Below are 72,089 nucleotides of genomic sequence, written 5' to 3'. Positions count from 1 at the left end.
TATATTCCTCTGTTTCTTTTGTGGTTTTGATTGCATGTTATTATATATATTGGGTTCTCATGATTATTTTTGTGCTCTCACTATATTTATTTGATAGTTTAACTTGCTAGATTGGTGATTTCATTTTCTGTTCTTTTAAAAATATTGTTAGCTAAAGGTTTATCATTATCATTTATACATATATATGTATATATAGCATACTTTATATATATATATATATAGCATAATTTCTTTGTAATCCATCAATATGTGTTTAAGATGTTTCTCTTTTTAAAAATTATTTAATATTTCTTTGTGACCTAATGCATGTTAAATTTTTGTTTAACTTTCATGTGATGTGGAGAAATGCATAAATTCTTTGCTGTCATTATTCATATGTTTTTTAGTCGTGTTTGACTACCTAAAGAGGAGTTTTCTTGGCACAGAGACTAGAATGATTTTCTTTTTCCTTCTTTGGCTCATTTTACACATGAAGAAACTGAGGGAAACAGGTTACCTAGGGTCCTACAGCTATTAGACATCTGAGACATCTGAGACTATTTTTGAATTCAGGAAAATGAGTATTCCTGACTCCACTTCTAATACTCTATCCACTGCGCCAGTTCAATTGTGTCACTGTGCTTGATTCTTTAACAGCCTTATTTAGAAAGATACTAAAAATCCTTTAACTATAATTTCTGTGGCTTTTTTCAAGTTTATATTTTCTTTTTGCTTATATTTTGTAATATTTATCCTAAACTATCAGAATAATATTGAAATTTCCAATCCCTACCATGTACTTTCTTTGTTTTACAGTTCCATTATTTTTTTAAATTTAAATTTTAAGACATAAAATACAAGTGTAACATTCATATTAGTTTGTTTTCCCTTCCTTTTTCAGCATAATGTAGTTTTCTTGTATGTCCCTCAAATGATTTTTTTTTTTGTTCTGTGTGGTAGCATATTTTAAATGCCAGGTTTTTTTGTTTTTGTTGTTTTTTTTTTTTACTACACTTAATGCATGGTAATTTTTACCTCACCCTCTCAATATTATTCTGTGTGTATGTCTTTATTTTGGAGGTGTGTTTCTTATAAGCAACAGATTGTGAGTTTTTCTCAGCTAACCCATCACATTTTTTTTCATTTGTTAGATTGTTCAATCCATTTGCATGTAAAATTATGAGAACTAGAAGAATATTTTCCTTAATACACACACACACACACACACACACACACACACATATATATATTCCAAATTAAAATGTTCTTTTACTTTTTCTCTTCAGTAGTTTTATTTTGGACTACTTCAAACGAACCTTATTCCCACTGTCATGACCTTACCCTCAAATTTCCTTCAAATTCCCATTTTTTTACTTCCTTGCCCAATTTTAGAGTTTACTTATTAGTTCTTATTGTATTTTTATTTTAACTAGTAATTTAATTCTTCTTATTACACCCTCTTTTAGTAACTCAGTAAACTCAAGTAACTAAAATCTCTTCTCTCCCCTTTCATTTTTTAGTTCAATAGTTGAAATTTATTTTGTTGTACTTTTTTCCTTTAAAAAGTTTCCCCCTCATTTTCAGTATTGCTTATCTTTCCTTTATTGTTTGAATTTTAATTCTTTGATTTATGGCCTTTATAGGTTTTGTACCTTTTTTCACTGTGTTCATCATGGATTTAAAGCATCTAATGCACCTTAAAAATTTCTAAACAGTTTCTATATTTGTGTCTCTCTTTTTCTGTTGTGTTGACTCTTCATTTTCCTCCTGTTTGGCACAAAAACTCATTCCTGGATCATATTTTCTCATTCTTTTGAATATTAGTTGCCCTTAAAAGCTCTATTCCCATTTTCCCGAAGAAGAATGGATGTTCAACATATTTCAAATTCCTGCAGATTATGTCCATAGTAAGGTTCCCATCTTCCTTCTGTTAAGGGTGTGTTCATCAGTGGTAGCCTCTCCTACCACTACACCAAGATTTCTCCTTTTCTTTATTCCTATTTCAATCTCTCTTTTGCTACTCTCACTCATTCTTCTGTAAGTGCTCTTTTTCCAGAGCATCTATAGAGTTATTTTCCTTTCATTATTTTTTAAATTCTAAATGTATTCATTTTTTATTAAAATAGCCAGGTAACTCCCTTTCTTCTCTCCCCATTAGGGAAGGTATCATTTGACAAAAAGATATTGATATATATAAAACTATGTCTTGCTTATTTCTAATTATCAATTCTTTCCCTGAAGGTAGATACACAAAAGCCATTCTTCAATAAATCTGTTGTTGAACAAAATGTTATATTGTTTCTTCTGGTTTCATTCTTCATAACTTCATCTAGATCTTTTCAGGATTTTTTTCAAATTAACCTGTTTGTCATTTCTTATGAAACATTAGTATTTTATCATGATTATATGCAAAAACTTGTTTAGCGATTCTCCAATCAATGGGCATCTCTTCAGTTTCCAGTTCCTTGATACAAACAAAAAAAAACTATTGTAAAAATTTTATGATAGATAGGGTCTTATCCTTTTACCCTGATCACCTTAGGAATAAGATTAATTGAGACATTGTTGGATCAAGTGATATACACAGTTTTAGTACTCTTTGGTCATAATTGCAGATTGTTCTCCAGAATGGTTGCCTCCATTCATAGTTCTATCAACAGTTAATTACTCTCTCGGTTTTTCCACATCCCCTCCAACATTTGTCATTTTACCAATTTGATAGATGTCAATATCTTAGAGTTGTTTTGAATAGTATTTGAATTTGAATAGTAATCAATAATGATTTAGAACATTTTTCATATAGCTATATATGAAATATATGTTTTGATTCCTTTATTCAGAAATTCATTGTTCTTATCTATTGACCATTTATCAACTGGGAAATGGTTCATATTATATATTTGGCAAAGTTCTCTATATTTTAAACATGAAACCTCTATACAAGGAATTCTCTACAAAATTTTCCCCAATTCACTGCTTCACTTTTAATCTTGGTTATGTCAGTTTTATTTGTATAAAACTTTTAATTTAATATATTCAAAATGATCCATTTTACATATTATAATTCTATCTCTGGTTTTTTCATGAATTCTACTACCCATAAATCTGATAGGCAACATGTTTCCTATTGTTCTAAATTATTTATAATATCTCCCTTTATGCCTAGGCCATGTATCCATTTTGATATTTTCTTGCTAAATAGTGTACGCTAATGATTTATATTAAGATTTTGCCAGACTGCTTTTCAGTTTTTCACATAATTTTTGCCAAATAATGAATTCTTATCCTCAAAATTTGGATCTTTACTTTTATCAAAAACAAAGTTATCTTAATCCTTTAATATGTTTGTAGTGTGCCTGTTTTGTTCCATTTATCTACTTTTATGTTTCTTCACTAATACCTGATAATTTAACTAATTATTGCTTTATAATAGAGTTTAAAATGTGGTACTCTTAAACCTCCTTCTTTTATGGGTTTTTTTTTCATCAATTCTTTTGGTATTCTTGACCTTTTGTTTGTCCAAGTGAATATTGTTATTGTTTTTCCTAGTTCAATCAGATAATTATTTGGTAATTTAATTGGGATAACCTTTGACTTGATTAGGGTATATTGCATATTGCCCTCTATCCCTTTTATGTGCCCTTTCATTCTATAATTAGCCCCACAAAAATATTGATTCCCCCGTAATTGGAATGTTGTGAAGTTTAGTCTATGATAATTTTGGCCTTTTTCTCCAACATCATTTTTCTTTAATTTCTGCCTTCACTTTTGTCTCTCTCTGCTTTTAGAAAGAATTCTCTTAATGGTCTCCTGCACGGTTTTATTGTTGTTGTTTTCTTTGGTTTCTATATTTGTTTGCCTTTTTTATATTATACGAGGAGTTTTAAAATACAAATTTTGTTCATATCTTGTCTTCTTTCTGGGAATGCCTTGACATTTTTGGTTAGCACAGATTTGAAGAGTATGTTACCTTGGGTTGTATTTTGAACTCCTCTGCTATTTGGAATGTTATTTCATTGCATCATTAAGTTCTTAGTAAGTAAAAAATATTATTGTGTTATTTGGATTTCCATTTATTTAAATCTGAAAGTCTTCTGACAATTTGTAGAGCTTTATGTTGTCATGAGATCTATGAAACTTAATCCCTATTATTTCTAGAATTTTTCAATATATCCTTTTCAATGTTTTTTTTACTTTGTTTTTTTTTTCTGGAGTTATCCTGTGAGTTTCTTCCATTGGCACTTTTATTCTGTTCTAAGAAGTTATGGGAAATATTTCTTTGTGGATTCACATTTTTGAGCTGTGATGTTTTTCTGAAAAATGTTTTATTGTTAAGTTCTCTTTATCTTTCCTGTCTTTAAGATCAATATGTTTTGATTACAAAGAAATGTTATCTTTTAATATTATTGCTTTATGATTCACTTCTTCCACCTTGCTATTTGCTTCTTTGCATTAGAAATCTCAAGCAGTTATTCTTTTTTTTTGGTTACTTTTGTCTGATTTTCCACTGGATTTTTTTCTATTGCACTGATTTTTCCTAGTGTATAGGTTATAAATTTTGCTTTCACTCTTTTAAAACATTCAAGAGAACCATACATTGGTTCCATGTCCTCTCAGTGATCCATTTGTTTCTTTGCCTTTTCAGATGGTGATTCATTTTATTATTTATCCATGGATGCTTGTAATCAGTTAACTAATCTGAAAGCCATTTTCCTTTTTGTGATTAATCTTTTCCTGTGGTAGTTTATCCACTTATACTCTAAGACTTTAACTGAGTTTTATTCCTCCTGAGAGTTTTGGTAATTTCTATGTTACTTTCCCCCTTATAATCCTTTATTTCTCACTTTCTGACTCAGTTTTCCTTATTTACACTTTCCTCAGGCCATTTCATTTAAAGCCATTTCAGTTTACTACCACATTGGGCAATTCACATTTCATCAGCCTTAGTCTCTGTCAAAATTGACTTCTGGGAAAAAGAAGCTGATTCCCGCTGGATGCTGGGTTCTTAGACTTAGTAGAATGCTACACAGCCTCACAAATGTCCTGCCCCAGTTCTCACGGTCTTCAGTAATTTAGCTGGGTTCTATTTTATCACAGAATACTGCCATATTGTTGTCCCAGTCAGAAGAAATTTCTGCTTTTGTTTGTTTGTTTATTTGTTTTCCTCAATATGGAGAAGGAATAGGAAAACAGGATGGAATTTAATTATATTGTAAATATAACAGGTTAGATTGTGCAGTCCTACCTTATCAATGGCAGGCAATGGGGGTGGATAACTGAAAAGGTTCATTAGAGGCTAGGGATTTGACTTTTCTGCTCTCATTTCACTGAATTGTTACCTTATTGAGGTACTTGATGGGAATCATTGGAATTGCTTCATTTCTTCTGAACAATTTCTATTTTAAAGAGTTTTAAAATTTCACAAGGATAAGACAAAATGTTTGGCTCTTAATCTTATTGGTCATGTGACCCAGAATTCTGAACCAAGAACTTCTGACTCCAAATCCAGGGCTCCTCTCTAAGGTACACTATTAACTATGATATTATTCTCCATCAGGATCTATTCTGTCTTTGCAAAATTTATCCTCAAAATTTCCATTATTTTTGTTCACACTATCTTTCTTTCCTGGAATCCCTTTCCCACATTCCCTGATTGGCCATTCTAAACTCTACCTCCTTCAAAAAGCCTACCTTAGTCCTCACATATCCCTCAAAGCCTTTCGTAACTTCCCTTTAGAAACTATGTGTGTGTGTGTGTGTGTGTGTGTGTGTGTGTGTGTGTGTGTATTCTTCTATGTGTATATATTGTGATAGAGGCTGGCACTAGAGAAAAAGTGCCAGACTGAAGAGTATGTGAAATTGATCACCTCAATGGGGGAGGAGTCCCAGGAGTAAATTTCCTGAGGAGAGAAGACAGAAAAGACTAGAGAAAAAGTGCCAGCCTCTATCACAATATTCAAATATACACAAATATATATTCTTCTCTTTGGTATTCTATTTGAGACTTATCTATTTACTCTCCTTTTTCTGGCACTTTCTCATATATATATATATATATATATATATATATATATATATATATATATATATATATATATATTTGTCTTTCCAACACTGAAACTTCTTTGAAGGTAGAGATCATTTCTTTTAACAAACTATTTCAACAAATATTTATTAAATACTTACACTACCTGTGGGGAAGCAAGGGGCAATGTGTTATCATGGCTAGAGGGCCAATCTGGGAATCAGGAAGTCCTGAGTTCAAGCACCATACACACTGTGTGACTCCAAGCAAGTGACAACTCCCAGGGACCAGAGAGAATTTTCTAGAAATATAAAATATTAATTGTTAAAGTTCCTTCACAGTAGGAGATTCAGCCCCCCAAAGTTTAAATACTGGTGAAATCACAGGTTTAGATCTGAACCTTCCCTTTGGTCCCACCCCTCCACAAATTAGCCATTCCTTATATAATGATCTGGGCTATTAAGACAATAACTGTAGCCATCCCTTGTGCTGGTGGAGTTTTCATTATACTGGAATGGTTTATATTTCTTTGTCTTCACCTGGAGGCCTGGCTTCTAAGTCTCCTATAGAAGGTATTCAATCTCTATCTGTCGACTGACTGACTGGTTGCTAGGTTCCTAAACTGAATGTAAGGAGGAAAAGAAAAGAAACATTTCCCAACTCTATCCCCATACTTCAATCCTGAATCCAACTATCCTACTTACCGAAAGCAAAACGTCTGCGTTTCCCTGTTTGGTTTAATGATTTTCCTGTAGATCTCCACCCTTTCTTTCACAAAGAAATCACTTTATCCTGCTGTGTAATTAATTCGAATATACAGTATGGTAAACGTTTTCCCGTAGACTGCTTATTTTGCTGGTAAATTACAGGAAATCCCATACAGTACACCTGGGATGCCCTGCAGTTTGAAATTAGAATATAAAGTGTCTCCCAGTTCCTCCTTCTTGGCCAGGATGGTGGTCTGATTGTGAATATCTTTCTAGTTAGATGTGTAATAAACTGGGATGATAGAAAATTCATTTACTTCCTTTTAACTTAAAATTAATAAAGTTTTTAATCGAGCTCACATACATACACATATATAGACATTCACACATGCACACATGCACACATACACACACATAAATACACACCGAGAAATATCACTCTGTTTATGACCCACCAAGTTACCAGAAGGAGTTGGAATTGTACTAAGGTTCTTGGTTATGGGTTTTGTTTGAAAACATATGGCACATTCAAATTTGTAACAAAATCCTTACAGTTTAAGGTATATTGCCAGTAAACTCCCTGGCTAAGCTTTAGTTCTGTGTGATGTCACATCTATATGAGCCCTATGATAGCATTAAAGCAGTCCCAGCTGTTTCTGATTGAAGTTATAATATAGACTCCTTGAAGGGAGGCTGCATGTTTCTTTCTTTTCCTTTCCCTCCATCCTTTCTTTCCCCACCCCTAAATGAATGGCTCTCTATAAAAAGAACATTTTAAGAAGGCAATCAGTAAGTTCTAAGGGGTTTGGCCCAATGAATACACTTGTGCACACACATACACACAGGAAAAAAAACCCTGAAAGGTTTTCTTCTTGTAGTCAATGTGTAGAGCTCCTAAAACCCCTCCTCACATGTACAAAACAAATATCTCAGCTGCTTTTCTTCCTGGGTGATTTCTGTAGCCTGAGGCTATGGAAGATGAAAGAAAACCTCTTGCTCTTTTGCACTGTATGGGATGATGAAAAATTGCAATCACCTTATTACCTAGAGTGCTCCAGGAGACAGCATCCCAGTTTCATTGGTGAGAGAGAGAGGGGTGGCAAGGAAAGAGAGATCAGGTTCTGAATGGAAAGTTCTGAGTCTTGAAAAGCTCCTTAAACTAGGAAGGGCAGTTGGACATGGATCTTCAGTCATTTTTTTCAATCATATCCAATTCATTGTGACCCCATTTGTGGTTTGCTTGTTAGAGATAATTGAGTGGTTTTGACATTTTCTTCTTCTGGTCATTTTATAAATGAGGAAACTGAGACAAACAATATTAAGTAACTTCTCCAGGGTCACATACCTGGTAAGTATCTGAGGTCAGATTTGAATTCAAGAAGAGGTATCTTCCTTACTGCAAGCTTGGCATTTCACCTACTCTGCCACCTAGGTGCTCAGATTCCTCACCCAGCATTTATATTCTGCACAAAATACAACCTTGAGATGGAGAAACTTAATCTGCCCTGTTCATGGTAAATTTTCTTCCTTTAAAATAATAAGAATCTATCCTGAATAATAATATCTGCCTGAATAAAGCTTCATAGACAAATAGTATACACATGGATCTTTATAGCAATTACATATATGTGTGTCAATGTAGATAGTCATATGCATATATATGTGCATATATGGTAGAGGTACTCTCATTTAAGATTGTGATTAGTCTAATAGATGATGGGAAAGGTTTGTTGTCTGCCTCTTATATAGTACATATACCACCTATTTCCCCTCTCTCACCCCTGAACTAGGAAGAGCAACCCATTTAGAAGACTCTAAAAAAGTTGACTCCACCATCTAGCACACTATTTCTCTTTCACCATCTGTCCAGCATGTGGGGACTCTTACCAGCCTCTCTTCTGGACTTCCTGGACTTGAAAGGGAGAAGAATCCTTTTTTCTCCACCTGCTAACAGTTTAGGAGGCTGCTCACACATGGCAATGAGCACATGCCCTGCCTAGAGGTATGAGCCTAGACCATTAAGTCACTGGCTGCCTTTTCTGTTTGTATTTTTTTTTTCTGTATGTAGGTGAACAAACAGCAATCTTGAGATAGACATTTCTAGCCTTGGAGGCAAACTCTTGAGTTTGAGAAGTCAGAAGATTGAAATTCCTTCTGTGGAACTGACTAGAAGCAAAAGGAGATTTCTGGAATGACACCCTTTTGGGAGAAAATGACCACCATCAGAACGATAAGCCCAAGTCACACATTGGATGGCCAAATGATGAGGTTCTTGAAAGAGGTGTTTGAACAGAACAAAGTAAAGGCAGAGGTGGAATAGCTGCTCAATGGTTCTACTGTCTTAAGTCCAACTGTTTTCAAGTATGGACTTGTAGGTTGATGTTTTGTATTTTACCACTTTTCAAATTAATACTTATTAGTTTTTTGTATTTTTGATGTAAGATTGGGTGCCCTATGAGACTTGGAAAAAATTAAGACTGGAAGAACTAAAAGATGGAGAGATTGAAGTAGAGAAGTAAAGACTTTCATCTGCAAGATATACATTCTGAATCTTTAAAAGAGTCTGAGTGTCACATAGCTCAATGGCATATGAAGAGATCAGCTAGACAACTAACTCTGTCTTATATAAACATTTCTTTTGTGTAGAGGAAATAACTAGCTATCCTATGCCAGATCTACTTTGTAAAATACATTGAGTATCTTTCTGTTCTCTTTTGGGTAGATTCTAGACAAGAACCCAATTTTTTAACATTTGTTTAAAAGATATTTGCCAAGTCTCTGGGGGTGGAATCATAAAGAGCCAAAGGTGATAAGGGGAAGGGGATGGATATGACCAAATTGTCCTATGAAATTTTTTTTGGGGGGGATTTTATTTAATTCATTAATTTAGAATATTTTTCCATGGTTACAAGATTCATGTTCTTTCCCTCCCCTCCCCCAAACCCCTCCAATAGCTGACATGCAATTCCACTAGGTTTTACATGTGTCATTGATCAAGGTCTATTTACATATTATTAATATTTGCACTTGGGTGATCATTTAGAGTCTACATCCCCAATCATATCCCCATCAAACCATGTGATCAAGCAATTGTTTTTCTTCTGTGTTTCTACTCCCACAGTTCTTTCTCTGGATGTGGATATAGTTCTTTCTCATAGATCCCTCAGAATTGTCCTGGATCATTGCATTGCTGCTAGTAGAGAAGTCCATTACATTCGATTGTGCCACAGTATGTCAGTCTCTGTGTATAAGGTTCTCCTGGTTCTGCTCCTTTCACTCTGCATAAATTCCTGGAGGTCATTCAAGTTCACATGGAACAAAATTCCCGATAAATTAGTCCAGGCAGGGATGTGCTGATAAATCAATCAGCTTTCTGAAAATGCTCAATACACTTTTACTTATTCACATTTTCTCTATCACTCTCTTAAGTCTAGGTAATTAATAAAACAGTGCATCAAATCCTGATTTGTAGCATTTGCTGATTCCTGAGGTTTTAGTATGTATCTGGTTCTTATAAACTTAAAGCTGAGGTTCCTATCTAAAAGCCAGGAGTTGTTACATAGGGATGCATTTGCATGCCTATGAGTATGTCATATATGTAATGTTGTAAACATGTATATATATGAAATATAGAAATGTATATATATAAATATTATATAAATGTATATACATGCAAATTCATATACTGCTATGTACCCCAGAACACAGTATAGCATATATATTTGGGATTCACACACACACACACATATATATTATATATGTTTCTGACTCTACTGAATATGTTTATGTGTTTCTGCACATATATGTTTTCACACACATTTGTCCTATGCAATATTTTTGTATAATCTGTGTGTCCTTGTATATTTACGTGTTTGTTTACAAAACGTGTATGCAAAATTAGTCCAGTGGTTAAAAACTCAAGGGTACAACTGACCAAAGGGGAAAATGCAGGTCTCATGGTCTCACAAATGCAATAAGAAATTGATGAAAAAAGAACAGAGTAGTCCTTGAACCCACACTATGATGTCCCTCTCTTCCTGTGTGCTTAATGGCTGTCTATTAAAGGTACTTTTCCAGACTGAGAAACGTTTTATAAGGTGTTATTCACAAGGTTGGCCTGGCAGTTTGTAAACACATAGAAACTTATGTGGATTCCAGGTGGAGCCTTCAGAACCTAAGCAAAATTTTGGATCAGTGGTAGCTATTAAAGAAAAGCACCAAGCACCAAGTGTTTGATGAGTTGGGAGCCTTTTAAGATAGTCATGTCATTAGATTCCTTTCCTTAAAAGCAATGATGTCATGATGGAGGCATATGATGTCAAGGGCTGTAAAAAGGCCATAACACTTTTGAAAATTCCTAGGCCATGTTGGGAAGTTTATGTGCTTTATAAGGAACAGAACAAATAGTGTTCTTTTTTCTTCCTGCTCTCCACCTCCTTTACAAGTACCCCTGCCAAAAACACAAAGGTGAAGTAAGTTCTGCCATTACCTTACTCCCTCTGGGAATATAGCCAGCTTTTATTACTAGAACTTGTTCCTTCTTTAATAGTGTTGCAGTAAAACTTTGAAAAAGAGTTCCCTGGCGTAACTACTACATGAGGTATTAAATAGCCAGCCTACCTCTAGAACCAACCCTTACTTTCCATGAAGCAGAGGAATTTTGTAGGGTTTATTTTTTTGCCTTTGGAGTTTATTGGAACCTCTCAGTAGGACTACACTCATTGGGGGGGGGGATGTTAATTGTTTTCATTTAATAAGACTCCAGGCTCCCTATCCCAGCTCCCTTCAGCATCTTATTATGCATGTGTTCTCTCTCTCTCTCTCTCTCTCTCTCTCTCTCTCTCTCTCTCTCTCTCTCTCTCTCTCTCTCTCTCTCTCTCTCTCTCTCTCTCTCTCTCCTCCCTTTCTCCTCCCTTTCTTCTCCCATTATCTCTTCCTCCTCTCTCTTTGCCCCCTCAGGACTCAGTACTAATAAGGTGCTGGTGTTTAATTTTTTTTTCTATTGATACACTTTCACAGACAACAATCTCAGATTCTGATGGTAAACTATTGGGTAAATCATCTGTCAAGAATGATTAAGGGGCTAGAGAGATTGATTTATGAGGAAAGATTAAAAGAACTAAGTACGTAGAGCTTGGTTAAGCAGAAACTAAGGGGGCACTTGATAGCCATCTACTAAAATGTGAAAGGGGTGGCACATCAAGGAGGGAGAAGAATTATTTCACTGACTAACTGGGCTCTAACTAGGAGTAATGGGAAGAAATGAAGGGGAGGAGACTGGAAGATGGGTATCAGGGATAGCTTTCTGACAGTGAGATCCATTAGATTGTAGGATAATCTTCTGGGAGAACTTGGTCCCCAAACCATCCCCTAAGACCGGAACATCAGACTAGAGAGCATTGTGTATTTCAGGAAACAACCAGGCATCTGCAGATGGATAGGCAGCTTTTAAATTTTTCTTTTTCTTTTTTGTTTGGTCTGGGTTGACAGTGATTTCTTGGAGTCCACCCCCCAAAAGAAAAATCATGAGAAAGGAATTCTTCAGTTAACCCTATTATAGTCTAGGAGTACAAGAAATGGGTTTGGCATTCATAACTACTGGATATCTAGATAGTTCTCTTTTGTGAAGCTGTCACTGTTTCCATTCTTTTGAGGACAATAAATTGCTTTCTTTTGTCAAGTACAGAGAAAAGAAGAGGATGTAAATACTGATTTCCCTGGGAATTCATTTGTGGAGGTACAGGATAGGAGAAAAAAGCAGAGGAGATAACCTCCAATCACTTTTTTAAACCTTTACCTTCTGTCTGTGTATTGGTTCTAAGGCAGAAGAGTAATAAGGGCTAGGCAATTGGGGTTAAGTGACTTGCCCAGGATAGCACAGCTAGGAAGTATCTAAAGTAAGATTTGATCCCAGGACCTCCCACCTTTTGGTCTGGCTCTCAATCCACTGCACTATCTAACTGCCTCTTCCAATCATTTTTTAAAGAATAACTCCATTGTACACATTTCTCTGAGTCTACGATGACTATTCCATTCTTATTAATGATATACATTTCTTATATTTCTCTTATTCTTCCTCCTTTTTTTCTAAAGCAAATAGTTCATCTTTCTTTTCTATCTGTATACCCAATGGCAAATAGAGAATAGGCTGTAAAGGGAAGGATGGAATTGAAATTGAGCATGCCAGTAATCTGTGGAATTCCTTTCAGTCTCAGAAGGGAAGACCCTTTGACTAGTCTTAACTGAACATCTGACCAAATTCCTGTTAAGTGATTTACATATAAATAGATTTTTTTCTCTTATAAATCATGTTGATGCAGTAAATTAAAAAAAAGAAATTGGGAAAATCATTAATTTTGAAAATATTGAAATATTTTGTTACCTTAATAAAAAAGATGTTGAAAAGATTATATTATTTTGATAGTCAAAATGGTTAACTATAGAATGTTAGGTAAAACCAAAGCCTTGCTAAACCTAAAATCTACCATGATATATCCCTTTAGGATATATCATCATATCCTTGAATTCAAATTGTCTATAGATTTAGCCTATTCATCTCAAAAATGTTGATATTAAGGAAAAAAGGATCCTTTTGTAATAGTCAAGGAAGACAGCATAGTGGGTGAACTTATTGACATATGTATTCCTCCTCATTCCTTTCTTAATAATTGCAAAGCGCTTAGCTCTGTGTCTGGTACATAGTAAGCATTATATATATGTTAGTTATTATTATTATTAGAGTTTGGTCTCAAGTTCAAATCATATGAAGCTCTGGCAAATGAGTGACTTAGAAGTGTGCCTGCTGGGTTCAGTTATTTGCTAATATGGAAATTATATGGCTTCTAAGTGAATATGGGTGATATCAAGTTGATTTTCTAGTGAATTATATAATTTATATATAATATATATAATATATAATATATATATATATATAATATAATTTAATTTCTACTATTATTAATGAGAAGAATGCAAAGCTTTGTGAAGTAGATTTGAGTGCTGGGCTTTGAGTCAGGGAAACCTGGGTTCCAATGTTACCTCTGGCATTTACTAGCTATATGATCTGGGCAAATCATTTCATTTTTCCTGACCTCAGTTTCCACACCTATAAAATGAGGGGATTGAACCAGATTGCTTCTAGGGTTCATTCCAGCTCTAAATTTATCATCCTCCACAATTCCAATTATATGAACTTGAATTAAAATGGCTTGGGAGGGGGCTTAATATCAATGTGTGTGTTTATTAAAAAATATATGTATACATACATGTATGTATACATATATATAAAATTACCTGTATTGCTCTCAAGGAATTTATAAGATAGAAAGAATTGACTTTGTGCTATTCAAAGTTTCATAGACTTTTAAGTCTCTTTATTTAAGAGATAAGGAAACTGAGGCCCAGAGATTTTAAATTATGTCCTAGTATCACTCAGTCCTTCTAATGCCCAATCCATATTCTTTCTACTTGAATATAATATATCTCTGATATTACTTTACCTTTATTGAATGACAAATAATTTGAGTCTAAATTTATCTGGTTTTTAAAAATAGCAAAAGATACTGAGTCCACATAAGCCAGGGTTCTTATAGAGTAAATGGCTTAAGAAAGAAAATCTTTGGGGAGAAACAAAATGTGTTTATTTTAAAAAGCAAATATGTGTTTTTAACTTCTCAAAATTGTCAATTCAATTTAATAAGCATTTATTATATACTCTGGTGGATACTAGAGATGCAAAGCCAATCAATCAATGAATCAACATACATTTATTAAGCACCAAAATTGATTATTAAGTACTTCAAGTGCTTTGAGACAGAGCTGGGAAGGGAAGGAGCAAAATGAATAAACATTTATATGTCTGCTATATGTTAGGCACTGTCTTGAGCCCTGAAACCCAGATTTTGTTATTATCGTCATTTAACAATTGAAAACAACTAGAAGTTAAATGACTTGCCCACAAGTCACAATCACAAATTTAGGAAATGTCTAACACTGGATTTGAATTCAGAACTTCCTGGATTCCCTCTATTCCCCTGAAAGAACTCACTGCTTATGAAAAAAAAGGAAGCCTCTCTAAAACCTTAATCCCACAAACATTTAAACAAAAACTTTTCTTGAAAATAATAGCAGTTAGAAAGATTTCTAATGAAATAGGAGGGGAGGGATGCAGTTATATTTCAAATGAAAATGACAAAAGTATATTGAAAATTTGAGAAATTATAGATATGCAAATATTTTCTGCTCCCTAGATATCTGACATATCAGTTTTCATTGGGAAGCTTGGCATCATTCAAACACTTGCAGACTAAAGACCTTTCATGAGAGTTTGTCATAAAATCTAAGAAACATGGAAATTTAGCATTGTATCTAGGACTCTGTATTAGCTCACCTTGGCATACACAGTCAGCAATGAGGTCACACAGTATTGGTGAGTGAATTTTTCTTTGCTTTTGTATACTTCAAAAATGTATTTATTCCTGTGGCCTTACCCTCTACTTCCTCTGTTATCTACCTCTCCTCCGAGGGACATTCTTTTTGCAAAAGGAATATTTTCAAGTCTTGCTTCAGGGTTTTGCGGGCTTCAGGTCATGTCTTTTCTTGTTGTTTGTTGCATTTGTGTATGTGAATATATGTGTATGTGAGAAAGAGGAATGTGTGACCATGTGGTTTAATTATATTAAAATTATACTGGGAGTTCAGTAACCAGTGGCTTGAAAATTAACTGAATTATGAAAGCTGAAATTTGCTCGTAGCATCAGTTAATGACAAGGTCGCTGCCACTGTCATATTCAAAAAGAATGTCACACATGAATGAGGCTGAGATGGCTGTGTTGTCCCAGGGTTCCAGGTAGAGACAATGAAGCAGAGCCACTTTGGGTACTGTTTTATCCCAGGCTTGAATCTAATGCATTCTTCTTTCAACTCATTTTGGTTCTGCTGTGTTCCCTTAACATATGGAGTCCCTAGGTATTCTGCTGTAACACAGAAACTTTGGGGGCTGGGAATAACAGATCATGAATAGATTGAAAATCCCACTAAATGCCCCCATGGGTGGTTCGTGCAAAGATTCATTGTGTGTTGTTTCTGTCTTTTACAAAAATCGAATATGTCTGGAATTATTTGAATCCAACAGGCAATATTAGCGATCTGAATGCCAGTATACCCCATGCACTACCAGATTAAATGGTGACAGATGTATGCCTATAGTATCTCCTCCTCTCATCCCAGCTCTGGGCAACTGTAGTTAATTGAAAAAGAGGAAATGGAAAATTGAGTTTGGGACATAGTGAGTCCTAGATGTAAGGGAAACAAAAATGGAAGAAGTTGAGTTTTCATCCCAGGTGTCAAAGTCAGCTTGAAGGTAGGTTGGAAGATGGAAAGGATAAAGCTGTGCTTCAGAATGATGGGGTAGAGGAAATGACACTGGATTTGCAGTGAGGAAGATCTGGGTTCAAATCCTGATGCAGGCACTTACTAACTGTGACATTCTGGTCAAATTACCTAAGATCCTTATGCTTTCATTTCTTTATCTGTAAAATGAGGGCATTGGACACAATGGTATTATTTTTTAAGTTGTACAAATATTATTATATAATAGATATTTCCATGTTCATCATGCTTTGAAAGAGGATACCTATTGCTTACAATAGAGAAAAATTCATCAAAGAAATAAGAAAGATATATTTCAATTTGTATTTGGACTCCATCTGTTCCTTTGATGGTGTGGATATCCTTTTTGTTTTCTGTCATGAGTCTCTTGGAGTTGTCCTGGATCTTTGCCTTGTTGATAATAGTTAAGTCATTCAGAATTGATCATCATATATTATTGTTGTTATTATTCTGCTCATTTTACTTTGTATCACTTCCTAAAAGTTTGTCCAAGTATTTTTGTGATCATCTTATTTTTCTTTTTTCATGACACAATAGTATTCCATCACTATCCTATACCATAGTTTGTTCAGCCATTCCCCAACTGATGTACATCCCTTCAGTTTCTAGTTCTGTGTCACCACATAAACATTTTTGTGCAGGTAGGTACTTTCTCCTATCTTAAATTGGTTTTTAAATTTTTTTTATTTTAATTTTTAATTGGTATAGCTAGATCAAAGGGTATACATAGTTTTATGTCCCTTTTAGGATTCAATGGTCTTTTAAGGGCTCTTCCAGGTATAGTCTTTGAAATATATAAATAAGCCTACCCTTTTCCTAACTTCCACAGAAATTACATGCAAGGTGTCATTTCACTTCTGCATTCTCTCTCACACCCCAGAACCAATCAGTTGCCATGTCCTGTCATTTCTACATTGGTAACATCTCCAGTAAGTATACTCTCTTCTCTTTTCTGACACTGCCACCAACCTGAAGACACTCATGACATCCTGGCTAGACTCTCACCAAAGCCTCATCTCTCCCAACCACAGGATCTCTCCAACCTCAAGCCATTCATCCATTTGGTTGTCAAACTGATCTTTCTAAAGATCAAATAGGCATGGCCATTCAACTCTAGGACAAGAAATAATTTGGCTTTTAAAGCCCTACATGAAGAACTGCTCACCCTTCCTGCCTTCTTCCACTCTGTGCCCAACTCCCACTAAGGTGAAAGAACACTCCATCTCTCAGCTCCAATCTCTCAGTTCCAATCATTTTCTCTAGCTGTCCCCCATGCCTAGAATTTTCTTTCTCCTTACCTGCCAGCTTTTCCTGACTCTTCTCCTTCCCTTCATAGCAGTGTCTCCCCTCTGTCAATTATTAACCATTTATCCTGTAGTTTTTTTGTTTGTACATAGTTATTTACTCATCATTTCTCCAATTAAACTTTGAGCATTTTGAGATTAGGGGTTATCTTTTTCTTTTCTTTGTATCCTCAGTTCTTATCATAGTACCTGACAATTCTAATAAATTTATTGATTTGACTCCTGATTCTGCAGCCAGAGCAATACAAGAGTATTTGGATACATTTTAGAGCCCATTGTCATCTATTTTACTGAAAGAGAATTACATGTTAAAAGTCACTATTGCACATGGGTGAAAGACTGTAAGTGAATTCTTCCAGTTAATCTTGGATTTCAGGATATCAATTTGTCTCTTAACCTGCACAGTCTCAGCTTCTTCTCAATGGCATGATGTATAATGGAATGGATGCATACCTGAAAAAGACAAGATATGTCTTATCTTCTTTCATTGTTTCAATTAGAGCCCTAGATTCAAGTTCAAAGTTCAGTCTTTATTCTTCCTGGCAACCAGGTGGCACAGTAAATAAAGTGCTAGATCTAGAACATGGAAAAACTTGGCTCAAATCCAGACTCATACACTTATTAGCTGTATGACCTTGGATAAGTCTTTTGTCCTTGGTTTTCTCAACTCTAAAATGAGCATAAGAATAGTGCCAATGTTACAGCACTGTGGTGAGGATCAAAAGAGAAAATATTCATAAAGCATTTAGTATAGATCCTAAGCATAGACACATAGTAGGTTCTTAATGAATGCCTGTATTCTTCCATAGAACACATTAAAATGTTTGTGTTCCTCAAGTGAAGATAGCATTTTGATATTGTTATAGAAAATTTCTTTCAGATGAAGTGGTGCTTTATTATTGTTTTTTCCCAAAGAAACCATATAACGTAATGTTATTTGTTTACATTGTTTTGTTACAAGTCCCACTTTGACTTGAAAGCCATACTCATTTCTTCTCAGGAGCGAAAATAATGGACTTAAAGCTAGGTTAAAACTATAGCGTGCCTAAACTTTCTCCCTAGATGATGCCACATTTGAAAAGAAATCATTCTTTATATTACTGTATTTTTGGTATATTTTAACTTGAGAGCAGTTATTTCACATGGAAGTCAAATACCATAAAGTATAGCATTCTCACTATTCTTGGATATATGTTATGTATTAAAAGTGTTTCTCAAAATAATAAATGTAGAATTGGGTCAAAAGCTTGGTGGCAATCAATAAAGGCAGTACAGTTTTTATAGAGCCTTCAGGTAGTGTGTTCAATAATCACCAAATCAGTAATGAGTTGCTCTTTATACCACTGGGACATTTTAGAATATCCTTTTTTTCTGTCAATAAATTGTTTTCTTCTAAGTTCATGTAGATTTTTGAGTAATGTGAACTCTATATGCCTTAGAAAATTATATAAACATTCATTGGTTAATATTTGGGTTAGCCTTTATATGGATATTTATAAAATATATAATCATATGATACATTGTGTTAAAGAAGAAAGACTCATGCTTATATGTGAGAGGAAGATGGCCAAGTATTTACCTAATAATTTATACTCTACTGTGAAGCACTTGAGCTAATAGTTTTTCAGGACTTACCACTAATCAATTTTTCAGAGAAGATCAAATTTCAGTCACCTTTCATTTTGTTCAGAGAGGACCATTCTCTTTTTCATTATCATAATAGTCCACCAGCTTTCTGTTTCACTTATGATTATACAGGTATTTTTGTTGTTTCAAATTTCTTGAGATCATATAAATCACCAGAAATTTTCCACATCTTCTATCATGGGGGATTATCTCTTTTCTTTATTTTTTTTTGTTTCTCAGGTCCCTGTAGCATTGTTTTAGATTAATGTTAACTCATTTTATTCTTTGCACTACTTTGACCTCTCATTTCACCTTAACATTTTCACTTTCATTTGTTGATTAAGATTAAATATAAATTCTGATATACCTTTTTCTTCCTGGGTTGCATTTCCTGTTTATTTAGTTTGTTTGTTGGTGCTGTTGTTGCCCTTAATTAGCTAATATGGCATTCAAGTTTTATATTGTGTATCCTAACTAATTATTGGTGTAATGTTCTGATCTCTTTCTACAGGTCTACAATAATCTTATCCATCCACTTTTGTCATGGTAGGATCTGATGCTTGCCCTTAATGGTTTTCCCAGACTTCTTCTCATGTGGTCTTAGCTATGGCAATTGCCACAGCAAATGCTGCTGTTTACAGATCCTGAAATATTTTTACAGACTGTCAAATAGTGTGGGAAAATGTTCCTGAAGGTTATAGTAGACAGAATCCTTTTTGAATTTCTCATATTGGTATAGGTGGTCTATTAGTTAAATTCAACCAGTAACTCAAAACAGGTTTTCACAATTATATTCCAAGTATGCCCATCTTCTCTTCCAAATCATTTGAGACATCCCCATTATCTTTGCCATCTATTTCATTATTCGGTAGCATTTCTAAAGTTTGTGTTAAGTGTAGATTTTCAATGACTTCAGATTGTTCATTTTTTGCCTCTTCAGAGTTAAGTAACTTCTCAATTTCCACTCTCATTTCTTCTAATCTGGGTTTAGGAATAATGTTATTTCTTATGATTGCTCTGCATTGATCTGTAATATGCTATTGTCTATCTCAGAACTAAGGATACCATTAACAGAAAGAAATACAAAGCCCTAGCCAAAACTAGAATCAGTTTCCACCTTTGCCATCAAACTGTCTTAGAACAGGATCAAAGTATTTACAGATTCTCTCTGTTTCACGCACACTTCTGGTTTGGTTGCCTTTAGTGATCAGTGCCACCTATGCTGAAGGACTTCCTCCAAAGGGAATAATAGTATTCATTCTTGGTTTCAGTGTGTCTTGCCCTCTTGTCCTAGCAAGGACATGAAGGGATATATGACTTGTTCCATTGCACTCCAGATTAAGTTCATCTTCCCAGTAGTTCAGAGTAGGGCCACCTATGGCAATTGTATCACACCTCATGTGTTTCTTAGATTCATACTGACAGTTATATCATGATGGTAAAGGTACTAACCCAGTCTTATCTGCAGAACCCAAATGGCCAACAATTCTGGGTTCCTGACAGGCTTTCACATTTACTATAGTACTACCAGAGGTCACAAATTTCCCTTAACCTGGCTGGAACTTCCCTATTGGTCTTTCTAATCTGCCCCACTCCCCCATTTTCCCCCAGGGAGAATAAGTATTGTGGTTCTTGTTTTTTGTATCTTTTGAATGGTAAAATCTTGGAGAAATGATCTTGGGACCAGAGACTTTCCTATTATGATTCTTTCCTGTTTAGCTTTCAGCAAATTACCACACTGAGGGAGAAAATGAACAATTTATATAAATGAATAAAAATATTAGGAGGCACAGTGGATAGAGTGCCAGGCCCAAAGTCAGGAAGATTCATCTTCCTGAGTTCAAATCTGGCCTCAGACACTTAGTAGCTGTGCCATCCAGGGCAAGTCACTTCACCTTCTTTGATTCAGCTTCCTCACCTATAAATGAGCTGGAGAAGGAAATAGCAAACCACTCCAGTGTCTCTTCCAAGACAAATCCAACTGTAGTCACAAAGAGTTAGACATGACTGAAAAGCAACAAGGAATAGGATATAACACATTTATTACAGACTTGACAAAAGCTTTTCCAGGATAACTCCAGGTATAGATAATATAGTGCACCTAACATGTACATCTTGTTCCCATGTGGTTTTGATTCTTTCTTTTAGGTCTCTATATTTTTAGAGTGTTTTATTCCATGTAGTTTGGATGTTATGAAAGTGGCATGTAATAGGTACTTAATAAATTGTATTGATTGATTCAAATTGTATGGCTACAGCAATTTAAAATGTTTATTGTTTTTGTCAAAATATCCTTGCCAGGAGATCACACAATAGCAAATCACAACCCCTTTATTTCCTTCTGCTTTGCATGTGCATAAATAAAAGTTATGCCTAAGAGGTGCCAGATCAACCAATCAACAAATATTCCAGAATGAAAAGATCTATGCCTTTTTATTTAAATGTTAACTTTAGCCTTGTTTAAAAAAAAAAGCATTCCTTCACAACTAATAGATTATAAGCCCTTAGAGGACAGAAAAAGTACAGTGTTTTAGCTCTTTCTACCCTACCCATGCTATTCTCCCCACTTCCAGTAGTACCTAGCATAATGCCTGGCAAATGTCTCGATTATCATTTGTCAGGTTTTCTTTTTTTTTTGTTTGTTTGTTTGAAAAAGGCTGTTAACAACACATTGTTTTCCTTTTAAAAAATAAATAACTTTGAAAGCTTTCTCTATCTTTTCAATTGAGTGGATATTCACTTTACTGGTTTTTGAGGGGAGAAAAATACTGAGACTTGGCTTTATCTGGATTCTGATTGCTTTTACAAGGGGAGCTATTGCTATAAGCTCAAAAGCATTGGAAACAGCCCCGTGTAGAATAACACAGTACACCTTCCAGGAAGGAATTTGGAAGATTTAGACTCATAAATTGTTTTTATCTGAAACCTCCAGTTCACACAATACACTATTTTTTCATTTTCAGTTACTATCAAGACAGGTATATAGCTGTGGTTTGAGGGCTAAAGGGGGGGGGGATATCCGAAGAATCACATGCATCCTGGCCCTGGTAAGGTGGGACAGTAACTGAGTTGCTAGAGTTCAAGTAGTTGTAACTCAATATTCTGTTGGTGGTGTCTCTGTTATTCATGGAATTGAAATACAGTGGAGTAGGAAATCCACAGATCTTCCACTACTGTGGCATAGCAGCAAAACTATTAGATTTGAAGTCAGCAGAGATTTGATTTTGAATCCCACCTCTGACACTCACCAGATGTAAAACTATACTCAAGACACTTTACCTCTCCTGGACTTAGTTTCCTCATCTGAAAAATGGGAATAAAAACACCTTTAGAACTGATTTTAGAGGGTTGGTGATGGCCTCAAATGAGACAACGTACGTGAAGTGCCTTGTAGAATTAGAAAGCACTATATAAAATGGTAATTGTTTTGAAGAACATCTGGAAGTCCCATGAACTGAATTGTAAATTTCTGGATTTTTCCCTGGACAGGAACAGTCCAGGGAAAATGGCAGTCAGCTCCTTTCTCTTCTGGCCACAGGGGTTTTGGAAACATCTAACCCAGATATAAAGCAGGACTTGGTACCTGCACCATTTTGTTGAGGGTAGGAATTGAGTGGAAGAGATAGCTAGGAACCCAAGGGTCTCTGAGCTTATTTCCCTGGACCCTCCCTTACTTTTCATCAGCATTTAATGCATTGCTACATGGAAAGTTTAAAAAAAAAAAGTCCCCACAAATCCACATACACACTCTGGCAAGATACCTCTGCTGCTTTTCAGAATAGAAAGAAAACAATGGGGCCTTGTGTCGGAGAGTTCCTAGTCTTTTATCTTTCTACAGATTCAACCACAGTATTGATTCTTTATTGACCTAAACTGTCCTAAGCACGGCTGTGGTTTTTTCTCATATAGTGTATGGGAGAGTTAAGGCAGATACTACTTTAATATTGATTTTTGTGAAAAAGGTGCAGGAAAGAGGGCAATTTGTGTCTGTAGTTGCTCTTCACTATAAAAGATACCATTGTTAGGAGCTTATAGCATTATATCAAGGGTCTTAATCTGTAGCAATCTTTTTTTACAACTTAGAAATAGGCTTGGGCAAATGTGTTATTGGTGTTAATGATATTTTGAAGTGAAGCAAATTTGTCAGCCTTTCTAAGTAAACTGCTCAACTTAACCATTTGAGGACATGGCAGGTTGACTGTTTTTGTGTGTAGGAATTTTACTCTTTCTTCCTACTTTAAAAAAAATACCGTCTTGGAAAGAATGTTCTGTAAAATAAGAGAGATCACAATGTTTTGGAGTGAATCTTTTGATCATCAGAAAGGATGACTAGCCTTGCCTTACATAAGCACCTCATCTTCCACTAGAGGAGAATTGCCAACTCTTTTTGAGTCTTTTCAGAATTATAGGGCTTCTCTAACACAATTCTTGTAGCCAGGAAAGAGAATAGAAGTCATCCAGAACAATAACCCTGTGCTGGGCAGAGGAAGATGGCATATGAACCTGTGGGTGGCTTCTGCAAATTGTCTTAAATGTAGGTTTAAAAAGTGATCTAAAAAGGAGCTGTGTCTGCATGACAGGAAAACAACTGGGGGAAGGTGAACAATTCAGTCAACCTGGTCATTTGGCACTGTTTGGCCTGAAAAAGACAGAGAGGGAGATGCTTTTTACTGAGTTTAGTCAGTTTGTATATGTCTATCCTGTGTCTGTATGCTTCACGCCTAGTTATGTAGGAGAGGAAGAGGTACAGCAACCTCATCCTTAGCAATACTGGCTAGGATTTCTTTAAAACTTTCAGATTTGTGAGGCCCCTTACAGATGGTATCTCATTTTATTTAACCTTGGAAGATGTTATCTTATCCATTTTTAGATGAAGAAACTCAGTAAGACAGAAAAGTCACTTGCCACAGAATTACACAGTAAGAAGCCTATATATAGGAAGATCACACAGGCTACGTTCCTGGGTCAACATTGGAAAAGTCAGTCACAATTCCAGTTGAAATAAGGTACCCCCCCCCACACACACAGAGTAAGCTGGACAATATGCCCACCAATACCAGGCTACTAGCCCAAATTTTCAGGAGTGACAGATCACTGTGTATACTCATCTGCCAAATTAATGAAACTAGAGATAAGCCTAAAAGCCACGAGATGAATGCCTATCTCTTTCTCTGGGAAATTGTGTAAGTTACTCTCTTATAATGAGCTCACCTTTTTCCTTCTTTTTTATTTTAAATTTTATTTCTTTTACATGTTGATATAACTTTTAATCATTGGTTTTGATATTTTGCAATCCATGTTCTTTCCCTCCCTCCTCCCTATGATAGAAGGTAATAATAACATATACTGTACATGTATTATCATACAATATATATTTCTATGTTCATCATGTTATGAAAGAAGACATAAATCACTTACACTAGGGGAGAATTAGACAAGTTCTGCAAATTAGAGAATGCTACTCTGATATTTATGACTTAGTAAATGCCATATGCTGGAACTTGAGTTACTCCATCTATTTATTACAAACTCTCCCAAATAAATCTTTCAAACAAATGACAAGATATTTCAAATAAAGGACTATGGTTTTTTTCCAAGACTTGATCTGTCCTAGTATATGATGGTGACGGAATACTATTGTGCTGTAAGGATTGATGATCTGGAGGCTTTTCATATGACCTGGGAGAACCTCAATGAACTGATTCAGAGTGAAATGAGCAGAACCAGAAGAACACTGTATACAGAAAGTGAAACATTGTAGAAAAATCCAGTGTAATGGATTTTGCTACTAGCGGCAATGCAAAAAGCCAGGACACTCCTGAAGGACTTATGGGAAAGAATGCTATCCCCATTGAGAGAAAGAACTATGGGAGTAGAAATGCTAAAGGAAAACATTTGACATCACTAATCAGATATATGTGTGTGTGTGTGTGTGTTTGTGTGTGTGTGTGTGTGTTTGTGATTTGGGGTTTAGGCTTTAAAAGATCACTCTATAGCAAAAATGAATAATATGGAAATAGGTATCAAGTACATTTGTACTACCCAGTGGAATTGCTTGTTGGATCTGGGACGAAGGAGAGAACAGGGGAGGGAAAGAAAATTATTGATGTAAAGATGGAAAAATAAATGAATAAAATAAATAAAAGTTTAAAAAAGACTTGATCTGGCCCCCCAATCTGCAGAAATTCCATATTACTACCTACTTTTTAAGTCATGAGCATGTACTTCAAATATTCTCCTTTCATCTTAAGTTGTAGCATGAAAATCTCTGCCCACATGTGATAATACTGAGTTATCTTGTAAGGGATGTGATGGGGGGCACATAGCAAAATGAACAGCCTAATGATTTCCTAGCTTTTCTTTATCATCATTTACAAATTTCCATATTGAGTTTACTGATTGAACTTGCAAACCTGCAAAAATGATGCCCCATATTGATTGGCTCTTCATCAGAGGAATAAATTATCCCCTTAGTACACTAATATATTGTTCCAAAAATACATATAATACATACATCCATATTTACCACTTAACCTTAAAAAACTATTTGAAAAATTTCAGTCTTTGTAACTAAAAACTTGGGTCAAGTCATGAGATTGACCACTGACCTACATGCCTAAGACCTTCAAGAAAATGAATGTTGAAATAAATGACTCCTTCATGTCTCTATTATCAAATACAAACTCTTTTACTTGGCATTTAAAGCTCTCCAGTGCTTGGTTTCCACCAATGCTTGCCATTCTTTCTTTGTCTTTGTCATAAGTCTTTGTGAGATCATTGCCCTGTACATGCTCTCCATCCATTCCAGTCAACTTGATTAACTTTATTAGCCATTTCTTGTCCATGACATCCAGGATCTCATGTTTTGAACAGGTAGTCCTCCATGACTAAAATTCAATGTATCCTTTACTGCCACCTCCTTGACTACTTAATAACCTTTAAAACATAGTCACCAAGGCCTGTTGGGATTCCAGCAGTTTTGTACATATTTGATATTATTTAAAGTTTCATGAATTCCAATAAACACTGGGCTTGGATTTAGAGAACTTGGGGTTTGAATCACACCTTTTTCCATTTACTGGTTACCTGTGTGGCCACAGAAAAAAATAATTTAACCTCTGATCTTCAGTTTCCTCACTGGTAAAGGAAGGAGTTTGGACTGTGAAGTCCTTGAGAGCAGAAACTACCTTGGACTTTTCTTTATGTCCTAGTGTTTAGCACAGTGCCTGTCACACAGCAGGCACTTAATAGATGATTGTCTGACTGACGACTAGATGACTTCTAATGTTACTTCCAGCACACAATCAATGATCTTATTTTGTATTGGCACAAAAATTAGATGTTCTGTGAGGGAAGAGACTTTTATTTTTGAGTCCTCAAAGTATAGCACACAATAAACATTAATTTCTATGGAAATTTTTGTTTGTAAATGAACTTGACAATTAAAATAAAAATTTTCAATCAAACAGAAAAGATCCAGGATTTTAGAGTTCTTTGACATTTGATAAAGTCTATATATTTTGCAATATTCATATAGAATCAGAATCTTGAGGGTAGGTTAAAAAATAACCAGGTCCTTGTATATCAAGTAAGGACCATTGGCAAGGGGACCACATTTGGCTTGCATGGTGGCCTTGTGAAAGCATCATTTTTTAAAATATCTGGTCCCTCTGAAAATAGTGTTCCCTTTGACAAGATCTTTAGCAAGCATCTTTGACTCAGTAGGTGGAGGACTTTGTGTTGAAAAGGAACAAAGATCACTATGAAGAACAAACCCGAACTAAAAAAAAAAAAGCCCATTAAAACTAATTGTTCTAGTAGGTCTTCTTGCTAATATTCTGAGTATAACATCCATTCGATGATCATAGTTTGAAAAGAGAGGCTGTATGTCCCTTCTGCTCATAAAACTCAAAATCTTCATTTAACTAAGCCTGGTTAGAAATGTTCTATTAATCTATTTCAGCTCCACTGCCAGCAGATTCAATGTGAAAACCTTAGTTCTAAATACTACATCATATTATTATTGTTAGGGAACTAAGATGGGTAGATTTTCATGGTCCTATAAGTGGCATGCAAGGGGAAAGGAGTGGGATGAACCCTTATTAAAAGGGATAGAATCAACAGTGTATTAAGGACCTACTATGTGCCTGAATAGGTATCTAGAGGCACAGTGGATAAAGTACCAGGCTTGGAGCCAGGAAGGTTTATCTTACTGAGTTCAAATCTGGTCTCCCATACTCAGATACTTTAATCCTGGGCAAATCATGGAACCCTGTTTGCCTCAGTTTCCTCATTTGTTAAATGAGGTAGAGAAAAAATAGCAAACTACTCTAGAATCTTTGCCAAGGAAACCCCAAATGGGGTCATGAAGAGTTGGACATGAGTAAAAAGAAAGAACAGCATCAATATGTGCCTGGAACTACGCTTAAGAAATATCTCATTTAATAAATAATATATACAACATATACATAATATATGTAAAAATTATATTTGTATTGAATCTAGCATAATATATAGTGTTATTGTTTGTATTACATGTATTATAAAATTATATATTTAATAAAACAATAATGGTATTATGAAGATTTGTGCTTCAAAATCATTCTCCCCTTTTAGCTAAACTAGAAACCTTGGAAAATATAGGTAGGTCTAGCAATGTGGTAACAGAATGATGACGGTCTTTTAGTACATAATTTTCAGATTTGATCAGCTGTGGTCTTTCTTCATGACAGCTCAAGTGTAGTCACTGATATTTATAGGTTTCTACTAATTGTACTACTATGGAGACATCCTGGCTTGGTCAAAAAATCAAAGAATTTCAGAATTCAAATGGATCTCAGAGAATATTACCTAACTTGAAGAAAAATCCCTGTCTTGCCATACAACAAATATTTTCCCAGACTTTGCTTTAAGATCTCTGGTAAAGGGGAAGACATTGCTTGACCAAGATCACACATTTCCACTTTGGATAACATTAATTGTTAGGATATTTTCCTCATATCAAGCCTAAATTTGACTCTTTGCAACTCAAGTATAGTGACCCCCCCACCTATTGTGGGAGTTATGTTCCAGAGACCCCACCTAATAGGTGAAAATCTGCAAAGTGAACAAGAAAAGATGCTGAACATATGGGCCCAATTTGGGAGAGCAAGCTGACTGATGCTATGGTCACTGAGTCAATCAGCACCCAGGATACAGAACACAGCACTGTAGTTGGTCGCCTTTCATTTCATCAGTCCAAAGTGTGCCATGTACAATCTCAGATTGGCAAACTTGCACGAGCCATAGTGGTGCACTGTATTTCTATTGTGCACAGTACAGTATTTATCCACAAAATCCCATGATATAGTGAAAACTTTGCAATATAAATTTTATAAATATGTATGTATATATATATATATATAATTTAAAAAACCCAAAATACAAGTGAAGCCACAATAAGTGAACTGTGAAATAGTGAGGGACAACTGTAAATTGAGTGTAGATGAGCCCTGGGGAGTGTGGAGGACAAGTAAAAAATAAAAAAGAATCCCCCTGTCATGCAATAAACTGTCAAAAATTTGAAGGCTGCTAGCTTAGCCCTCGCATGTCTTTTCTTCTCCAAGATAAGAATCTCCATCTCTTTGAATAATTTCTTACATGTGATGATGTTTCATATCTTGGAATCTTTTGGCTTACATTGGACTTTCTCTAACACGTTAATTAATTCTATGGAACTCAGGGATAACTATAGTATTCCAGATGTGAAATGGCCATAATAAAGAATGATGTGATGATTAATTTAGTTTGACCAAAACTCAGTTAGAACAGTTCTGTGGTGGTTCTTAGGATCCATCTATAAAACTAGTTTACATTAATCCTTTGAGGAAACCAGGATAGAAAAATGGAACCATGGTACACTGGAAAGAAATGGATAATGGATCCAAGATGGATCTGGATTCAAATCCTGCCTCTAAGATTTGATAGCAGTGTATAATCATGAATATTTCCCTGAGTCTCATTCTTAAAATCTGAAAGAAGGGAACAATAGGTATTATCTCAAGGAAATTCTTGTAATCATTTAGCAAAATAATGAATGGAAAATGGTATGTAAATATTAGCTATTACTTAGAGAAATTTCAGTTTTAATGCACATAATGCTTTCTGGTTCTTTTATCTATGACAGACAAAATATAGCTTTGTCATTTCAACAAGTATGTCCATAAGCTCTAATTTTTGGAATTTTATTTTTATTTTTCCTTAATTACATATAAAATAGTTCCCATCATTTTAAAAAGAATTTTGTTTCAAATTTTTTTCTTTCCTTCACAACTGATGTGTTTCTTATCATTTTCCAATTCTTTGTCCCCACAAAAAGAGCTGCTTTAAATATAGTTGTCCTTATAGGTTTTCCCCTTCTTTGTTTTTTTTTAAATCACTTTGAGATACATATTTAGTAATATTATCACTGGGTCAAAGGGTATGTACTAAAAGTAGTTTTATATCCCACTGGGCATAGGTCCAAATTGCTTTCAAAAAAGTTTGGATCAATTCACAACTCTCCCAACAGTGCATTAGTTTCTCAATTTTACCACATCCTCTCCAAGTTTTGCCATTTTAATTTTTTTTTTCTGACACTTTTGGGATGATACTTCAGAGTTGATTTAATTTGTGTTTCTGCAATTAATAATGACTTAGAGAGAACAACTAAGTGGCTTAGTAGTTTGAGAGCAATGACTAAAGATGAGAGTTTCTCAGTTCAAATATGGCCTTCAATATTTCCTAGCTGTGTGACCCTGGGCAAGACACTTAACCCCCATTACCTAGCCCTAACTGATCTTTTGTCTTGAAACCTATGCCCAGTACTAAAATGGAAGGTAAAGTATATATATATACATATATATATATACATATATATATATGTATATATATAATATGTATTATATATACATATAAATGTAAACAGGACATTTTATGTAATTATGAATAGTTTTTATTTTTATCTTTATTTCATTGGTTTAAAATATATAATTTTATTAATTCAATATGTTTCTTCTTAATTTTATCCATTTCTTCATCGATTTTCATATTTTTATTCTAGTGTCAAATTGAAGATTTTAAATTCAATGATTTTCTAAGTTTTGTTAGTTTCATGCTTAATTTATTGATTTGCCTTTTCTCTCTTTTACTAATGAAAATATATATATATATATATATTTTTCTGTGCTACTTTTAATAAATACCTCAGTTTTTATAGTCACATAATTGCCATTATATTTACTGGAAATTATTGATTGTTTCAATGATTTATTCTGTGACCCACCCATCCTTTAAGATTGAGTTATTTGATCTCCAATTAACTTTTATTCCTTGTTCCAAAGGTCTTAACTGAATAGAATTTTATGGCACTGTGGTCTATAAAATATTCACTTAATAGTTCTGATTTTTTCATAAGACATGGATGCCCTAATGTATGGTCAATTTTTTGTAAAGGCACTAAGTATAAGAGGGAAATTAATATACTCCTTTTTGTTCCATGCACCAATTTCTATCAGCCTGCCATACCTAACTTCACTAAAATTATGTTCAGATCATTCATTTCTATTTTTCTTTTCTTTTTTGGGGGAGGGGGGCAGGGTGAAGTGAGATGTATCTAAGTCTGACATGGGTTCCCCTTATTATAGTTTTATTCTCAATTTCTCCCTATAATCAAATAATTTTTTCCTTTAAGACTTTAGATGCTATGACATTTTTGTGTATTGATATTTGATATTGGCATTAATTGATTATCTATGATAGTATTTTGCAAAATTCAGTTTCCATATTTAACTCTTTCAATTAGATTTATTTTTACTATATTTAAAAAAATCTAAGATCATTATTGCTACTCTTGATTTTCTTTTTTGCTTTACCTGAAGCTTTATAGATTCTGTCCCACATCCCTATTTAGCTTTGTCTATCTATTTTTTGTTTCAAGTTTTGTTCAGGTAAACAACATATTGTTAGTTTATGGTTTATAATCTTTTGGTTACTTACTCTCTTCTATTTTATGAGTGAATTCATCTCATTCACATTTACAGTTATGATTGTTAATAGTACATTTTACACCTTCCTGTTATCTTTTATTTTTTATTCTGTTTATTTCTTGACCCACCTTAAGAAACTACCTTTTTTAAAAAAAAATTAATCCTCCCCTTAATCTACCCTACATCTTATTTATTCTTCCCTTTTCTTTAACCTCTTTTCTTCCTGTTCCCCTTTGAGTAAACCATTTTTGTACTCATATTTGTGTATGTATGCAAGTGTGTATATTCTTCCCTCCTTTGACTAGTACAAATGGGAGAAAGGTTAGTATGATCTCATCCTGTAATATCTTCCTCTTTACATCTCTAAATTATGTGATTTAATTTTCTTCATTCTTCTTTTCCCTCCTTTACTAGGTAAGATAATTTATCAATTTTTATCTTCTTTCCAGCTCCCTGCAGCATTGTATCTTTGTCCTGAAAGTCCTCAGTTTTGGCTATAATGTTACTGAAAGTTTTCAGTTTGGGATTTTTTTCAGAAGGTGACACTTGATTGAATTTTCATTGTCTTCTGTATTTGAAAGAGTTCACAATTTCCTTTTCAAATTTCTTGAAACATGATGTCTAAACTCTTTTGTGTCTTGTTTCTAAAGTTCAGATAGTTTGATGATTCTTATATTTTCACTTCATTACGTTTTCCAAGTCAATTGTTTTTGCTGTATGATTACTTATATTTTCTTCTCTAGCAGTCTTTTGACTTTGCCTTAGTATTTATTAATATCTAATGTAGTTATTAGTTTCTATTTGTTCATTTGTAATTTCATTAACTTGTATTCTTTAGCAAGGTTTTTATCTTTCATTCTAAGCTCGTTCCTTTTATTTTTTCTCCATTTTCCCTCTAACATTTTAATTGGTTTAAAAACTATTTAAAATCTTCTTTTTAAATTCTTGCTTTATCTCTTCCATGAATTCTGGTTGGACTTTGACCCACTTTTCATTTTTCTTTAATTAAATTATTGATGTTCTGTGGTTATTCCCTTCTCTGGTATATGTGTCTTAAGCTTCTCTATCTCTATAATAGTTTTTTAAGTAGGTTTGTTTGTTTGCTCATTAATCCACCAAATTCCTGATATCAGACTTTATCTTTATGTCAGTGGGATAGGAAGAGTGGAAGTGCTTCCCTTTGGTGCCTTCTGCCACTTTCTTTGCCATACTGAATATTATGTTATTTTCAGATCTTTTGAATAGCTCAAGCTGGGAACCCACAGACTTTTAGTCTTCAATTTTTAGTTAGTTATTCCATAAACTGCTGCTGGGCTGAGTCACTATCAGTCCAATGGGAAGATTTGTAGGTTCATAACAATGACAGAACTACATGCACCTTTTTGGTCTGTGACGCCTTTCCTGATTATCTAATATATGTTTTAGTTGTACTGAAGATGAAAATTAAGTCTCTGATCTCCTAATGACTGAGATTCATAGCTGATTCTTTCATCTGGATTTGCTCTCATTACACAGCTAAGACAAATGAGAAACTTTCTTTACCACACCTAATTCAAGTCCCTTCCTTAGGACTGGATACTATTAGACTCTATCCTGCATTTGTGATGCAGAACTAGGTGATGAGGAACAGAGTTGCCAGATGGTACTCATTCTTATATCCTTTACTAATTCAGGGAATCCCTGGGACCTTCTTCTGCCTGTTTGTTTTCAGCTCTCATGTAAAGCCTCAAGGGATATACGGATGTTCAAGGAAGACTAGTAGCTCTAGTGAGGGTTTATCAAAGCCATTTTTAGGACTGCTTATCAACCATTTGTGTCTACCCAGCACTCAGCTCTAACTTGTAGCAGACAAATTGGCCATACCATGGTAAACCATCTTGGCTGATTCATTAAACTAGATTGAGGGGTAATTATGGACGATCAGTGAGTTTGGGGAGTCTCTACTCCAAGCATGTGAACACTTCCCTAGGTGGAAAGGATAGATGAGAACAGTTTGTTTCAATGGCCATGAAGGCAGCTAAAGCATGTGCTTTGGATTGCTTAGAGCTTGGTTAAATATCAGAGATATCAAAGGTCACTCATTGCATCCTGAGTCATCTCCAGTTGTTCTCACTCTTGTCTTGCTACTGTACTACAATGACTCTGGAAGAGGTAATGAGGCTGAGGACTCAGTGCAACTCTGCCTCATTTAAGTTCAATTCATGCACAAGTCCATTCAACCTGTGATACCTTTGGTCCCCATATTAAAAAAAAGACTAACAACAATTACAACAACAGCAAAGCCATAGTTCTCTTGGTCCCTTGTGTCCTGGAATGCCCCATGCAATGCACTCCTCACCATGTTTCATCCCTTGTGTCCACAGACTTCTCTATCTTGCCGTCTCAATTTGGGCTAGATAATTGACTCAGTGAATATTTTTTTTCTTGAATTTGTCAATCAGGAATCAGTCTCATGTATTTTCTAGATCTTTGTGAAGGAGCTCAGTTGGAAGAACTATACTTCTCATATTATACTTATCTTCTCTGCCATTGTTTCTCTGCTACTATCCACACGTAAGTTTCAAGGAAAAATTTCCAAATGATTGCAGGTATCCAAAAATACCTTATGAAATACAGTTTTCTCTACCACATCGCAAAGGTTAGGGGCAGCACTGTTCAGTGATCTGGAAAATTCACATAAGAATTTTTGGCCCTCCATTTGTACCAATTCAAAGAAGTCTGAATTTCTTCTTTTTCTTTTATGGGGTGTTCATAGTAACCAATTGTAAATTTGAGGTTAAGTATGCAAAAGTTTCTAAACTTTTTCTATCTCACCTGCTAACTTTTTGCATGCCATTTGCAGCTTCCACAAAACTCTGCCCCATCACCAACTTCTCATTTAATGTCATATGCTGACCCATAGCACATCAAAATGGTAAAAGGGAAAATTGTGTTGTGGAAGGGATAACTGTAATGAATTTCCCTTTCATAGACATCTTAATACAAAAGCTACATAAGTATTCATCAGTAATCAGGTGACATTTTTCAGCTCTTAGCCAGACTCAGGGACCTCTGAGATCCTTTCCAACTCTCATATTTTTGGATGCCAAAATATATGATTGATGAAGGAAATACTGCCTCTAATCACAGATATATCCATTGCCCTAATTAGACATACTTTAAAAAACCTTTCCCTTCTGACTTAGAATCAATTCTCTGTATTGTTTCTACTGGTATGGGCTATGTAATGGGGGTTCAATGACTTGCCCAGGGTAAAAAACTAGAAACTTTATTTGATCATATTTGATCACTGGACCTCCATCTCTAGACCTGGCTCTCAATTCACTGAGCCACATTGCTGTCCCCAACTGGCTTTTTGAAGGGTAATCTTTAGTTTTTTAGGATTGGGGAACAGACAAATCTATCCAATTAATCTTTTAATCCCTCTAACGCATTCTATGATGGTTGTCCATAACTGTTTTGACTTTCAAATTGGCAACCTTATCATTACCACCAGTATTTTTTTTCAACTTTGCAATGATGAACTAACAGTTCAAAAGAAAGTGGGCTAAAATTATCTTTTGTTAAAAGCATGAAAACATCTGTGCTACCCATTATTTAATTGTTTTTATACTTACAGAAGGGGATTTTTATGAAAGTATTGAATAGTAATAAAAATGCCAATGGAGTGTGGAAAGGCACGATGTCTGCCAACAGAGGTATATGACAAATGTGTTAGTGCCTCCCTAGGCCAAAAACAATAATGCCCTGTTGAAGCTGGCCATGCCCTTACTTACAGCCCTCCAGACCGAGCTGTGGGTGGGTGTGTAAATACTCATTGGGTTTTGTTTAGCTTGGCTTTTCTTATAGTTAACTTTTGTTTACTTGACTTGGTATGCTATGATTTTCTATGATTATGATTCTTTAAACTCCTTTTATTTGATTAAATGTAGCATTGAACATTTTCTACAAGGTATTCCTTTCATACCAAAATGGAATATTTTTTTCTTATTGCTGATTACATGCAATGCAGTAGCATACATAATTTGGAGATATTAAAAATTGCTTTCAAATCTTTGCTCTGATAATCTTTATTACTTGGGTTGACATTGGAAAATTATCTCTTAATCTCCTCATCTATATAATCAATTAGTCAATCAACAAATAAGAAAAACTAAAAACCTATAATGTTCTAGATACTATCTTAGGCACATATGATGCAAGTAAAAAGAGTAAAATTTTCTCTGCTCAAAAGGAATTTAAATTATAATTGAGATAAAAGAGTTTTACGAGATGATTTCTAAAAGTACTTCTGATTCTAAAATTATATGACCCTGTCTAGTTTGGATAAATTATGTTGAGAATTGACAAACTCAAGGGAAGATTATTTAATTTTATAGGTAAAAAGATATTTGAGTTATTAACCTAATGGAATTCTTGGTGGGCTTTTTTTTCTGGTACTGGGAAATGTTTGGAAGTATTAACCACAAATCAAAGTACTTACTCAGGAATTAAAATTCATTACTTATTTTCTGATTTTTTCCATTTCCTTTAGGCAAGGAGTCTTTATATTTGTATGAAGTTATATATTCTCTTTCCTTTGCTTTTATTTCTTCATTAGTTTCAGGCACTTAACTCTAGGAGCCACTTGGGTGTTTGATGGCCTTGATGGTCATTCAATTTGCCTATATGACTCAAAAAAATCCAAAGGAAGAGTAAACATTTTTTATTGAAGTCTATTATTGGCATCATGTAGGACTAAAAGTAGTTGTTTGCTGAAATTTAAAATTTTTTTTCCTTTCAATTCAACCACATTGATGTGTGTGTGTATGTGTGTGTGTGTGTGTGTGTGTACACATCTTCATGGATGAATTACATGAATTACAAGCATGTGTCTGAGCCCTTCTTCACACCACCCTCACCCTGCTTGCTAATGACTTCCTCTTAACACCCTCCATACACAGTGAAACTCTAACTAGATCACCTATACTTTCTTCCTCTTAATCTCTCCCTTTGTTTTCTGATGACTCAGGATAGTATCCATTTTGTGCCCTATTCAGATTCATTACATTTTTATATCCAGTTCTTCTGCCAGCCATAAAGAATCATCACTACCTTGCCCACAAAGCTTTTTGCTATAGAGAAGGTGATGGAATCACACACACATACATACACACACACACACACACACACACACACATACACCCACAGAGACACAAATTAACCAGTTATAAGCATCATACCCTTCTTATGTGGGCATTTGACTCACATTTAGAAAAGAGCTAAGTTCCAAAGGTTCAATACAAGTCATCCTTTGGGCTATTGCTTATGTTCCAATACTTTCTATGCATAAAGGATATGTTTTATCTCATTTCTGCAGATCCCAGAGATGCCTGTGACTTGTTAAGGTCTATTGTCAAGTGGAGCAGTATGCTTGAGCATGAGAATGCTTGGGTTTTTGAACAATGGCAGGAGAGGCATTTTAAAATGCTCTCTTTGATTCAGATGAGAATTACTTTTGTTTTTTTCCATTTTTCATGATGTTGCTTGCCATTCTTTCTTTGCACCCATCAATGGTTCACAAACTCCTATAAAAAAAGCTTCTTTCCAAATCACCTGTGCTCTTCTGCCTGCCTCTCTCTATCTGCAGACTAATATATCACTGTGCAGCACTTAACCCCCTTGATTAGAGCTGACTCCTTTGATATTGCTTGATGATTAAAGCATTTTTTTTGTTAAGGCTCTTTCATCTGAGCATTCTGACTTCTTGGGAGTATGTCACAGCACTTCCTTCTTTGTTCTCCTAATTCTTAACCCTGTATGAAAAATATGCTGCCCAATTTATCAATAATAGACCTGAATTGACACTATTAATGACACAAGTTGATAAGGATAAAGGAGTTTCCTCCATTTATATCCTTGGGTTGTATAGTTCTCTTATTATAGTGCAGCAAACTAATATTAGACAATAGTACAACTTCCTACTGGAAAAATCTAGTATAAAAATTGCTCATAACTGTAAGGTCAATCCTATAGTATATGATCACAAAGAAAATTGGTCAAAGAACATAAACTGAATCATTATTATAGTCAATGTCATCAAGATGGTCACAGTGGAAAATAATGGAGACTTTCCAAAATCGGACCCAAATTCTAAATATCTGTCTTTCAAGAAATTAGTTCTGGAGTTGTTTTTAATATTATGTTTCTTAGGGAAAGTGAAGTCTAAGTGGAAATACATGGAAATTAATCCTAAAATGGATGAATAATTTACCTCTTGTCCATTGGGCTTTTTTTCCCCTCTGGATAGACTATGACTCCATTCATTTACACATAGTTTCTTAGAAATAAAGACTTAATTTTTAGCCTTTCATTTCTAAGAACTTGGGTGAAAAATGAACCACAGGGCAAAAGAAAGTCTGCAATCTTTCCGTATATTCGCAACAGTGACTAGTAGAAGAGTGGCAAGTGTAATGTAGGAACTCAGAAAATACTTCTTGACTTATGGGAGTTGGCTTAGGAGTTAATTCAACTCCTAAAGCCCATTCTATAATATACAAGGCATACTAGCAATTTCTCTAAAAAAGAAAGGAAATGAGGAAAATTCTGTAAGTAATGTGATAGCTATTTGAAGAGCCAAAAGTGAGGGTATATGTGTGTATACATATATATGTATATACAAACATATCTATTTATTTTGTCTAGATAATCTCTATATCATATGTATACATATGAATATATGTATATATGTATATAAAATGTTTGAATCTGTGGTACATAGAAAAACTGACTGCATGACTATAACACAGTCATATTCTCTGTTCATAATTCTTGAAGACTTTTCAAGATCACTAAAGACAGAAATTATCTCTAAATAATAATTAGAGAATTTCTAAGTTATAAGATATTTCATTTTTTCCATAGGCAGAAAATAATTTTAATGACAACATCTTTAATGAATGACTGTCAAGCCTTTCTTTAAAGATCCCCAATAAAGGAAAACTCACTATCTCATGAGAGATTCAGTTTCAGTATTGAATAGCAATACTTGTTATGAAGGGTTTTTTCTTTCCCTCCCTTATATCGTCTACATTTTTCTATACTATTTCTATTCATTGGTCCTTATTCTGCCTTCTGAGGTCCCACAAACAAAAAGCATTCTTTCCTTCACATGACAGCCCTTAATATTTAAAATGCCTATCAAGTTACCTCTAAATGTTCTCTTCTGGCAAATCTTCTCCAATTCATCCAACTAACTTCTATATAGTATGATACAGAGGCCCTTCACTAACTTTATTGCCCTCCACTGGATAATTTCTGCTTATGAACATCAATTCTAAAATATGATATGCATAAGTAAACACAATATTCCAAATGTTGTCCAACCAAAACAAAATACAGTGGGACTTTCACCATTCTAATTATAGCCACTTTGGTTTCTTAGTCTTTCTTAAAATTATTTCATATATACATACAAGGACATACATTTATTGCCTTCCATATCTCCCAGCTGATTTTCTTTGAATTTTTAGCCAAATAAAACACCTAGATTTCAAAAAGTGAAACTACTATAAAATAAATAAAACTTCTGCCTATATATGCTTCTTTCTTACTATATATATATATAGATTTGATTTTTAAAAAATCAATTTAAAAACAACTTCTCTCCCTTTAAGTTTCCTTACATTCAATTCAATGCATTTCTTCTGATGTTAAGAACTTTTTTGAATCCTAAATACCCTTTATTGTATTAGCTACCTTTCCCACCAATCTTTGTGTTTAATGTAGTTTAGATAAACAAGACATTTATATCTTTATCCAAATCATTGATTAAAAAAATAAAATTAAAAAAATAAAATTGATTAAAAAAATAAAATAAAGATTGACCCAGAAATTATATTGATAAGCATATGCATGAGTATACTACAACAACATGAATTGAAATAACAACCACAAAAACTGACATGAAATGTTGAAAAATAATAAAGAACAAGTTTGATCTGTAAGAAGAAGTATAAAAATATATTTCCCCCAACTCTCTTGCAAAGGTCAGGGTCCAGGTCTCTGGGATTTTCTCTGTAACAATCACTTTTTTATGTGTTTATTGCTGGTATTTATTTTTTATCTCTTTCCTTTTAAAAATTTTATCTATTTCCATAACATTAATTCTCCCTCCTTGATCTGTTTTGCAAGAAAGTTGTCTTTTGCTATTATGTACTTTTTATTTTATTTTATTAGTGTTTTGACTTCATTTAATACTTCTTATTATTCCATGGAGTCATTATCTTCTTTTTGTTATTGTGGAATTTTCAGGTTTCAATTCTTTCTTTTTTTTATCTTTTAGCACTTATATTTCATTTTATAATAAATAAATAAAAAACAAACTATTTTCATAGGAATGAATTCCTCTGGGTTCTTAAATACAACAGAATTCTTGTTTCATTTCTTCTAGGAATTGTAGTTGAATTTTTATACCGAATGTTTTTCTCTGAGATCTCTCTTGTGAATATTTTGGAGAATAAATAGATTACTGTAGTTAGGAATTTCTGACCCAGCCTCTAGTGCTATCTATTGTAGAACTTACAGCAAGGTGAAGTGCCAGACCCTGTATTGTCACAAAGATGTCAAGTAATGAAGGATTTGGTGGGCTTGGTTCTGATTTTACTATTTAAATCTAAGGGAGTAAAATTTAGGTATTGAGAATATTAAGAGTTTTGAACTTTACTTGGGGACTTCCTCTTGAAATCCAGTAAGAGGTGCTGTATCCTGCAAGAAGAGTTTGTCCCAGAAGAATAGAATTGGAAGTAACTTCAGGGGCCATCCTGCACAACTCACACCTGAAAAAGGATCTACTTTATATACTGATGATAAGAAATATCAGCAGTCAGTGAGTCAACAAACATTGATTAGGTGTCTACTCTGGGCCAGACCATCTGGTACTTTCACTGAAATCTGTAAATGAAGAAAATCTTTTGACTTTCCTTGAAGTCTTCAAGTGAGAAAAGAGAGCTATCCCCTAGATAGCCCTCTCCCTTTTGGGTCATACTTATTGTTGGGGCATTTTTTTCTCCCATCAGCCTTAATTTTGCCAACATTATTTTTCATGCAATATTCCTTATATTTCTAACATTTCTGGAACCATTGGTTTCATATATAATTGTCACTGATGGGTTTATCAATGGGTTCAAAAAGGATTTCCTTATTGATATCTGAACATAAGGAAACACTTGAGAGGTCATGTCAATCTCTTTAAAGACTTGGAATTTTAAAGTTGTGTTTTTTCCTTTCAGAGTACCATTTGACTTAAAATAAAGGCAAGAATACATTAAGTTTTCAGATACTAAAAAAACAAATAAACCAATTAAAATATTTTCACTTTTTAAATCAAATTTGTTATATTAGTATGATAGTTTGAATGAATTATACTGTTCTTTACTAATTGTACTTCCATCTCACTGATTCATAGCCTTCTCCTGTGAAACTACATGAATAAGTCCTTCATTATATTTAAGTGGAATCTTTTACCTCTCTTGCTAAAATTTTGGGTTTCCATTTAATGGTATAGATAATTCCATTATCACCCCATACATTTCATCTTGTTATTTTCATCTAACTTTGGATGTGGGATCTGATTCTGGAATCAATATATTAAGATTATGAGCTTGTAAGTTCTTCAGAACCTATACATTTTCATTGATAGAGACCAAAAATGAAATTTTAAAAGTAAATAAATAAATGAATAAAATCTCTTTCCAAATGCTATCTAAAGAAGACTGGATCATAGGAACCACTTGAAAAAACTGACCTTAAGCAACTCATTGAAACTTTGTAGTCCTTAGAAGCTTACTACTTGTGAGAGTCTGGACAAGTTGTTTAACTTCCCAGTTGGGAAGGAGATTGATTCTCAGAAGTAATCAAGCAATGAATCAAAATAATCTATCCTAATTTGTCATCTCAATGTCTTCCTCCTTCCAAGTAGATAGAACTCTTTGTGAATATAGCTTACTTTAATTTCTCATCATATCATGGAAATATACTTGTATACATTAGAACTATGCTAGTGAAGCACTGCCATCCTCGATGGCACCTGCTATCTCAAGGCCATGTTAGATAAATAGAAAGGATCATCTCTAGGTAGTTGGTTATTAAGTGAATTCATTTTTGTCTATGTGGCCCATGTATAGACTAGGCATTCCATGGTGTTTGCTGTATGCATGGGAATGAATGACTCTCTTTCCTTATTTATGTGATAGGTTTGAAAGGGAAAAAAAACTGTACTACTATCTCATTAGAAAATGGTTTATAAACCACAGAGTACTAAAGAAATGGATAGTGATAATTTTATTACTAATAATTTCGCTGCTTGTCTGTTAATCATTCATCAGTCATTATAACAATAGAATAAGATGAACTTGCCATGAATGTGGCCAATCCTTTTGTGTGAATACCATGCACAGCTGTGAAGGAAATTCCATCAAAGAAGCTGAATGGATAGGTAAAACATTTGAAGGTTAAGATGTTCTTTGGGAGTTTCCAGCTGATAACTCTGAGGAGTTTTTAGTTCATAGTCATAGCTATCTCTGAACTTTTGTGCCTTTGAGGGTTTGTAATATCTAAATTCCAATTATTGCATCTCAAAGATATACTATGATTTTGAGACCTCTAGCACAATGCGGTTTTCTCTCTTCTGTCGTTTTACATCATCACCTATGACACTGGTTCCTGTGTGGTGCAAAGGAGCTGTAGGACAAGCCTGGAGCCTGGAATTCAAGGTCACCCTAAGCTCTCCATGGCTAGATACTTGGAATAAGTTAGACTTATTTTAACTAGATATGTTTGCAACTGTCAGACTGATCTGCATGCTTCAAGTGGCTCAATTTCCTTTCCAGATTAATAGCTCATTGAACAAATATACTGTGTCAGAGTATTTTGAAAATAACTTTAGAGTTCTGAATACCTAATATCAAAATAACTGTATTTACTTTAACTTACCATTTCCAGAACTTTGAAAATGCACCAATCCCTAAGACAATTAGTGGGGTTTAGGGAAACTGCCCTTCTATATGTTTATAACTCAGAGAAAATTAAAGACCATACTGGAGTCTCAGAGGGGAATGTTTCTGATTAATAACCCAGAGGAAGGACAGGATGAGTTATGGAGATGTCTATGTAAAATAGGGTGCCTAACATCTGGCTAAAACTGAAAAAACTCAATCCAATATTGAACTTTTAGTCTACATGAGACCACCTTTCCAGATTTCTAGACATTTTGGATAATCATTTACATTTGTTAACTTTAATTATATTTGATATTTGATATTTGGTTATATTCCAAGTTGTTATTCAACAAGTATTTATTCAAATCTGGGTTTCCAGCTAGGCATTAAGGAGATACAAAGGCGTATAAGCCATGGACAGGATCTTAAAGGAGCTTAACATGTATTAAAGGGAGAGAAAACTTCCAGAGAACTAGGAAGTACACAATCATGTGGTATTGATTGTAAGTGCCCCCGGAGTGTAAGGATAGGAACAAAAATGGTGCTGTTTGTGGAAGACTGGTAGAAGTGGGATTTGAGCAGGATCTTGAAAGGTGGTAACTCAAGGCAGGAGTTATTTATGGTACACTTATTATGTGTCAAGGGGGCAATTAAGATGGATAGGACTTAGCCTCTGTTCCTCAAAGAACTTACAATCCAGTAGGGAATAATCTCTACATTTGCCTAGAGCTGTGAAATTTATAGTTCATGCATTACCTCATCTGATACTCAGGGCAGCTCTTTGAGACTGATAGGTCTGGTACAATTATGGTCAGTTGGCATAAGAAAATTGAGGGTCGGAGAAGATACATGATCTGTCCATGATCACTCTGAGTCATGCAGAATCCAAATCAAGGTGTCTTTCCTCTCAACCCCTCTGTCTTATATGGAAGGTACATTATAGGTGAAAAGAATGAGGAATAAGGAAAGGTATTGTTCTAGGGAAAAATACAAACAAGAATGAGGGGGCAAGAATGATGAAAGCAGACAAGGAGTGTTGGGATATAACTAGTAATTATAAAAAGAGCCTTGAGTGTCTATCTGGTAACCCAGAGCTTGTACCTCAAAGCATTCTCTGGGGTTAAAAAAAAAGGAAGCACTCCCTGGTATCAGCAGATTGATCTAAGAACAAATGGATGGGAATGACTTCAGAGAAAGACTTTAAATCTCATAGATTCAAAGAACTACATGGGGCCTTCATGGAGACAGAGACCTCAGCAAAGACCACTTTTTTATGGGCATGGAGGCTTGGGTTGAGGACAGAGCAAATCACCAGAGTGAATTAGAAGCACTCATATGAAATCATTTGAAGCTGCTAGCTGATTTTTTGGGGGACATATGTTATGATATATTCCATTGCATCATATCATATTATACTATGTTTTATATTTGTGTATGTGCATATAAGGTCATGTATATATCAGGTGTTACAAGGAGAAAAAAGTGCTGAAGAAATAGGAAACACCGAATTGTGTGGTATTGATTGTAAGTGCCACCAGAGCATAAAGATAAGAGACAAAATGGCACTGCTTGTAGATGAGGTGGGATCTGAGCTGGATCTTGCAAAGTGGTAACTCAATTTTACATATATATTACCTTTATACATATATTTAATATATTTGTATACATACCCATAGATTTAAAACAAATACATAAAATTAATGTATATGTGTAAGTATATGACTATATGAAATATGCATGTTTGTTTTTAATACATATAGATATATGCATTTATGATCATGTGTATATAAACACATTTGTGTGTTCTTTTATCTTCATGAGTATACAACCATTATATACTTATGTTTGTGGGTATATACATATGTTGTGTCTGTATCTGTGTCAAAAATTTTCCTTAATCCCTCATGGAAAAATTAGCATGATTCTCAGTTCAGATATTCCAAAAAGGAAGATTATTTAAGGTTAATAAAAAGCATCCCCACCCCATCAATACTATAAGATTTAGAAATGAACGTCTATTTAGAGATCTTTGCTGTTGGTAGTTAGATGCCACAATAAACAGAATGATGGACATTGTTTTAAGAAGACCTGAGTTCCCATCCTGTTTCAGACTCTCCTTAAGCTATGTGGCCCTGGGTAAATAAGGTATTTAACCTCTCTTAGATTCCATTTCCTCGTTCATAAAATGGGTATTTAAAAATAGCATCTAACTTAAAGAGCTTTCGTGAGGATTCAATTAAGATAATATATGTAGAGTACTTTTCAAATCATAAAATACTAAACATAAATGCTATTTATTATTATTATTATTAAAAAGTATGATTTTATTAGTCATATCCTCTAATTTTATAGGGGAAGAAATTATGACTAAAATTAAAATAAATTAAACTAAAATGGTTTAGTGATTTGATCAAAGCCACAGAGATGATTCAAACAAACAAAAAACAGAACCTAGATTTAGAACAAATGCCTCAAACTCATAATCCATTCATCTATCTATTCTACCACCATCTTTCCTCTTCACCTTAAGAGTGGCTCTGGCATAAGGCTATGGAGTACAAAGAAAAGATTGTTTGCATTAGATGAGAAATATCACCTAATTTTTAAGAAAGTGATCTAGAGAAATTAATTTGGTTAAAGACATTTCTGATGATGTCAGAAGGATACATATGTATGTTATTTGTGTGTGATGGAAGTAAAGCTCATAACCAAGAACAAATTGAAACCTTGAAGCAACACTTTAAGGAATGTGCTATTATTGTAATCACTTCTTGTCTAGGAAGTGATGTTGTGGGGTTTTATGACCCCAAAATTCATTACTTCTGGTTGGTCTAATTTCTGGGAAAGAACTTGCTGAATCAACTCAGATTTTTCTTAGCTCTCATTTGCTAGGTCCACACCTGGCACCTTTCCTATTGTATAGGACCAGGGTCACCTTGAAGTCACAATGAAGCTACTATATAGAATTTTAATTCAGAAATACAGGTTTTACTAATTCTGCTTAACAAATAAGGAAATTGAGGCTCATTGAAATTGAGTAACTTTCCTGAGATCATTCAGGAAGTACATTAAAAGTCAGGATGCAAACCAAGGATTTCCAACCCTGTCCACTACATCTTGCTGCCTGTTGTCCACACAGAATCTAGTGAATCACCTATCAGAACTCTAGAAAGGATGTCTCCTTTGTATTGAATAACGGGCTTGATTATCCAAAAGCCCCAACTATCTGTGAGATCTTTGTTTCCTAATCTGTAAAATGTGTGGGGTAGACTAGATAATCTCAAGTATCCTTTATTGTTCTATTTGGTATGTGAGTCTATTTGTTTAGTCATTCTATTTAGTTTTAGTCAGAATCTATTACAGCCTAACTACTCGAACCTTGTTCAAAGTAAAACTTAGAAAAGGCTCTCCAAATGTGCCTTCTGCATATAGTCTAGGAAATGAAAGCAGTAAAAGATGAAGAAAAATTGAGTAGAATACAAAAAGATTTCACTAGCCTTGGTTGAAATCACCTTTCCTTTTTCAACCTTCCCTACCTCCTTGCTTACTCCAAGTCCTATTCAAGTTTTCTCAAAAAAGTAGAATGCCTATCTAGAGTACATCTAGAAAATAGCCCCACTCTGATATATTTTCTTTTCTTTTCTTTTTTAAATCCTTTCCTTGTTTCTTGGAATCACTGCTAAGTATTGGATCCCAGGTGGACAAGGGGTACAGGCAAGGGCTACGCAACTGGAGTTAAATGACTTGCACAGGGACACAGAGTTAGAAAGTGTCTGAAGCCAAATTTGAACCCAGTACCTCCTGTCTCCAACTCTAATTTTCTATTCATTGAGCTACCAAGTTGTCCCATTCTGATGAAATTTCTCTCATTCATTTCCAAGCCTGAGCTCACCTAGGAGACATTATTCATTGTCCTGGGAAACTTTTAAACATCTGTGATAACCTGAAAATTTAGCAAAATTGTGAATATGTTTAGGGTCAACAACAAAATCAGCTTCCCCAAATCCCTGCCTCCAAATTTCCAATCCAGTTTTGCTACCCAGAAACTTCCACCTAACTCTCTAACTGGTCTGGCCCTGAATTTGGGAAACTTGAAAAGCTGTTTCTTTCCATTTTTTTTCCCTTTTGGGGGCTTCAGGCTTTAAGGTAAAGGAACAGAAGAGGGATGGGGGAATGAGAATACTTAGAGGAATCAGGACTGGGTCTCTTTACCTGCTCTTACTTCATCCTACTTCGCGCCCCTCTTTTTTTAAGCTTTGAAAGATAATCCAAGATGGTGCTCAGATCTCAATACAGGCTTGTTACTCCCAGAGCTTCCCTTTTGACAGACGACATTGATGAGCAATATACTGTGCCTTTAAGAAGTGTCTTCCCAATAGTTCACATGAAGCCAGAAGCAGGAGTTGTGTCTTGTATGTTTATGAGCTGCTGGTTATGTGATAACTGGAATTATACCGACTTTGAAATACCAAGTTCAGATGGAGCTTGTGGGGATTTCTGAACAGATTTGGTTTGGCTTAGATGGGGCTTGAATAATGCCTGTGGGGGAGAGGAATAGAATAAAGATGAGCCAAATCAGAGCTTTACAAGTCACAGATCATTCACTATAAAACTGATTTCTACAATGTAGCAAGGCCTCTGAGGACATTCTCCCCAATCGGAAACACCTTCCCAGGCTTGGACCCTGAGGCTGGTCCCTACAACTTCTGAGGAGTGAATGTCATTGAAATCCTTAAGTGCTCCATAAATACACTAGCCTCCCTTAGAAGACACTAGTGAAAGCACACAGGTTTTCATTCATAGGAATAATAGTTTTTCACATTTATATTGCAAACTTAACAGTTTACAAATCACTTTCCAGAGAACAATTCACTGAGCTTTGTAATATGGGTATTATTATCTCTATTTTACTGATGAGGAAACTGAGGCGCATAAAGATCAGCTGATTCATTCCAGACAGAATGACAGGCTGGTAGAAGCTAGAAGAGCCTAGATTCTTTACAAAAATTCCAGTAAAGCTTTAAAAATGCACCAGAAGGACCTATGATAAAGCAAATTAATGAGAAATAGCTATGAATTCTTCCACCCAGTCTAACAATGTGCCAAAATCTTCTAGAAATCTGCAGAGGTTTTGAGTGGAGGCGAGTCTGGGTAGGAAGAAGATATAGCAGCCCATCCAGAGCCATAGGAGGGTAAAGGGTAGCCCAGGTATCTGTAATAAAATAGGAACAGACTAGGGCCTAATGCATTCCATAGGAAGATAAAGAGTCAGACCAATACCTGTAGAGTCCACTCTCAAACCCAGCAGGAAGAAGGCCAAAAGAATCACTTTGGGAACCCAAACATTTGTAATTTTGTAGGAGGTCCTTCAGCAGAATAACTGAAAAACATTTTTAGTTGGAGCCCATCAGTGTCACAGCAAAGGATATAGTTATATCCAAGTTTTGAACTCTGCAAAGAGGAGGAGATAAAAACCTAAGTCAAATCATTAAGGAGAAAACCAAAACCTAGAAATTCCTGCAGAGGATAGGCATAGCGTGGCTGTTGCATCCAAGTTCAAATAGATTCTTCCCATGGCAAACAATATTTCCAAATTGAATTTGACACAAGCACTAAGTCCCAATCCAGAAATAAAGTTGTAGAAATGAGTAAATAAGAAAATGATAAATACAATGAAGTCATAGCATGGATTGGGATTGAGGAAAGACCAAAAGACACTTAAGAAGAGATCAACTAAGACCACAGAAAAACCAATTAGAGACTCTGAGAAAGGAATTTCCTCACCACCAGAATTATAGGCAGAATGAAGTAAGGAATATAAAATATAATTTTAATTAAATGAGAGTTATTGAGGACAGAATGGGAAGGAGGTCTGTTAGGTAAGTATAAAAAGTGTTAAACCTTACACAAGAAATAGACTCACTGAAAATTTAAATGAGCCAATTAGATGAGACCCACCTCCCTACACATAAAAAATAGCCTAGATGATGAATTTCAAGAACTAATTAATGGAAACTTCTCAGATATGGTAGAATCAGAGAGAAAAGTGAAAAAAGAAAAGAAATAATTGCTTTCTTGTGGAGGGAAACCCTGAAATAAATATTCTAGGAATCCAAAACCAAAATAGAGCATCAACATCAAAGAAAAATACTACAAGCCAAAATGAAAGAGATCAAGTGCCCAACAATGGCATCTAAAATTTCACAAACCTCAATAGTTACCATTTTAAATTAGAAGAGATCTTAGAATACCCTATTTCAAAAAGCAAAAGATAAAGGTTTACAACCAACATTGCTTGCCTTATACAATTGAATGTAATTTTAAAATGGAAAAAAATGGACATTTAATAGAATAAGGGACTTACAAGTAACTCTGATAGTAAGACCAGAGCTGAGTAGAACTTTTGAAATTCAAATACAAGAATAAAGAGAAAATTAGAACGGTAAATATATCCAAGAATTTGGAAGAGGCTATATGATGATGAAGTATTTTCATTGTAATAGAAAAGAATAAATGTCTCTCTTCAGTACCTTAATGTCTTCAAGACTAAAAGGGGAATTAAGAGAGCTTGAGGGTAGTTTTGTTCTAATTTGAAGGTCTTAAGGAAAAAAAAAGTGGAAGGAAATGGGAATATACAAAATTAGAAAGGAGTAGGAGAGGTAGGGCATTTAGTATTCTATTTAATTAAGGTGACCAAAATGAAGTATATATAAAAAGAAGTACTCTGGGGAAGATGCCACACAAACCTCACTTTCATCTGAGCCAGATAATGGAGTATTAAATACATAGACACACACACACACACACACACACACATACACACCTATACCTACCTATACTCACACAGATGTGCCAAAATGTAATAGGCATAGGCAACAAGGTCACAATTGCTGAATTGTGCAGATGATGCAGTCTCTATAGAAAATCATACTTGACCAAAAATAATTGAAAAAATTAACTCACCAAAGCAGCAGTATTTAAAATAAACCCATAGGAATTACTTAATAAAAACCAAAAAAGTTAATGAAGCATTTTTTAAGAAAGTACAATCCAGAAGGAACATCATAATTATAGTTTTTAAAATTATATCTTTATTAAAATTTATGCATATGTATTATGTATATTTAATAGGAAATTAACATATATTTTAAGGGAAAAACAAGCTGTATATGAGAAATCCATGGTTTTTCACATAATCGTTTCCTTCCTCCATTCTATTCTGAATGCTTATTTCATTTTTGTTATTTTTTTAAAAGATCAAGCCAAAAATATAAATAAAATGACTTGACTACAATAACCTAGGTATTAACTAGCAGAGCTAGGTCTCCATCCCAAGAATTTTCTCTAAGGCTTATGGTCTTGGAAGATAGAAGGCAGTAAGTAGCATAGTGCAGAGTCAAGACCTCAGTGGACAGCATCTGACCCTGTGATCAATAGTGGGGAGGAGAAAAAAAGGAAGGAGGTGATGTATGACGGTAAGGTGGATTTCTTCCAGAGAAAGACTCAGTGGTTAGTATTTGATTTAGAACCTTTCTAATTATAGATCAAAGGCACCTGGGCAAGTTGAACCAGATAAAAGATAAAAAGCAAGAGCTTAAGAAAAAAATTGAGAAAACCCTGAAGTATCTTAAATTAAAAAAAAAAAATCCTCTCAGTTGCTACCAGAGATAAAGCCCTTGGGGCCATGATTTTTACCTGGCATTTTGAAATGAGAGTTATCAGTCAGTCTAAAGGGGCAATCAGTAAACTACGATTTATGAAGATCAAACTATGTGCCAAGCATGTGTTAAGTCCTGGCAATGCAAAATAAAAAACTAGTCTCTGTTCTCAAGGAGCTTACGGTCTAATGGGAGAGACAACAAACTAAAAAGTATTTGTTTTTAAAAAGACACATAGAGGATATAGAAAAAGAAAGGAGAATTTATGTTTCAACAAGAATGGAGGTAACCAGGAATATTACAATGATTTTCTGTGATTTGCTATCTTTGTTTTTCTTTTCAGGGTCAAATAACAACTATGTGTGTGCAAAATGCAGATTAGTCTTTCTACTTTAGGAGGTGGCATGACTAGAAGAATCTCTTTTCAAGCAGAATGGCTTATTCCTCATTAAGAAACAGAGAACACAAACATATTAGGAGATTGGGGGATGGAATAATATGGATAGTGAAGGAAGGGAAAAAGAAACACTAAGCCTTTGAGGCTTTGTAATCTGAGAATCTTTGAGTCTCGTGACTGTCATAACTAAGTTTTTACATTATCTTTCTGGGTCCTAGGTCTTTATAGCTCTTCTCTGCCGTCTCCTCAATAGGTGTCAATGTGGTTACCCTCTCCATAACTCCAGTTTCTCTATAAGTGTTATCTTTTCCAAGATCCTTGAGAGACATTCTTTGTTGCTTACATTATCATTCCAGTTCCTGGTACACAGTAAAGACTTCTTTATTTATCCCCCTTACTTTCTTCCTGCCTTCCTCCTTTCTTCCCTTCCTGTGAAGCATCAACTTGGGCCTTTTCTGGAGTAAACAACATCTTGTACTCCATTGGATAGTGGATAGAACTCACAAGTTATGCCAGGAAAAATAACATTTAGTATTGGTCATAGAAAAATTAGATCAATGAATCCTGATGGTTGGCAACTCCCTGATGAAGGAGACTGAGACAGCCACACATTGACCTGACATGAAAGATAGGATGATAAGCTGTCTTTGTGAAACATGTATCTTGGATGTGATGTAGAGCCTCATGAGATTTCTCAAACCTAACAATCAATACCCACTTCTGGTGATTCATGTGGGGACCAATGATGCAGCCATAAGGAATCTAGAAAAGCATATCTAGGGATTAAGATGTCCTGGACAAGAAACCGAAGACCTCTGGGAGTCAGCTGGTGTTCCATCATTTCTCTTAATTGCTAGGCAGTTTCTATTTATATATAGCTTAAATCTGTGTATCTGTGATTTCCACCCATTTCTTTAATTCTTCTTCTGGTCTTATAACAGAGTTAGTTATACCTTCTTCCACATAATAGCTCTTTCAATACTTAAAGCCAGTTCCTTTATCATCCTGTTTTCTCTTTTCTAGACTAAATATCCCTAGTTCCTTCAGATCACGTAGCATGAATTTGAGATAATTCACTATGCTGTCCTTAATAAAATGTAGCACTAAGAATTTAGTCTATTTCATTTGTGGTTGGATGAGATCAGAGAATATCAGCATTATCGCCTTCTGTCTCTCAAATTGGTTTTCTGTGATCTCTTTCCAGCAGACCACAAAGAACACTACCATATCTCATTGAAATAGTCTTCCTTTCCAAATTCATGAGATGCTTTGAGAGGGAATGCAGGTGGTGGTGGAGGGAAAGTCAAGATGCATCAAAGAAAGATTGGAATGTTTGACATCTGAAAGGTTGGGTGAGAGAGATGAAGGTGAACTAAGATCATAGTTTAAGGGGGAAAAATACCATGTGATCCTCAACTTATAATTGAATCAAGGCAAGGAATCTAAAGGGCTCTGGGTAAGTTAACCATTCAAAAAGCATATTCCTACCCTAAAGGAGCTCAAAGTCTAATGGAGGAGGCAACACAAAAATAATACATATATAACTACATATTACATAGCCATTGCAGACAAAAGATATTTCAGGGGGAAGGATCCACTAGTGTGGAGGCAACAAAAAGCTTTCTATAGAAAGTGGGCTTGAACTGCATCTTAATGTAAGCCAGGAAAGCTAAGAGCCAGAGGCAAGGAGGCGAAAAATTGCATGGTTCACATTAATTTTTTGGAGTGCTTTACCTCTCCTACCTCCTCCTCAAAAAGAAGATGTTGCTTATATTTACTTAAAGTTGGATTTACTATTGAGCAAGCATAACCTATTGGCATCAAAGAAGAATATTAGCCTTCGAGCTGGGAATGAGAAGAAAGGGTTTGAACACAAGTGGATCTATCTTTTTTGTGATAACATTGGAAAGCTAATGATGGTGAGTTTAGTCCACAGGTAAAATGTTATTAACGTCTCAGCTGAACCAACTGAGATACAGCTCAAATCTGAAAGTATTTTCAAGTGTTTGTAGTTTGAAGAGATGTGTTTCTTTTTGCCAAGCATGCTCTCCTTTAATTAAAAAAATCATCTTCATGATAAAAGAGGAATTTAATCTGTGCTTGTCTGACTTACTATATAGCTCATCGAAATGGTGTTTCAGAAGGGCCATTCAGAGTCTAAGAATCTTGAGGAATTTTCTTGGAAATTCCATCTTCTTGAAGACAAAAAAAACTATAGGACTAAACTCCTAAAGATTGGTCCCAAAGCTAAAAATGGGTTCAACTCTAGGTTCTTCTTGTTATCAAGTAGTCATATAACTTTTGGGGATGGGCATTTATATGATATTTGCTTCCTACCTGAAATGCTGTACTGCTTTTACAAAATTATATTAATGAAATTGAATTTTGTCTTACCTGAAATACATGTGGCTTTCAAAAGGTATCATTATTTTATAATGCTATAGGAGGATCTCTCTTTTTTTTTTTTTGGTTGTTTTTTGCCTTTGACAAAATAGTTGAATTGAGGCTGGAATTGAGGACAAATCCCTGAGTTGTCTCAACTCTCCATGTGGCAAATATTCTAGTATTCTTCCTTGAAATTTAACAAAGTATCCTCTGGCTGGTCAGGAAATGAGTGGGGATGCTGTTCCATTATCATTATACTAGTCCCATACAGTTTCTCCACTGAACTCATTCTCATGATCCATAGGGTCATCCGTAACACCATTTTTCATGTCTCCTGCTCACCATGTACTTTTCTGTTGACCTCTGTTCTTTGGATGACCTGAAACTACAGATCTTTGGAAACTTAAGGGTTCCATGATTCATGACCATATAATACATCTCTGGAAGAATATTAATATTAAGAAAGTGGACCTCTGTTTCAGGAAATATCTTGGAATTAATGAAGGAACTGTGCAATTTCCCCTAGACAATCACTCATAACTCTGTTAATTTCTTGGCCCAACTTATTATCCATTTGCTGTATATTGTATCTATAATTTATTCACTACAACTATATGTCAGAGTCTGAACAATAATTTTCTTCATCCACTTTGTTTTTCCTATTTGCATATGTTGGCTAACCTTTCTTTGAGTGATTTGGGTTTGCATCTAGGAGGACATGTAATATTATGGGTTTCAGGTAATCATCCCTATATGATTTTCAAGAAGAAAAATACAGAGGATCTTCCTACATATAAGGATTCACTCTTACTTTGGGGCTCTGTACCAGACTTCCTCAATGGTGGTGTCAAAGTCCTTTGGCCATGGATGTTTCCCTGTGTTATATCTAAATGAAGCATTATATAAATGTATATTTTGTTACACTCATGTGGATTCAATTATTTTTTAAATCACTTTATTCTTTCTGCAGTTATAAAAGGAAAAGATTGGCCTGGTAGCTTTGTTCCTTGACTCAGAAAGACTTAATCTGCTCTGTCTTTGCATGCAGAATAACCATCGACCTCTCCTGTGGGCCCTCAAACCAAATATTATTTATAGGATTGATGATTTAGTTTAATGGCAATTATCTTGGGCTGAATAAGAACTCTCAAATATGTCAAACACCTACATTGGGAATAGTTATCAGTTTAGAAATTTTAGGGCCTTGAAATCCCAATGTGAAAATGTCAGGTCACTGGTTATGTGTGAAGACAAATGGGCAATTCTCTAATTCCAAGAGCAAAATGACCGAAAGTTGTACACCTGGGGCATGGCCTGATAGGAGGCAGGGGGCAGAATATAGTCTATCAATCAAATAGGCCCAGCAATAGGGGGCTTTGGAGGGAGAAGGAGGAATTATTTTGTTACAAAACTGTCATCTATTACCTATCACTTTATTACTTTGCCTCTGTGATAAAGCTTTTTTAAAAAAAATACTCAGAAATTTGTCATAAACCTACATATCAGTGTGAAGCTCTGCTGCTTTTCCTCTTCAAAAGGTATCAGGAGTAAATCCTAAAAGTATGTAAATCTATAGAAACAAGTAATGATGGTATAGTACATTTAAATTTGCAAAGTGTTCAATAGAGAATCTCACTTGAACCTCTCAGCACTTTTTGCGGTAGGTATCTTAGATAATATTCCCATTTTAAAGATAAGGAAACAGAGTCTAGTGACTTGACCAAGGTCACATAGCTAGTAAAACTCAAAGTCCAAGCATTCCAGATCCCTCCACTAAACCACACTACCTCACCTTGCCTAAGAGAACATAGCTTTTATTTATGTTGAAGGCTAAGATTAAGCCTAAAATAAATACTCTTCTCTAAATGCTTTTGTCTTTTTGTTTTTATTTTTATCTGAAGTGAATCCATTAAAATATGTGGTTGCTCTGTGTGTGTTTTGGAGGTGGGGGGAAGGTGAGGGGAAGGACTAAATGTTTCAGTTAAATTAAGCATCATTTATTAAGTGCCTGTTTTTTGAAAAGCAGGAAAAATTGTCCCTTTCTCAAAGCTATATTCCATTGTGTCCTTGAGAGTGACACGATGTTTCTGGTTTTCTGAATGAGCCAAGGTTGAAGGTGGCTTGCACTCTGAAGGCTTCTGCTCTCAGAAGTGCTCCCTCTACCATCTTCCCATCATGAGCAGAAGCCGCTGCAGGGGATAATGATGAACCATCATTGAATTTTCTTTCCAAGTCCTATTCTACTTGATGAGCTGATGGGAATTGAGAGGTTCCCTCTTCTGCCTCTTTGCAATTAAATTTCTGTTTCTACCTTGTCATTTGGAATTCTCTGAAATTTTGATAAAATACTGGCTAGCACTTTTATAGTTCTTTTCGCTTTGCAAAGAACTTTGCGTATATTAACTCATTTGATCCTCCCAATAATTCTGTCTGGTAAGTACTGTAATTAGCTTCTTTTTATCTTTGTCACAGTATCTGCCCCAATATTATTTCACTCGATTATTTAAAAATCATTAAATTTAAATTTAAAAATTTATTTAAATTTTTTTTTGTTTTTTATATTTTATTTATTTATATTATATTCATTTAAAAATATTTAAAATAAAATATATTTAAATATATTTAATTAATTAATTAATTTAATTAAAAATAAAAAAATATTTAAAAATCATGAAAAAAATAAGGACTTTTTAGTTCTGTTTTGCTGTTGGGGAAACTGAGGCTCAAAATAATCCAATATCTTGCCTAAGATCAGAAAGTGATTTGATAGAAGAGCTTTCACTAGAACCTAACCAATATTCTCTCCACTGCACTGTCCATCAACACCGCAGCATGCTTGGGGGTAGAACGATGAGAGGGTCGAGAAAACCAGACAGAGCCAACGAACTTCTTTTTTTCCCTAATCCAGATCAAAAGGAGTCCTGTTCTGACTATGAAACCATCAGAAGAAATGTCGGTAATTACAAAGCCACCTCTGGAAATAGAGAAATGTGCTGCTTGTATTTACTTAGGCAGAGAAAACATTTTCTTACCAGGAATTTTTTTCACACACCATTCACCCACCGCCAGACATTCGTCTCCTTTTCATAGATGTTTTCATCACTAAAATTACCGAGTCTGTTAGCCTTCCTATATGTGGGCTGAATCTGGGCTTAAGGAGGCCAGCCCAGCACAAATTACATAGGACGAAGTGACATGGGTTTTACTCGATGCTTGAATTCCAGGGAAGGGAGGGTTTGCCCTTGATCTTCTCGCTGAACTCTCGTTAATATTAATATGCTATTTTAAAATGCATCGTTCACCTCCAAAGTTTCTCCGTGGGTAGCTTTAGGGCCCACAGGCAGAGCTGCAGAGGCCCAGAGTGATGACAACGAGTGCTATTTATCATACACTACTGTTGGCACCAAATGATCAAAACTTCAAGCAAAACTTGGCAGTGAGGATGGATTTCTGTGTCATCGTAACTATAAGACTAGGCTGACCCAGGCAACCTAATTCTCACTAAGACACGAATATCATAAAAAAGGTCAAAACTTCTCGTTTCTTTTCATCAGCTCCATCTCCCATCTCTCGATGTGGGATATTATCGGGTGGTTTTTTTCCAAACCCGAATAGCCACAATTTTCAGAGTATATTTTTTTGTTTATTTACATGTTTGTTTCTAATGAGGCGTTGGTTTAAAACATGTTTTTAGGCTAACTTAAGAAGAGAATTTCTTATTGTCATATTCATCCTGGCCTACTTTCAAGAGAAAGAAAAAAAATAGATGAAACTAGATCCAGACAGATATATAATTTCTATAGGAACACACAAACACATACACATAGACCTGTGTTTGTATGTAGGTATGTTTTCCCATATATATATGCATATAGGGTGTGTATGTAATATGCATGTATACATATGTAAAACATACATGTATATATGTCTGATTACATGTAACTACACAAACATGCACGGTAGGAATACCAGAGACCCAAGAGGAAGAGCCATAGTAATGTGTGCTGAGTGGCAGAATTATTGGTTCCATTGTTTGTTATTCTCCAATGGTGAATCTTATGGAAAACGATGCCAGAGAAACAAAAACTAGAGGTTTCTGCTGAAAAGGAGTGCAGAATAGAAGAGATGTTAGAAGTTTTATATAATTGCTTGATGGGAACTAAGCGCATTCCCAGCACTCCCAAGCCCAAGATGGAACTTGCATTCAGTCCAATTTGATCTGTCAACTTCTCCCAATAATTTCTTCCATTTCATTCAGGAGGTTTCTATATCACTCTTTATGAAAAGGGCCCAGAAATCAGGAGTTATTTAAGAAGGGATTTTTCAGGGAGAAAACCTTTCTTTGCTGGTCCTGAAGAGAATGTTCCAAGTGTTTATTTTGACCTCTCTGAGGGAGCCCCCCAGAGGACAGACTGAAACTAGAGGACATGAAGCCCAATGAATAGACCTGTGGTCTTGGGTTTCCCATTTACTATCTCTCTTCTATATCTTTTCTAGGAATATTAATAACTTCATAATTTTGAGTCTCATCTAGACTTAAAATGATTAAATCTTAAGAAAGGAAGGGATTTTAGAGATTATCTACTCCAACCCCTTCTTTTTGATAAGATGCCACTTAGGTCCAGAGGAAACAAATAATTTACCCAGAGATGTAGCAGATAGTAGAGAACAGAACCAAGACTTGGTTTTTCCCCAAATTAAGAAGCACAAAATAAAAGTTTCTGAATATATAGGATGTTCCCAAAGTCTTAGTACTCTTTTAAGTTATTAAAGCTAAAAATTGTATTAATACTTTTAGCATACTCTTTATATATATGTGTGTGTGTATATAAACACACATACATATGGATATGTAGACACATATATGTCCATATAGGTGTATGTCTATGTATACTTATATTTGTACATGTAATAACAATCCTCGTTTTACAATGATCTCATTTGATCTTTCCAATGACCTCAGGAGACAGGTGCTATTATTATTATTCCCATTTTACAGCTGAGGAAATAGATGCAAATAGTAGTTGAACATATTACCCAAGGACACAGTAAGTGTCTACAGACAATTTTGAACTCAAATCTTCCTGACTCCAGGACAAAATTCTATTTACTCTGTCTCCTAGTATGTGTGCACATACAAAAAATACACATACACGTTCATACATGTATACACACACACACACACACACACACACACACACACACACACATATATATATATATATATATACAGAGCTCCCAGGAGGCACAGTAGATCAAATAACAGACTTATTGTCAGGAAGACTCATGTCTCTGAGTTCAAATCTGGCCTCAAACACTTATTCTGTGATCTTGGTCAAGTTATTTAACCTTGTTGGTCTCAGTTTCCTCATCTGTAAAATGAGTTGGAGAAGGATATGGCAAACTACTCCAAGATCTTTGCCAAGAAAACTCTAATTGGGGTCATGAAGAGTCAGACATGACTAAAAAATAACTGAAATGTATAAATATACCTTTACATATATTTACATAAATCTCACTGTGATGGGGATTCCCCCTAGCATTATCTGTCCCATTCTATTTATTTCCTTTTGCTTATGCAACTCTAGTCCTCCTACTAGTGTCTGAAGGACACAAAGTCAGGGAAATTGTATTAAGACTTCTTTACTAATGTTTTATCCAATTTACATTCAATATTCACAAATTCAATATTTACTAGCTTTTTGATATTAGCCAAGATATTAATTCCTTGTCTGACTCAGTTTCCTCAACTGTAAAATGAAGATAATATTAGCAACTTCCTCTCAAGGTGGTTGTAAAGATTCAATGAGAAAATATTTTTAAAGTATGTAAAACTGTGCCTGGCACAAAGTAGGAACTGAATAAACACCCCATCTCCCCAACCTCTCCATATTCAAGTTTGCATTAAAGTTAACATGTATAATAATAAGATATTTTTAACTAATTGGGAATGTTTTATACTTCCTCATTATCTGACATTAACACAAAGAATTCAGTTTTCTCCATGGTTATTATTTTGAAAATCATTATCACAAGCATAATGATATAAAACAACCAAGTATCCCATGATGTAACAATTGTTGTGACCTTTGCATAATGAAAACTAACTCCTCTCTTTACCTCTCCACAAAGCCACTGTGTTTTATCCTTTCATTTACCTGCTACTACCTGTCTTCTAATTTAATTTGTAGCATAAAATGTTGATTTGTATGATTCAGTTTGTATAATATCAAATCTACTTATAGATCACTAGATAAGATTCCATTATTTGAGCACCAGTAGATAGTGTAATGTTGATAGTCTAAAATATTTTTATTCTTAGAATATTATAAATAATTTCATTCATTCTACCACTATTGCCATTGAAAAAGAATTGAAGTACATGAAACTATGGACCACTTTAGTTTTTCTTTTATTCATGTTTTGTCTGTTTGAGGATGTAATATCCAAAGAAATAATGACTCAATGTCCAGTTTCCTGGAGATGAACCCCTCCATATTTTATTAGTCTTATCATCTGAAAGCAGCCACAATCTGTTACCAGATCTGTATGCGAAGTCTTTACGACATGGTAGAAGCTGCCACACCTACCATGGAAATTATATTTCCCACTTATAAATATAATACAAAATAATTCATTGCTAAGAATTTCTGATATATTTATAATTGATATTTTTTTGTTTTGATTGCATGAGTAAGATGATTTCTTTGTCCCCTTATTCAACAACAAGCAGGCATTTCTTAAGTGAGTTCTACATGGAAGACTGTGCTAAGATCTGATAATAGAAAGATGAAAAGCATGATAGGCTTTGAGTTATAAGGAGCTTGCATTCTATGGGGATAATTTAAGAACTGCTCAGGAAAGTATGAAACACTGTAAAGTGTGATGAAAATAAAGTCAAGATATAAAGTGGTTTATGAAACCTGAAGAATGTCTACAACACTTTTAGCTTTTGATGGTGGGAGGGGCAAGATTTGGGAATGTTCCACATAGGAGCTTGCCACTAATGTAGGTCGTGAATAAAGAATATCGATTTTGAAAAGTGGGCACTTCAAGAAGAGTTCCCAGAAAATATACATAACAGGAAATGGACATGTCAAGAATGAGGAACAAGTAGCCCTTCATTTGGATATAACAGTAAATGAAGGAGATTGGTATCTTCTATGTTGATTATCTCCAAGTTGTCCCATTTATATTTTGCTTGCATAAAACCATTTGTGTATTTTCTCTCCAATTATATTGTGAGCTTGATGGTAGCAGAGACTGCTTTTCAATTTTCACTGCACCTAGGACATACTCAGTTCTTTATAAATAATTATTGACCTTATGTTCATTTTTTAAAATTCACATTCTTTGGGGAGTATTGGGACTGTCAATGGATTGTTTGGGAGGGAGATAGGCAAAACGCTTCCTAATTTTTTGGAAATCTTATAGTGTAATACTAAGCCACTTTCTTCTTTGAAAATAATTCATCCAGCTATGTACTGTAAGAAAGGCAGAGGCATTCTTGAGATCATCTAACATCCCATAATGAAGAAACTTCAGAGGACAGCACTTAGAGGATTTAGACTTTCCTTAAACACAGGAGGAAGAATCCTTCTAAACTTAGGGATCTTTTCTCTCTGCTACTCAGAAAACGCCACTTCTCCAAAAGTGAAAGCTAATACATTAGCTAATGACCCACCTGTGCAGATGCCCTCTCCCAACTTACAATTGATTCACTTCAGTTTTTGTGAACTCCTCTTAGAAAAACTAGTGACCACTAGTGGGCAGCATCAGATTCTCCTCTTTCTCATTAGAAACTTGGACATTAAGGTGGTCCAGAGGGTTCAAACTTCTATAAAGACACTTTAAAGGGTTTGGAACATAGAACTGGAAAGTTGAGTTGAAGTTGAGGATTGTATTCATGACTGTGATAACAGAAATTCAATTGTAGAACTTTGATGAGGTTCTAATTTGTATATGTGTGGTATCATGAGACACTTAAGTTCTCTAGAATTTGAGAAGGTAGTAGATATATTATTCCTTCATCATCTTGTGTGGTTTCTTGTCTCCAGGGTAAAGCCAAAGAATGTCTTTAGGTGATTTTATATGCAGCAAAAAAGATGCTCGTGAAACAAATGAACCAAAAATCCAAATTTTATACCCCAAAGAAATAAAAGGAAGAAAAAGGGAACCATATATACTAAAGTATTTACAGCATCCATATTTTTAGTGACAGAGAATTGGAAACTAAAGGGAATGTCTATCAAAGGGGATAACTGAACAAATTATGGCAGATAAATGTAATGAAATATTATTATGTTGTAAAAAATAATGAAAAGGAAATCTGGAAAGACTTATATCAATTGATGCAGACTGAAGAAGTGAACAGAGCCAGGAAAATACTTTATACAATAACAGAAAAACTATAAAGATAAACTAGTCTAAATGAATTAAGAGTTCTGAAGACCTCAGTGCCTACCATGATTCTCAAGAACTCATGAAGCTCTTTTGACAGAGAGGCAATACACTCAAGGTGCAACAAGGAAACATATTATGACCTTGTGAGAATTTGCTTTGTCTGACAACATATTTGTTACAAGAATTTTTTTCTTTTCAATTAGAAGGTGGAATAAAAGGAAAAAAATATTAAGCAGAAAATAAGATGAAATGAATGCCAAAATGAAAGATTTATAAAATTCCAGACCTTGAATTTCCATCCTTAAATTGTCAGATTTGAACTCCATGTTTGTCTCTATGTAAAGCAGCTCTGATTTCTCAGCATGAAGAACTCGTCTACTCATCGGATGATAACCTAGGATTTAGTAGTTGAATCCTCAGGAGTTGCCTGAGACATTTAATGCTAAGTGATTTTCTCAAAGTCAGCTTGTATGTGTCTGAGGAGGGATATGAACTCAGATCTTGACTCTAAGCCCAAGCAGGACACGTTGCTTCCTTATTTTGAACTGTCTATAATTTATGTTTAGTAAACATGTGAATGATATCATGAATACATTAGTGAGTTATTAGTGACTATGTAAATTTGGCTTGTGAGTAATGTTTTGGGCATGGGAAGGATTTTAGCATCATAGCTTTAGATCAGAAAATTTCACTTAGCCCAATCTCCTTATTTTACAGATGAAGAAACTGAGTCCCAAGGACATTAAACAAATTATCCATTGTAATGTAGACAGTAAATAGCAGAGTTATTATTGGACTCAACATCTTCTGATTCCAAATCCTGAACGTTTTTCTCTTCTACCATAATGCCTCTCTCTGAGAGGGACCTGTGAAGTTCAGTGATGGGGTGTTTGGAAAAAAAAATATTTAGGAAAGTCAAAGTTACTACTCCAGGCTAGTCAGTTCAGACATCTTTCAATTAATCACACCAAAGCAGGAGTGGAGAAGTCTTCAACCTCTGAAGCCTGTTACTGTAGTTCTCTATGGACTCCACTGGGAAAGTCACCTTCCTGCACAATAACTCCTGGTCTCCTGATGTGATGGAACACCAGGAAGCCCAACCCTTGCACTCACAACTCCATAACCTGAACTTTAATGCTTTTGAACACCAAAACCAAACTAACATAATGACTTGGGCTGGCCCTGCTTTCTCTCCTCGAGGCAGTCAAGTCAGCATTTCTAAAGCACCCCCTATATACAGTGCATTATATCAAGCACTAGGATGTGTGTATGTTGCTAGGGAGGAGGATAGGGCAGAAGAAAGAGTGGATGTGGTCCCTGCCCAAACAAAACAATTCGCTTGAAGTAGTCCAGAATGCCTGCTGTACTTGAAACCCATCTCTGAATCTCCCCCGACCCTCCCTTTGCAAACTGCGCTGACCCCAACCTTCTGATCCCCAGTTAGTGGAGTCAGAGAACCAGCTACTACAGGAACTGGATGTGTTTCCTAAAGCAACTGCAAAAGCAAGGGCCAGACAGAGGGCTATATGTGATGGGGCTTTTCCAGCATTTCTTCTCCTCAACACCATGTTCTAGTATTTAAATTTCTTCATCTCTAATTTAGGGTCAGAGAGAAGAATGAGAAAAAGCAAAAAAAAAAAAAAAAAGAGAGAGAGACTGGATTATGAATGGCAAACTCAGAAAGCATATGTCCACTAATAAAATTTCTGAAAGAAAATAATGCACAGACAATATCTTTTTCCTTTCTCTTAGAGTCAAGAGATCTGAGTTAATATTCCTCACTCTACCACTAATGGTGTGACCTTGGACAAGGCACTCATTTATATTTTTTTAATTCTGAGTTTAATAAACACCAAATTAAATATGCATTTACAAACACATTGTAAAACAGGTAAAATTACCCATGAAACTGAATCTCTTTTATATGGAGTTTGCTTTTCTTTTTGAGTATTTAATAGATTCAATATGTAACTTACAAAGCTGCATTTGTTGTAATTCCTTCTGGCCTTCCTTCTGTTCTGCTTTGTGTGTGTATAGTGTATACATGTGTGTGTGTGTGTTTGTTTTATGGACAACGCAGGAATCCTTTCTCTAGACCCTTCTATCACTACTATCAACCTTAACCCAAATAAAAAACGAAACTAGTCATAAAATTGCATAACCAAGCAAAACAAAACATATTCCTAAACTGATTAATGTATGACTCAATCTGTATCCCAATTCCTTCACCTCTGTTCAGAGGATAACATCCTAAGTATCCTGGAATCATGTTTGGCCATTTTTTTTTAACAAAGAGGTTCTCTTTCATAATTGTTTGTATTTATTCCTAACATTGCTGTTGTGTAAATTGTTCTCCTGGTTCTTCTCTTGCATCGGTTTAAACCATCCAAGATTTTTCTGGAATTATCTCTTTGATTCTTTGGTCATGATAAAATGTCGTTCCACTCACATATCTCATTTAGCTTTCCTATATGTTACCTTCTCTGCAAAGCTATTATAAAATCTATTATGGAATTATAAAATTTTAGAACTAGAATAGACTTTAGAAATCATACACTCTAACTCCCTCATTTTATTTTATTTTTTTTACTGATGAATAAATTGAGGCCAAAGAGATTAAGGGATATGTTCAATATCACACAAATAGTATGTAGCAGAGTTTAAATTTGAACCCCAATCCTTTGATTACAGTTATCTACACCAAAAAAATCCCCACATACTCTATTGTACGTCAGTAAATTAGTAAACTCACAATTGCTTAGTTGAATGACAAATAATTCTCTCCTAAGGTAATTCTTTTGTTGATGGATATAGACATACCCAATATATGTGTAATTACATGTATATTTGTTAAACATATACACATATGTGTATAATCTCAGTTCCTTAAAAGAAATTACCTCTTCTAGGTTTTTGTTCCTATTCAAAACTGCAAGCATTTTTTCTTATTTAAAATTTTTATTTAATATTTCCCCAATTACAGGTAAATAATTCCCAACATCTTTCTAAGAATATTGTCTCAAATTCTCCCCTCCCTCCAATAATCCCTCATACATGCACTTCCCCATTGAGGTGATAAGCAATTTGATATAGATTTTATATGTGAAATCCCATATGTAAAACATTTTCCCATATTAATCCTTTTGTGGAAGGAAATTTGAACAAAAAAAATTTAAGAAAGAAAGTGAAAAAATATTTGTTTTGGTCTGTATTCAGATGCCATCAGATCTTTCTCTGGAAGCAGATGGCAGTTTTTAATCATGAATCCTTTGGGATTGTTTTGGATCATTGTATGGCTGAGAATAAGTAAGTTATTCACAATTCATTGTACAATATTCTTGTCACTGAACATTGTTCTTCTGGTTCTGCTTCTTTCACTCTACTTCAGGTCATATAAATCTTTCCAGGTTTTTCTGAGCTCCTCCAGCTCATTATTTCTTATAGCTTAATACTATTCCATTAAAATCATATAATATAACTTATTCAGCCATTCCCAATTTGATGGGTATCCTCTCATTTTCCAATTCTTTACCCTCCAAACAAAGAGTTGTTTTAAACACTTTTGTAAAAACAGGTCCTCCCTCTTTTTAAAAATGTTTTTGGGATATAAACCTAATAATAGTATTGTTGAATCTAAGGGTATGTGCTCTTATAGCCTTTTGGAAAAAGGTCCATCCCCCCCCCCCCAGAATGATTGAATTAGTACACAACTCTCCCAAAAGTGTCTCAATTTTCTCACATTTCCTTCAAGTTTTGTCATTTTTTCTGTCATAATAGCCAATCAGATTGGCATGAGACCTGCTTATTAATATCTTTTGACTATATATCATTTGGAGAATAACTTGTATTCTTAAATATTCAAATTATTTTTCTATTTATTATTAGAGAGACTTGTATAAGCTCTGCACCATTATGGTTACTGTATATTACTCTCCATCCTATTTCTCTTTCTTTAGTTTATGACCACCCCATCCCCCAGTTTACTGTCTTTTCTATCAGTCAAATCCCTTCTCTTATCCCCTTGCCCTCTTACTTACTATAGGATAATACAGATTTCTATAACCAATTGATTGTGCATGTTGTTTCTTCATTGAGCCAATTCTAATAAGCATAGAGGTTAATATACTTCCCTCCCCAACTATCCTATCCTCCCCTCCACTATAAAAGCTCGTTCATGATACTTTTATGTTCAATAATTCCCTCATTTTATTTTTCCCTTACTCCTCCCAAAGCATTCCTCTTTCTCATGCCTCAATTTTATTTTTTATATCATCCCTTCACATTCAACTCAAACCCTTCTCCTCTTCTACTGTCCTAATAATGATAAAGTTCTTAGGAGTTACAAGAATCATCTTCCCAAGTAGGTATACAAACAGTTTAATGTTATTGAATGCCTTTTAATTTCTCTTTCATATTTACCTTTTTATGTTTCTCATAAATCTTGTATTTGAGAGTCAGATTTTCCAATCAGCACTGGTATTTTCATCAAAAATTTTTGAAAGTTGTCTATGTAATTGAATATCCATTTTTTCCCTGATGGATTATGCTCAGTTTTGTGGGATAGGTAATTTTTGATTGAAGTCTTAGCTCCTTTGCCCTCTGGAATATCATATCTCAGACCCTCCAATCCCTTAAAGTAGAAGTTGATGAATCTTATGTTAACCTGACTGTGACTCCATGATATCTGAATTGTCTCTTTTTGTCTGCTTGAAATATTTTATTCTTGACCTGGGAGTTCTGGAATTTGGTTATAATATTCCTGGGAGTTATACTTTGGGCATCTCAGGAAGTAATTGGCAGATTCTTTCAACTTCTATTTTTCACTCTGGTTGAATATGCCACAGTAATTTTCCTTGATACTTTCTTGAAAGATCATGTCTAAACATTTTTTGTCATGGCTTTCAGATAGGTCAATAATTAAAACCCTTACCTTCTATATTAGAATCAATACTACGTATTGATTCCAAAGCAGAAGAGTGGTAAGGACTAGGCAATGGGGGTTAAGTGACTTGCTCAGGGTTACACAGCTAAGAAATGTCTGAGGCTAAATTTGAACCTAGAACTTCCCATATCTAGGCCTGGCTCTTAATCTACCCAGCTACCTAGCTGCTCCCTGAGCCAACAATTCTTACATTATCTCTCCTGGATTTATTTTTCAGATCAGTTATTTTCCCAATGAGATATTATATATCTTCTTCAATTTTTTCATTCTTTTTACTTTGATGATTTCTTGATGTTTCATGGTATCATTAGCTTCCACTTGCCCAATCTACTTTAAGACATGTTTTTCTTGAATGAGTTTTTCTACCTCCTTTTCCACATTCTACTCTTTTAAAGGTTCTTTTCCTCAGTGATTTTTGGACTTCTTTTTTCCATTTGGCCAATTCTACTTTTTAAGAAATTCTCTTCTTTGATGGATTGTTGTACCTCTATTAGCAATTGGTCTAGTCAATTTTTAAGGTATTAATTTCTTCAGTATTTTTGGTGCCTCCTTTACCAAGCTATCATCTTTTTTTTTTCATGATTATCCTGTATCACTCTCATTTCTTTCCCTAATTTTTCTTTTACCTCTCTCATCTGATTTTAAAATTCTTTTTAAGCTCCTCTAGTAATTCTTCTATGTTTCTCATGGATGCAGCAGTATTGACTTTGGGGTCTTCTGAGTTTGTGTTTTGTTCTTCCTTATCACCAAAATAATGTTCTATGTTTTGTCTCTTTTTGTTGTTGTTGCTGTTGTTTGCTCATTTTCCAGCCTTTTTCTTTTCTTTTAATTAAAAAAAAAAACTGTTGAAACTGGGCTCTCTATTTGTGGCAAAAGAAGAACTGCTTTGAGCATCAGGTCCTTTGTGCTGCCTTCAGAACTGGCACTGAGGATCTATCTGCTTTCAGTTCTTCCAAGGTGATATGATATAAGGAAAGGTGTGTTTTAGTCTGTGAATAACCATAAGTGCATCCCCCCCCTTGGAATTGTGATCAGTGTCCCCTGATCCTCTATGGCCACAAGTGCTAGTGTGTGCTAGTGTTCCTCCTTAGCCTTTGACTGTGACCCAGGACTGTGACCTGGATCTATAGATGGGCGATGTGATAAGAATCTTGCACCCAGAGCCTCAATTTTTTTAAATAATGAAAAATAGCTATTTAAGATGAGATCTGCCCCTTCTTCCTTTGCTATCCCTTCAACTCACCAGTATACCAGTTTCAGTGACCAACACAAAACCCTAGCCTAACTCTCTAATCTCACTCACTTCCACTAGGGACATTTTCTTTGTGTTGGCCAAGCTGTTTGCAACCAGGGGCATTGTCTTGCTTCCACTTGATTTTTTTTGTTAATCATGCAGCTGCAGAGTCCTTTCTTAGGGAATACTGTGGAGCATCTCCAATTCAATAGCGTTTCTGTGGCTGAGGGGTTTTATGTAATTATAAAAGTACTGTAGTTGATTTGAATGTTATATCCCTGTTGTGGAATTATGTTTGGACTTTACAGGAAAGGCCAGAAAGGGATTGTGTTTGCTTTGTTTGATCATTTCTTATCATAGAACTTTGTTTGAGCCAAACCCCAATGACACAAGCATTCAAACACCACCTTCAGATGTAATATTGATGTAGGAAACAGCAGTGCATAGCTTCCAAGCTTTGCTTTTACATGTGCAAGGTATTCACTTCCCAACAAATTAGTAGCATTTCTATCTATTTACCAACTAGCTCTTCTTTGAAATATTGCCTAGTTCTTAATATTCTGGTCAGATGTGTATGTTAGAATAGGGGGTGGGATGGGGAAGGGAGGCGAGAAGGTGATGGTGGGAGTGAAGCATTTATAGAATTGGAGTTTTCAAAAAATCTAGATCAACTTTTATCCTAAGGCAAATTATGCACTGAGTTAAATTAAACCACTATATGTACTTGTAGATTGAAGAATCAGAGGTGGAGGATGGGTCAGAGACACTGAGATCAAAGTTTCCATTCTTTGAACAAAATCCTTTTGAAAAACCCCCATGCCACCTATTCTGCTTGTTAATGTTTTGACTGGGAGTGTCTAGAAGTGTCATCAGCAGCAGAATATTTTTAATACCATATTTTATTTTATTTTTGTGCAGTATGCTCTCATGGCAAAGCAATGGATCTTTTGCCAGCTCTGTTATATGTCTCTTATGGGAATATTTTTGTTAATTGCAAATATTTGATTGACAAACATGGGATGCAATTAGTAGGCAGGCACAGTAGGAATGTGCAGTGAACTGGATCTCTGAACCAACAGATCTCAACTCTCTCAGCTTGATCTGAAATAGACTAGAGCATTTAAACCATATGTTTACCTCAAACTTTTTTTCTTTCCCGTGAAAATTCCTTATTTCCCCAAACTAGCTCCTTTCCCCTTGGCCTCACTGAGAGAGCCAATTCCTTTATGAGAAAGTCAAATAAAGAAAGAAAATTTCTTCCTGGGCTTCAGGCCTATGTTGTTATGTTGCTATTTGACCGTGGCAATAAAAATTAATGTGGACAAGATCACACATGCCGACTATGCCTTTCTAAGACCCTGGGTGAAAAAAAAAATCTAACCTGTTTTTGAATTCAGTCATTTTGAGTTTAATCGTCTTTTTAAAACAACCTGGCACTGTATGATTACCTTTATCAATTACATCTGGGCTCACTCAGACATGGAACACTACAGATCCTTTGTTTGATCTCACCTCAATCTGAGAAATAAATTTTGATTTTCCTAATATATCAGAACTGTGTTGAATTGCTCTGTAACTTCAAATCTTGCTTGTACTTACTACACTAATTCCTTTCAGGGCTTTGTACTTTTATTCCTCCCTCTAGGAATTAATTAAAAATGTACTGATTATACAGTAATTATGGGGTTAATAGGAAAAATATCTCAAAGCCCAAAGTACTCTTTTTATTGAAAGCAGTAGATCACAGATAAATATTGGCTAATGATTCTACATGGTGATAAAAGAAAACCCCAAATTCAAAATTCCAGGTAATGAAAATGGCCTATGAGATACCATGCAATCATTTTGTCTTTTTTTCTTATCAATATTTTAAGGTGCATGTTCAGGTATAGTTCAGGCTATATGGCCTCTGAGGACATTTCTAACTCTGAAATACTGTGGTTCTGTAATTCTATGAACTTAAGTTGTTTTTCTGTTATCTTGATTCAGACTTTGGTGAGAATTAGAGTTGAGAATCAATTCGCAAAAGATTTTTTCCCTCCTCACCAAATGCATTTTTGTGTGGATACTAATATGGGGGACAGGGCAAGAGGGAAGAGATCTCTCAGGAATTGAGCTCCATAGGGAGCATGCTGCAGAATTGTGAGCATATAGTGTGTTCATGAAAAGTACAGCCAGACCTCTGATAAAGATGGGGAAACTGAAACCCAGGGAGATTTTAAAATTAGTTCAAGGACAAACTGAAAGTGCTTGGCGATATGGAAATATAGGGCAGGAATCCTGACACGCAGCCCATGAAACTAGAATGCTTGTCAAGTCTGTCAATTATAATGCCTCATGTCCCAAATAAAGATTTAAATGTGAGGATTATAGTAACCAAGGACTGGAAGAGAAACCTAGAGTGCATCTTTTCCATCTCCTGTCTCCACAAAAGTATGTGATTACTCTTAAGGAAATTGTCCTCCCTAAACATGAAAAATAACTACCAACCTCCTTGCTAGTGTCCTAAATAAGGGCAGATAGCATAGCAAATAGAGTCCTGGACTTGGAAGCAGGAAAACTCAACTTCCTAAATTCAAATCTAGACTCAGATGCTTCCTAGATGTGTGATGTGGGCAAGGCATTTATTCCTGTTTGCCTCAGTTTTCTCAATTGCAACAAAAGCCAGAAAAAGAAATGGCAAATCACTTTAGTATTTAGTATATAGTTTAGTATCTGTGTCAAAAAAAGCAAAACACCTTCAAATGTGGTCATGAAGAGTTGGAAACAACTGAAATGACTAAATTTTAAGGACCTGAGCAGAAGTTGAAAAATGTGTACAATTTGTCAATTAGATGGAATTATTGTGAAACTGACAATTTCATTTATTTTATTTTTTAGAGTCTTCAAAGGAGATTATATTATGTGCCATAGTGGCTTCAGGAGGAAGTTAGGTGATAAAGTTGATAGAGTGCTAGACCTGGAAGCCTTGAACTCAAATCCTACCTTAGATACTTTCTAATTATGTGACCTTAGGCAAGTCACTTTAAAAAATCTATCTTCCTTGGTCTACCCATCTGTAAAATGGTGATAGTAGTAGCAACTACTTCTCAGGGATGCTATGAAGTTGAAATGAGATATTATTTGTAAAGTGTTTTGCAGAACTGAAAATACTACAAATATCATTCTTATTATTAGTTCATCCTATTATCTTTTTTGATAAAGTCTTTTATGATATTTTATGGATGTGGTACAAAGGTATATTTTACAATAGTATAATTTGATGTATTTGAAATAGGCTAAATGGGAGGCCCCAAAGAGTAGTCACCAATGTTTCCCTTTACCTTGGAAGAAGATCTTAATACAACACTCAAGAGTATGAGATTCTTGCTTATTTATCTTTTGTCAGTGATTTGGGTGGATGATATGCTTGTCAAATTTTCAGATAATACCAATCTAGGAATTTTAACACATTGGAGGATTCAATATGTAACTTACTATAGTGAATTTACTCCTTTATCAGTCATCCAATCAACAAATAATCATTTGTCACTTGGTATGTGCCATATACTCTGTTGGGTTCTGGGAGTCCCCAAATAAAAACTAAATGTTCTGCTCCTAAAAGAGTATATTTCTGTTGGGGAAATATGTATGCATGTAGGTAAACATAAAATATATGTACAGTAAATATGAGGTTTTACAGAGAGTAAGTAGGCAATAGCAGCTGATGAGGTGGGTGTAAGATAAAGGTTTTATGTAATATTTGGCATTTGAGTTATATGTTAAATGTAAATTGGGATTCTCAAGGTTGAGGCTTTGTGAACAAAGTGCCTTCCAATCTTGGTAGATGTCCTTTGGTAATGAATCACTGAATGCTGTTTATAAGGAACGACAAGTAACCCAGGTTAGTTGATTCATAATATGCATGATAGAGAGTAATGTGTATCTTCAAAGATAGAATGGAGTCAAATAGTTGAGACATTTTTTGGTTACCATTTATATATATATGTATACATATATATATATGTATACATATATATATAATTTGTAATATAACAACAATATAATGCATATGATTTATTTTAAATATTGGATAAATTAAAATAAGTATGCATACCCAAGAGAAACACAATTTCACATTAGTTATATTCAAAAATCTATACCTCATCATCCTCCAGATCCACAATGCAGGTAATATGATATAGGTTGTACATATATTATCATATAATATGTTTCTCTGTTCATCATATTGTGAAAGAAGACATTACTTACACTAGAGAAAAATTCATAGAGGAAATAAAGAATGGATTTCAATCTATATCGAACTCCATCCATTCCTTCTGTGGTTATTCTTTTTTCATCATGAATCCCTTGTGGTTTTTCTGGATGCTTGCCTTGTTGATATAGTTAATAATTTTACATTTAGAATAATTTATATTTTATACTAAAAGCAATGCAAAGTCTTTGTGCCTTTGAGCAGGGGAATGATATGATTGGACTTATACTTTAAAAATTATCTAGAGGATAAATTAAAAAATGGGAGACAAAGCGGGAGACCACGTATGAAGTTATACAAACCCAAATTTAGTGAGCAGTTATATAAATGGGGAAAAAGTTGGGAATGGAAAATTCAAGAAATGTTATGGAAGGAAAATATTTGGCAACTGATTGGAGAAAGGGAATAAGAGAGAGTGAAGAATCAAGAATGACACTAAAATGGTGGATCACGGTGATTGGGAAAATGAGGGTGCCCTTGACAAAACTAGGGAAGTTTGGAATGTACTTGTTTTGGAGTAATATGGAGAGTTCAGTTTGGCCATGTTGAATTGGGAATGCTTATTGTATATCAAGTTGGAAATGCCCATTGTGCTGGACAATAGTATGGGCAAGAATGGACATTAGGGGATTCAGATTGCATATTTACATTTGTGAGTTATTTGCAGAGAAATAAATGAAACATCTGGAATTGATTATATCATGGAAAGAAAGAATATATATATATATATATTATATCATGGAAAGAAAAGAAGGTGACTCAATCTAGAGCAAAAGAGGAAAAGATAGAGTAAATAGACAGAT

Source organism: Monodelphis domestica, chromosome 1, assembly GCF_027887165.1.
Source record: "Monodelphis domestica isolate mMonDom1 chromosome 1, mMonDom1.pri, whole genome shotgun sequence".
Taxonomy (NCBI): domain Eukaryota; kingdom Metazoa; phylum Chordata; class Mammalia; order Didelphimorphia; family Didelphidae; genus Monodelphis; species Monodelphis domestica.
This window is presented reverse-complemented; position numbering follows the sequence as displayed.